The sequence below is a fragment of the Medicago sativa genome, chromosome 2 (assembly GCF_051527215.1).
Source record: "Medicago sativa cultivar Bolivia chromosome 2, Bolivia_mono, whole genome shotgun sequence".
Taxonomy (NCBI): domain Eukaryota; kingdom Viridiplantae; phylum Streptophyta; class Magnoliopsida; order Fabales; family Fabaceae; genus Medicago; species Medicago sativa.
The window spans coordinates 71,132,765-71,204,638 of NC_140750.1; the positions used below are offsets into that span (position 1 = coordinate 71,132,765).

Sequence of the window (71,874 nt, forward strand, 5' to 3'; positions counted from 1 at the left end):
TCTATTAGCATCTTAGCTCAGTTGATATGATAATACATAATATAAGTAAGGTTTGGGGTTCGAATTTCGGATACACACAAAAAAAATCAATTGTCATTTGCTAGTATATCAAAGAATTACGATTACTTTGACAATGCATGTCATTTAATTTGATAGATAATGAAGTTACTTATTTGATTAGAAATGCATTGATTAATGGATTTGGATTGCATGTAATCGTAAATTTCAGCAATATTAATGCTTGTAGGACATTGATAATTTTTTTTTTGTGGTGGTCGGAGTTTGAACCCCGAACCTTGCATATATTATGCATTGTCCTTACCAACTGAGCTAAACTCACGAGGACAATGATATTTGTTTGATAAGATTACATAGTGCAAAAAGTTTGTAGATTTTATTTATTTATTTTAAATATAAAATATCTAACTTAAATATTAGACCGTTCAATCTTGGTCTAACATTTCTAATGAATACACATATTTGTGATTGCATGCAATCATACTAAATACATATAAAATACGAGAAGAGATCAATGAACAAATGGATTTTAAAATCTTGTATCAAATGCAATATTTGAACTTGAATCTCTTACGTAAGGTATCAAGTTCGAGCTTTTGTGGACAAAAAATTATATGGTTGCAAAGAGACATCCTTCAAGTATTTAAGTTTTCAAGTTGAGAATAATTATTGATAATTTGTAACAATAATATGGTTAAAAAAATTGCTTCTTGATGAATTATAATATCAAAAGTTGACGTGGAGTATCTAAATTTCACCGAATAAAATTACAAAAGTGTGAAAAAAAATAAAAAAATTTATGGGGATCAAAGACATGATTAAATTTGTGTCATTCAATGCAATAATGCAATGTTTTCTTAAAAAAGTATTAACAAGTTCCTTTTGAATATTGTGTAAGGAGTCAAAAAGAAGTAATTTTTATATAAAAAAAAATGAGCATTTAGTACTTTAATCAAAGTTTTGATTTATATTTTTAAAACAAAATTTCTTTTTGAATCATGCTTAATTGTTCCCTTAGAACACAAGTTAAGAAGCTAAAAAAGAAATTAATCAATAAATTTTATATTGAAAAGGTAAAATTTTGAACTTTTAAAATAACGACTACATAATTTTCAAGATTTTATTTTCACTTTTAATTAGTTTCTTAACTTGTACCCTCAAAATACAATGTAATATTTTCCTTTCTTTTTATAGATTCATGCATAAAAGCAATCTCTAGCATGACCCATTTACTTATCATGCTTATGAAAGATAGACTATTAATTTGATACTAATTTAGTACCTGCTTTCATCTTTTCAAAGAATTTTAGGACCTTTTTCAAGTCTTGTCTGACCCTAAATATGGGCTACGAAGTCTGTTTGATCAAGTTCAAGGAATTCTAAGATGTGAAGTACTAAATCAAGCTGTCTAAATCATGTTATTCTAAAGCTCTAAATGCTAATTACGTAGTAAGTCAACAAAGTGTAGTAAGGATTATTAATTTTTATTATTAGAGTGACGTGGAAAGAGTAGGGAAATAAATGACAAAGATTGGAAATTAGGTTTTGTCCATTTATGTGTCCTATTGTTGTGTACTATTTATTTACAAAGTGAATAGACATCTTACGATACACATTTCATGTCTTTCACCTGTGAACGTCTTACACGTGGGGTTTATATATCATCATTAATTTAGTAGTTTAGGATTTTCTTTTTTGGCTTTCTCATTTCATTTGTTTCAAATAAACGCAAAGATATTGAATTAATACACGAATCCTAAACTTCGCTTAATGTTGTGGCTAGTTGGTGACTAGGTATAGTTTTGCTATGCTGGGTGATTTATTTCATGATTTTCCATGTTTATTATCTTTGGTGGTTGTCAAAAAAGAGGAAAGATTTGTTCCTAATTTGACATTTGAGTAGTTTTTGTAAGATATAGTTTTCACATAATATATCTTCAAGAAAACTTATAATATTTTTACATATTTTGGTATATGTAATTTTTACATAATAAAATCATTCAATAAGAGCATCTTCAATGGGGAGTCTTTTAATTAACAAAGACTTCAACCTATTAAGGATCCTTATTAAACGGAGAAAAAAATTGTGTATCTATTAGTTATCAGGCAACTATATAATGACGCTCTCTCCTAACAACTAACGAGTCCCACTATAATAAAAAAAATCAAATAGGTGTAAGTTGATCTCACCTTTCAAATTCATGTTATTCCGGCTATCTTTAATTTCTTTTTAATTTTTTTTTTAAATGCACACATAAATGACACAAACACACACACACACAATACATTTGCACATAGTGGGACCTGTTTAAGAACTCTCTATTGGAGTCCCTTTGTAAATGATAGTTCCAAAGAAAAGTTCAAACTTCAAAAAGGGTTGAGACAAGGCGACTGGTTGACGTTGTTTTTATTCCTTATTGCTAAAGGTTTGTCTGGTTTGGTTGGTAATGTGGTGGAGGGAGGATGGCGAGTCATATAACTTATGGTGCCTGAAAGCTATTATGCGGAGTTTTGAGTTTCTGTCTGGGTTGAGAGTAAACTTTTAGAAGAGTAACATCATTGTAATCAATGTATAGGAGAGATGTATTCTTAAAACTTCTAATGTCTTGACTTGTGGTGTCGGATCTATTCCATTAATTTTTTTTTTTGCTATATCAGTTGGAGCAAGTCCAAGGAGAAATGCGACTTGGGACCCTATTGTGAAGACTATTAAAGCAATTTTTGTCCAGTTGAAAGGTAGACTCTTTTCTATTGGTGGAAGGGTAACTTTACTTAATTTGGTGTTATCATTTCTACCTATATACTTTTCTACCCATCCAAAAATGAAGGTAGATTTGGTGTCAAAACTTTAGGTCTATTCAACATGTCTTTGCTTGCAAAATGGAGCTGGAGATGATTACTAGAAAATGAGGAGTTATGGCGGAAAATTATGCAATACAAGTATGATAGGTTGGTACTATGGTTATAATAAAAAATCACTCCATTATCAGAGATGAAGTCTCTCTCTGGTGAAGAGTACTGTAGGGTTGGAAAAGGAATTGGATGTTGAATCTAGGTAGTTTAATAAGGTGGTGAAAAGGAAAGTTGGAATAGATAAGGAGGTGCATGTTAAATATGACATATGAATTGACTGCTCTACTTATTTCTGAGGTTGTTTAATGTGTTCAGTAAGAAGGATGCGATAGTTGATGATATGAGGAGTTGCATAAGAAATAATTGGTCGTGGGCTTACGAGTGAAGGATTAGTATGTTTGAGGGAAGATTCATAGGTGTTGGAGTTGGATATTTCGCTGCAAAGATTTTGACCATGTATAGAGGCTGTTAATAGTTGGGTATTGTTTGTGGATCATGCTAGAAGGTTTACTGTTAGATATTTATATAAGCGTACTAGTTGAAGAAGTTGTGAACGTAGAGGCATTGTCAGATGAGTTCATTGTTGCTTGTTGCATGTTATGGAAGTGTAAGGCTCCCTCAAAGGTTCAAATATTTTTTTAGAGGTTGTTTCAAAATCGTATAGAAAAGCAGAAGCTATTTTCAGTGGAGGTTGAAGCTCTAAACGTTAACGTGTGTGTATATTCGCGAGGTTGAAGAAAGGAAATAAAAATATTTGGTATCATAAAATGACAGCGTGAATAAAAATATTTGTGAGGTTGTGATGATTAAACGATATTGAAATTAAATATATAAGTGATAAAAAGATAATAAAATTCCTTTGAAAAAAAGATAATAAAATTAAACGGAACCTCCTTAAAAAATTAAACGGAACAGTTCAATAAAATAAAATAAAGTTAAATGGAAGAAAACAAAATATTGAAATGTAATATTAAAAAATAAAAGAAAAAGTTCCCAGCGTGAGTTGAAAAGAGGTGCTTGTGAAATAAATTGTCGAGAAGTAGTTTTTTAAAGCAACATTCAACAACTTTTGGCCAAAGCTCATTCCATTCAATTTTATGCATTCAAAAAAAGTACTTTTTTTAGTAAGTACTTAATTGAAATTGTGTTTGGCCTAACTTCTCCTTAAAAATGCAGAGAAGTTGGAAAAAAAGTCGGGTCAAACGATACCTTAATCTACCACAATGGCAATGTAGAAGCAACTGAATTTGGGAGGAAAAAATTGAAAAATAGTTAAAAACATAAAAATTGGAAAATAGTTAAAAGTTATTAAAAATATAAAAATTTAAAAATAATTAAAAAAAAGGGTTAATTATGTTTCTAGTCCCTATAAAATAGCGACCTTGTAAGTTTAGTTTCTACTTAATTTTAATAGCATTTTTAGTCCCTAATTTTGTTTTTCTGCACTGAGTATTAGTCCCTACTCAATTCAAATTTGTTTAATTTATGCTTAAACTCTTAAATTTTTGAACAATTTTTTGCAGACATGTTTAGAACATTACTAAAAGTTCGTCCGCAAAAAATTATTGCAAAATTTGATTTCTACATCCAGATTTTATTACTTTTTATCTTTAACTTTTGTCGTTTTAAAAAATTCATATTTAATTCATTTCATGTCAGAAAATTCTAAATTTTAGTAAACGAACCTTTCATAGTGTTCTAATCTTGTCTCAAAAAAATCGTTCAAAAATTTAAGAGTTTAAGGACAATTAATCAAACTTTGTTTTAGCAGGGACTAAAATTATAAGTAAATTTTTTTTATAGGGACTAAAAATGCTATTAAAATTAAGTAGGGACTAAACTTACAAGGTCGCTATTTTATAGGGACTAGAAACATAATTAACCCTAAAAAAAATTGGTGAAGGGCAAAATGGGAAATATGGCAAAAAATAGTGATGTGGCAACAAAGTGAATTCATGAATTAGTAAAATAAAAAATGTCCCTCCTAGGGGTAAAATGGGAAATTCATAGGACATCTATTTTAATACTCCCTCCGTTCCTTTTTAAGTGTCTTTTTAGGGTGAATTTTTCGTTCCTATTTAACTGTCTTTTTGGTATTTTAAGGGTACGATTTGTCAATTATACCCTTTGTCAACTATTTTTATCTTTTTCAGTAAAACTAATTAATGCTGTCTATTTGGAAAATTAAAGTTTCTTTTTTTAAACAAAGTTTGTTTGTTTTTTTTAAACATAATTTGTTTCTTGTTATCTTCAAATTTAAATAAAATTTTGTTCCAAACATTGGTTTCAAGAAGAGTTAAAATTCTATAAATAAGATGAGTAACAATTGTTAAAAATTTCAAGTGTGACTCTAGCATTAGTTGAAGCCTTAACTTTGATTAAAGGAGTTGGAAGAAAGTTAATTTTTTTATAACTTTTGATAAATGTGAAGTTGAAATAATTTTTATATTGACTTACAAAAATTAAAAAGATGTGCACAATATTTAGAAAACTGACAATTGTTTGTAATGAGAGAGAGAGAGAGAGCGCAAAAAAAAATAGGAATTTGTTGGAGAAAAAGATAATAATTGTTTGTTATGGGAGAAACATAACATATTAAATTTATTGGAAAGATAAAGTGTGTGAAATAGGAATTTATTGGTGGATTAAAATGAGGGTATAATAGGAAGAAAATGTCCAAAAATACACATCACTATTTTGGTGTTAATTTTCTAAAAAGACACTTAAAAAGGAACGGAGGGAGTAGTATGTTAGTAGATTTATTACTTTATTTTTTTCACAAAGGAATTTATTTATTACTTTATTGTAATTTTATAATATTATTTAATGTTAATATTTGTTTTTACAATAATTGATACGAATAAGATCCAAATTCTGAAGAGGATTAATCCAGAATGAACCCATGTTTTCGACTCAAAATTCATCCAAACATCATTGCGAATAGTTTACACTGCGAAGTTCGCCCACCACTCTTCAATTTCATCCTCCGTCGCGGTCACGTATGACAGTCTCCATTTCTTCAAGGTAAGAACAATTACCGCTGTACTTGCAAAAGTACAATAATCGATATTGAGGTTTAGTATTGTATTGGTCATGCCTTGAGAATGCTCTCAAGAGTTGTATTTATAACCCTCTATGGGCTTGATTTATCGTGACTTAAGCCATAAGTAATGAGGGTACTTAAGTGTTTCTGCCGAGCTCTAGAGGCTTCTAGAAGCTGGCTGAGGCGGCGCCCTGGGGAAGGTGCGCCCTAGGCCTTAGAATCCTTTAGAAGGGCGTTGAGGCCTCTAGGAGGGTCCTTAGACCATTTAGGAGGACTTCTAGGTCCTTAGGAAGATATTGACAGTCCAACCGTTAAACCAACAACGCTCTTTTTTGATGTTGTTGCAATTTCCATATAATAGGTTAACAAGAAATAGTTTTCAAAATTGTTATTAACTAGCGTCTAATTTTATATGAATTGCTATATTTTATGTTTCTACATTGCTGAAATGCATTCAAGATAGTTTTATCTTATTGCATACTCCTTCTGTCCATATTAGAAGACATATTTAACAATGTGTATTATTGATCTGACATACTTTGACTGTATTTTTTTTACTAATATACAAAGATAAATAATATCATATAAGATGTTGGATTCATCTCGATGAATATTTTCAAAATTTTAAATTTTCATAATTTTTTTTAATAGATAATTGAAGATATTCAATATAAAAAATAGGGTTAAATATGTTTTTGGTCCCTATAAATATACCAACTTTTCGTTTTAGTCCCTTTAAAATTTTCCTTCAACTTTTAGTCCCTATAAAATTTTCAATCACTACTTTTGGTCCCTATTTTTAAGTTAATTTTAGTATTTTTTTTAATGAAATGTGTAGAATATTGTAAAAATATTTCCCCAAAAAAATTAGAATTTTTTAACAAAACATAAATTTAATATGAATTTTTAACCATAAAAAAATAAAAATTCATATTAAATTCATGTTTTGTTAAAAAATTCTAAATTTTTTTGGGAGAGATTCTTATAATATTATAAACTTTTCTGCAAAATTTCATTCAAAAATATGAATTCTACATATGAGTTTACTTTAAAGGAGGGACCAAAAGTGAAGATGGAAAATTTTTGAGGGACTAAAAGTTGAAGGAAAACTTTAGAAGGACTAAAACGAAAAGTTGGTATATTTATAGGGACCAAAAACATATTTAACCCTAAAAAATATATACCGGTATACAAAATTTGAGACCGAAAATCCAAACCAAACCAAACCGAGGAAATATCCGACCTTGTTTGGTTCCGTTCAAAACCGAACCGAACCAACCTAAACCGAACTAGTTTGGTTCGGTTCTCGGTTTTTTATTTTGAGATCCAATAAACCGATGAACCGAACCGATGCTAACATGACTCCCCATTTTAGTAATATTTTATCCCTTCTCGCACACACTTATGATTAAGCTCAAAATTGAAGTCCAACCTAAAATACTCCTTAATTCATTCACTTTCTCCCATCATCATTTCATCTCATCACTCACACTCTAATTCGTTTATGCAAAAAAAGAACACTTGTCTTCGGTCACCCATAACTCATTATTCCTCACCGCCGTCGGGATCGTCCATCTCTTGTTAGTTTTTTCATATTAGTTATAAAAAGTAGTTTGAAAAACAGAGAATATGGAAAACAAAGTTCTATGAAATATTTGATTATGTTGTATACATGAAACTCAAATTTGTGAAAATATGAATTTTTTTTATTGTATTTTCAAGAGTAATGATATTTTTACTCTATGGAACTTTCGATATTGGGGTTTAGTATTGTATTGGTCATGCCTTGAGAATGCTCTCAAGAGTTGTATTTATAGCCCTCTATGGGCTTGATTTATCGTGACTTAAGCCATAAGTAATGAGGGTACTTAAGTGTTTCTGCCGAGCTCTAGAGGCTTCTAGAAGCTGGCTGAGGCGGCGTCCTGGGGAGGGTGCGCCCTAGGCCTTAGAATCCTTTAGAAGGGCGTTGAGGCCTCTAGGAGGATCCTTAGACCATTTAGGAGGACTTCTAGGTCCTTAGGAAGATATTGACAGTCCAACCGTCAAACCAACAACGCTCTTTTTTGATGTTGTTGCAATTTCCATATAATAGGTTAACAAGAAATAGTTTTCAAAATTGTTATTAACCAGCGTCTAATTTTATATGAATTGCTATAATTTATGTTTCTACATTGCTGAAATGCATTCAAGATAGTTTTATCTTATTTCATACTCCTTCTGTCCATATTAGAAGACATATTTAACAATGTGTATTATTGATCTGACATACTTTGACTGTATTTTTTTTACTAATATACAAAGATAAATAATATCATATAAGATGTTGGATTCATCTCGATGAATATTTTCAAAATATTAAATTTTCATAATTTTTTTTAAAAGATAATTGAAGATATTCAATATAAAAAATAGGGTTAAATATGTTTTTGGTCCCTATAAATATACCAACTTTTCGTTTTAGTCCTTTAAAATTTTCCTTCAACTTTTAGTCCCTATAAAATTTTCAAACACTACTTTTGGTCCCTATTTTTTAGTTAATTTTAGTATTTTTTTTTAATGAAATGTGTAGAATATTGTAAAAATATTTCCCCAAAAAAATTAGAATTTTTTAACAAAACATAAATTTAATATGAATTTTTAACCATAAAAAAAATAAAAATTCATATTAAACTCATGTTTTGTTAAAAAATTCTAAATTTTTTTGGGAGAGATTCTTATAATATTATAAATTTTTCTGCAAAATTTCATTCAAAAATATGAATTCTACATATGAGTTTACTTTAAAGGAGAGACCAAAAGTGAAGATGGAAAATTTTTGAGGGACTAAAAGTTGAAGGAAAACTTTAGAGGGACTAAAACGAAAAGTTGGTATATTTATAGGGACCAAAAACATATTTAACCCTAAAAAATATATACCGGTATACAAAATTTGAGATCGAAAATCCAAACCAAACCAAACCGAGGAAATATCCGACCTTGTTTGGTTCCGTTCAAAACCGAACCGAACCAACCTAAACCGAACTAGTTTGGTTCGGTTCTCGGTTTTTTATTTTGAGATCCAATAAACCGATGAACCGAACCGATGCTAACATGACTCCCCATTTTAGTAATATTTTATCCCTTCTCGCACACACTTATGATTAAGCTCAAAATTGAAGTCCAACCTAAAATACTCCTTAATTCATTCACTTTCTCCCATCATCATTTCATCTCATCACTCACACTCTAATTCGTTTATGCAAAAAAAGAACACTTGTCTTCGGTCACCCATAACTCATTATTCCTCACCGCCGTCGGGATCGTCCATCTCTTGTTAGTTTTTTCATATTAGTTATAAAAAGTAGTTTGAAAAACAGAGAATATGGAAAACAAAGTTCTATGAAATATTTGATTATGTTGTATACATGAAACTCAAATTTGTGAAAATATGAATTTTTTTTTATTGTATTTTCAAGAGTAATGATATTTTTACTCTATGGAACTTTCGATATTGGGGTTTAGTATTGTATTGGTCATGCCTTGAGAATGCTCTCAAGAGTTGTATTTATAGCCCTCTATGGGCTTGATTTATCGTGACTTAAGCCATAAGTAATGAGGGTACTTAAGTGTTTCTGCCGAGCTCTAGAGGCTTCTAGAAGCTGGCTGAGGCGGCGCCCTGGGGAGGGTGCGCCCTAGGCCTTAGAATCCTTTAGAAGGGCGTTGAGGCCTCTAGGAGGATCCTTAGACCATTTAGGAGGACTTCTAGGTCCTTAGGAAGATATTGACAGTCCAACCGTCAAACCAACAACGCTCTTTTTTGATATTGTTGCAATTTCCATATAATAGGTTAACAAGAAATAGTTTTCAAAATTGTTATTAACTAGCGTCTAATTTTATATGAATTGCTATAAATTATGTTTCTACATTGCTGAAATGCATTCAAGATAGTTTTATCTTATTTCATACTCCTTCTGTCCATATTAGAAGACATATTTAACAATGTGTATTATTGATCTGACATACTTTGACTGTATTTTTTTACTAATATACAAAGATAAATAATATCATATAAGATGTTGGATTCATCTCGTTGAATATTTTCAAAATATTAAATTTTCATAATTTTTTCTAATAGATAATTGAAGATATTCAATATAAAAAATAGGGTTAAATATGTTTTTGGTCCCTATAAATATACCAACTTTTCGTTTTAGTCCCTTTAAAATTTTCCTTCAACTTTTAGTCCCTATAAAATTTTCAAACACTACTTTTGGTCCCTATTTTTAAGTTAATTTTAGTATTTTTTTTAATGAAATGTGTAGAATATTGTAAAAATATTTCCCCAAAAAAATTAGAATTTTTTAACAAAACATAAATTTAATATGAATTTTTAACCATAAAAAAAATAAAAATTCATATTAAACTCATGTTTTGTTAAAAAATTCTAAATTTTTTTGGGAGAGATTCTTATAATATTATAAATTTTTCTGCAAAATTTCATTCAAAAATATGAATTCTACATATGAGTTTACTTTAAAGGAGGGACCAAAAGTGAAGATGGAAAATTTTTGAGGGACTAAAAGTTGAAGGAAAACTTTAGAGGGACTAAAACGAAAAGTTGGTATATTTATAGGGACCAAAAACATATTTTACCCTAAAAAATATATACCGGTATACAAAATTTGAGACCGAAAATCCAAACCAAACCAAACCGAGGAAATATCCGACCTTGTTTGGTTCCGTTCAAAACCGAACCGAACCAACCTAAACCGAACTAGTTTGGTTCGGTTCTCGGTTTTTTATTTTGAGATCCAATAAACCGATGAACCGAACCGATGCTAACATGACTCCCCATTTTAGTAATATTTTATCCCTTCTCGCACACACTTATGATTAAGCTCAAAATTGAAGTCCAACCTAAAATACTCCTTAATTCATTCACTTTCTCCCATCATCATTTCATCTCATCACTCACACTCTAATTCGTTTATGCAAAAAAAGAACACTTGTCTTCGGTCACCCATAACTCATTATTCCTCACCGCCGTCGGGATCGTCCATCTCTTGTTAGTTTTTTCATATTAGTTATAAAAAGTAGTTTGAAAAACAGAGAATATGGAAAACAAAGTTCCATGAAATATTTGATTATGTTGTATACATGAAACTCAAATTTGTGAAAATATGAATTTTTTTTTATTGTATTTTCAAGAGTAATGATATTTGTACATCCATTTGATGACAACTTTGGTGACAACCTTGCTTTTCTCTCTTCTTATTGGTCAAAAACAATGGAGAGATAAAAAGGAAGAGAGAGGATAAGAATGTCATGTGAGTATGAGAGAGAAAGTTGTCCAAAAGTTGTTACAAAATGGTTGTACAAATATCATTTCTCTATTTTCAAACAAACCGATCAACCGAATTGATCCAAACCGAACCAAACCGACTAGTTTGGTTCGATTTCTTTTTTAAAAAACAGAAAAAACCGAACCAATCCGAACCGATGAAAATTTCATTGGTTCGGACATTTTTTGACTAAAAACCGATCCAAACTGAACCGTTACACTCCCATGTGACAGAGTCAACTGTGTCACTTAATGTAAGACGGAGGGAGTAGTACATAAGTATCGACACAGACGCTAGACACGGGACACGACATTCGCAGTGGCGGAGCCGACCCACATTTAAAAATTGTTTATACCCTGAAAATTACTATTCAACCCTTGAGCTATCATGAAAATTACGAATGTCGCTTTCATTTTTTCCTATCTGAATCGCTTCCTGTCTCTGTCTCTAGAGAGCAGCGACACCTCCTCCTCCTCCGTTCATTACCGCCCGCCGCCGAGACGTCAGCCTTCCATTACTGCCGCGACGCCCTACAGCTGTAAGTACTGATTCTGATTTGATTCCTTTTGTTTGTTAATCAATTTGGTTTCACCTTCACCTTCAATTTTTCCATAACCCTAATCAAAACAAAAGATTTGTTTCTGTTAGGGTGAAATTGAAACTGTGTAATTTGTTACTCTGGACGCGTATGATCATTTCAATTCAACCTTATCTGGGTGACTCGGCTTTATTATGCTGTTTTATTATTTTTTTTAACTTTTGTTCTTGAATCCTGCAACAGCAACAGCAAGAGGCGCATTGAAGCAACTAGCAACAGGGAACGAAAATCAAAGAAGTGGGAACAATGTCGTTTATGAAAGGAGATTTGCTTTCTCGATCCAGAAAGCTCGTGAAGGGTTTGGCCAAGGCCGAACCCGTTTGGCTCAAAGCCATGGAACAGTTAATCTCCAGATCTTTTAAATTATTGCCTTTTATTCTCTGTTTCTTTTGTGCCACTTGAGAATCTCCCATCTAGATTTTTATAGTTGATGACTCTTTTTGCTGAACAATGGTATTTTTTGTCAATGTCTGTTTCTTTATTCTGAGTTTTTTCATTTTCAGAAATTTATTTAATTATTTTTCCTGTATCACACTTTGGATTATGGTGCTAGAGACGTTATTTTTCCCAGTCTTGGACTATGCTATACTTTTTAGTTTATTTATTTAGGAATTCTTTGGATGTCATGTGTTTGCTGCTGAATTTTTTTCATACAAACATTTATTTAAGAACTGTTACTCTTTTTATGGCCTTTTTTCGTTTTATTTGAAGGATGAAAACTCGTCTAATATTTTGTTTTTATTGTGCTTACCAGGGCACCACCAGCAACATTTCCTCGACCTGAGGGTAAACTGCAGACCATCACTTTTCCTGAGGATGTTTATGTCAAGAGGTTTTATAAAAAATACCCAGAATCAAAATACCATGATCCCATCAAGTATGGTCTTTTTTCTCTTGTCTCTGTTGTTTTTCCATATTCTATGCTTGAAACATCTCATCCCAGTTTTTGTATTGCCGTAGTCTTTTATGAATTTGGCTTGTATATGGTGATATGACATCATCACTTGTAGTTGATATTCTAAATTTTGATCCATGAATGGGGAAATGTTGACCTTCAAGAACTTTTATGTTTGTTATCTAACTGTAGTGCGTAATTTTCTTTCTTCAATGTTCAATATTGTGGACTTCTTTCTAGAGGGTGAACTGAGTTCTTAAATATGAAACTACTCATGCGAGCTGTTAATCGACCTGCTTCACGTTTTCTCAGATTGTATGAAAATAATGTGTCTATGAGTCTGTTTCCTTTTGCTATCTGTTAATTCTTACGTTACCTTGTATGTTCTGTTGATGGTTTTGTGGTCCTCGGCTGTTCTTTTTCCACGAACTATTATGTGATTTACTTGGTTTCTTAAAACTTTTTTTAATATAAATGCTCATCACTAATTTTATTTATTTTTTTATAAGCTGGTTTTATCAATTCACTAGGAATTCCTCAATGGAATAGTTGTTACAAATTGATGATGCAGGCATACACAAGATGCATAGTGTGTGGTAGTTTTTTTCTAGATGCTTCCATCTGCATCAGGAGGACTATTAAATTAGCTACAGTTCATGTCTACTTGTTTGTGGTCATAATGTTTAAGTTCAACAGGTTTTCTGCTATCGATCCTGCTCCGTCTCGATTATTTGCCTTAAGGGTTCTTGAGTTAAAAGAGCATGGCATTAGTGAGGATGAAGCAATGGAAGTAGCAGATGTGTGTAACCTAAATTGATTCATGGATATGTTCATTCCGGAATTTGTTCTTACTTTATGCCCTCTAATAGTTACATTTTTTGCGTGTGTGTGTGCTTTTTAGATGGAATATATAGCAGAGAAGAAGGCTAAGAAGAAAGCATATGCCCGTCTGAAGCAAATTGCGCGCCTTCAAGGGAAGAAACTGCCTCCAAACCCATTTCCTTGTCCTGTCAAGGAGATTCAAGCTGAGGAGAGGAAATTTGTTCGTGATCGTTTCTTCAATCCCAGCATACGTGAACTTGTGAAGCAAAAGAAAGAGGAATCCATGCAGAGATTCGGACGAGATAATTGGTGATTTCAGGGTAAACTTGAACAATATATTGAAACTTTGGCTCTTGAGCAAATGACCTTTGCAATAATAATACAATTCAGTCCGTCACGATAAAGGGCATACTTCTGACCTAATACTATTTAGGTATTTTATTGTAATTTTTAAATCAACTCTGCTAGAAAGTTTTGCCAGAATTTCATGCAAGTTTTCGCTTTGGTTTAGGCCTATAGCTGCTGTCTTGTGTAAAGGTCTTTGTTTTTTTTGCCAGTTTGTTCATCAAGCAGTTTTCGTCGGCTTTTTTAAATACTTCCTCAATAAAGATGCATAGATTTACCATTATTTTGGAGTAAACCATTAATTAAGATTTTCTCATAATTTACACGTGTTAGCGCAATAAAAAGAGCAGATAGACGGGCACGAAAACGCTAATATATATAAATGTATACAGCTATTATTCAAACAAAGCAACTAGTTTAGTTAAGCCTAACCTTATCAGTCTATGGCACCATGTTCGAACCTCTATTATTTATCATGATTTGTTTTTTGATTTTTGTTTCAACATAACATGCACATTTGATAATGACATGTTGAACCATCTGGTTTTCATTGTATCTATCTGACTATCATCGGTTTAACGTCAGGTTAATTGCATAAATGATCTAATATATAGAGTGATCAGACCAGTGAGGGGTCTGGTTTTCGATTGAACCAGTTCGAATTTTAAAGCTATGCAAAGAAAAAACAAAAGTCTAAATTAAACCACATTAAATTGAATTGGATCGGATGAAATCAAATTTTTTAGAGTCATCTAAACTGAACTGCGTGTGAAATTATCTTTGAATGAGATGGTTTATATTTCTTGTTTCGAAATCAATCTAAATTGTACCACCAACACTCCTACTAACCCAATTTAGACAAGAGAAGATTTCTTTATAAAAAAACAAAACACAGGGTGTTGGAAAACAGGAGATTTTTCAGGTAGAAAAAGTCAAAAAAGGAGAAAGGAAGTGTTGGATCCTTTATATCTGAAATTACGGGTAGAGCTTGTTGTTTACAAGTAGATGAGGGGACCAAGAGGAATGGATCTTCTGATCTGTAGTCCAATTAAATTTTCAAGATAATGGCACTTTTATGGTTGAAGAGTCCACATGCATGCAGAAATAGCAGGTTAACGCACTAAAAGGAAACCTCTTTGATGTAGATTGTTCATGTTATATTTATTGCACTTTCTTTTTAGTCAAGACTAATTCTAGTTCTTCAAGAAAAATTTGGAATACAAGTAGATATTTGGAAAAAAAAAAACAAAATACAATTTTAGAAGAGATAAAAAGTAGTTTCAAACTACAGACTTCTTCATCACTCTCCAATTGTGATGCGAGTTGGAGTGAAAATGCTTTCAATTCTGCCACTTGTGAAAAATTGGCTAACTCTGCGTACCAATTAAGCATATGTTTGGTTTTGAGGCGGTGGGAATTGATTTTGAATGAATTGATTTTGTATAATTAATTATGGCTAAAGGGGAGTTTAATGTAAAATGATTATATTTGAATATATTTAAGTAAAAGTATATTGAACGATAAATTCAATGTTAAATCAATTGTAGAAGCCGAAATTTACAATTTCCTGCTTCAAGTAGAATCAATTTAATATTCAAATGTGTCAAAATCAATTATACATCTCTAGAATCTATTTTTACCCTTCCAAAATTGAAACCAAACATACATAGGATGAAGTCTTTTTTTTTTAAAATTTTTTTTATCAAGTAGTCTAGTTGCTAGAAATTTATCTCTTAAGGTGAATAAATAGGGATGTTCGGGGTTTGAATTCCGATTCATGCATATATCATACAATGTCCATATCAAATGAATTAAGCTTACAGAGACGTATAAAGTCTTTTTTTCTTATATTCAAACAGAAACAAGAATTATAGAAAAAATTTTATTTGGATATAGTCTTAAGACCGGTATAAGTTTTTTCTTTACTATGATATTGATACGAAGTTTCCACCGCCGCTTAGCGTTGACTGATCTCCATCGAGGAGCCTGTGGGCACACAAGGTGAATTCTCCCCCAATTTTTTTCTCCATACATATGAGTCAGAGATCAAACCCCTAGTTATATGCTTAAAGCTCAAGTAAAGTCTCTTCCCACTTAGATTAATTCATTGACAGGCAATTGAGTCTTTTTTAATGCAAGTGTTTCGACTACTTTATGTATGTATACTTAGGTGGTTAGTTTAAACCGTAATTGACAAAAAAAAATTATTTCATTTTTTTTTCAAATACAATATACAAATATTATATTTTGATCTAATAACTGTAAATGACATACCATATCATGACATTATAGTCTATAGAATATTTTTTTTATAGTTGGATGTAGCAAATTTCTCATTACATTAATTATTTAAAGGTTGGCGAAATGATGCACAATTATTATTTTTACTCAAACGAAATGATACACAAATTAGTGAGTATTAAGTTGGCTTTATCTTTTTTTTTTAACGAATCAAATGCTTATAATAAAAAGGTGGCATATCTCATAATTGATTCTTCGTGTTTCTCGAATGAGTCTTGTATTATACTACCTCCGTTCCTTTTTAATTGTCACTAGGGTTGGGAATAGGCCAGGCCGACCTACAGGGGCCTACGGCCTGGCCTGTTTTGGCCTGGCCTGGCCTGGCCTGTTTCGTAGATAGGCCTAGGCTTAGGCTTTTTAAAAAGCCTGTTTAGTTAAATAGGCCAGGCTTAGGCTTCCAGAAAAGCCTGTTAAGCCTAATAGGCTGGCCTATTAATACTATTTATTAAAAAATGTTTTTTTTATATTAAAATAATTGCATATATTAAAAATATAAATATCTTTTTCTCTATCTATTAGTCCCTTAATAGGCTTTGTTGTTATAGGCTTTTAAGTAGGCTTTAATCTAGTTAAAATTTACTTGTAGTTAAATAGGCTTTTAAGTAGGCTTTAAGGCTTGTTTAGCTTATTTAGTAGGCTAAATGAACTATTTGATGACCTTAATATAAAGTAGGCCGGTAAGTAGGCTTTCAGGCCAGTCCAGGCTTTTAAATAGGCTAGGCCAGGCCCAGAAAAACGGCCTATGATAGGCCATAGGCCAGGCTCAGGCCTGTAAATTTTTTCGTAGGCCAGGCTCAGGCCTATCAAAGCCTGGCCTGGCCTGGCCTATTCCCACCCCTAATTGTCACATTTTGACATTTTACACAAACCAAGACAATCAATAAATGTTGTTACTTTTGATACAATAATTTTTATTTTTACTATAATAACCTTATTTATTTAATGTCTCATTACATATATTTCTCTCTCTACAATAATAAATAAGGGTAATATTAGTAAAATAACATTTATTGTTGGTGAGAACTACGTTACCCTCTCTTGTTTAGGGGGTAATTACCCTCTCATGATATCAACCAATCAAAATATAATATGCATAGACAACATTAAATGTCAAATAAATGAATTAATTTTTTCTAAAAATAAAAAAGTTAATCTTAATCATAAGGTAACTTTTAATACTTTTAATTTTTATTTAGAGTAAATTACACTCCCCTCCACTCTTATGTTAAAATATATACTTCCCTCCTTTTAAAAATAAAATCTACACTCCTCTCCCTATAAGATGCTTGAATTACAACCCTCTCCCTTAATAATTAAATATGTACTACACTTTAATCTATTTTAACATAAATAAATATTTTTATGATATATACTAATTTTGAACCACCGTTTAAGAAAAATAAATTCATTTCATTATAATTTAAATATTAATGGTAATTAAACTTAAATATTTTGCTATTAAGTTTATAATCTATAGTATAAAACTAATTTTTAAATAACCATATTTTACTGTATTTAGTAATTATTGTAATTTTATTTTTTGGTTGTTTCATATTTTATAATAGGGTTTAAAACTATATGTTAATGTAATTGTGAATAAAAAATAGCGAAAAATATGTATTCAAATTTTGATTATGTTAAAATAGACCCGCAATACTTTTTTTTTTATTTAAGTGTGTTAGATTTTTTTTTTTTTGGCTAGATTATTAAAAAAAAATATTGAGGAAGTAAAGTGTAGATTTTAACATAAGAAGAGAGAGGAATGTAATTCAAGCTTCTCTTAAGGGAGGGGAATGAAATGTTTTCTAATATGTTTGGAATAAGGGGGAGAGGAGTGTATATTTTAACATAAGAGGGGAGGGGAGTGTAATTCAAGAATCTTTGAGGGGAGAAGAGTGTAATTTACTCTTTTATTTAATTATATTAAGGTTTTCAATCTTAATTAATTTACACTACAAGACTTATAACAAATAAAATTTTTACATCAAATTTCTTTCATCTGGATGTCCTAAAATTCATCACTTACATTCATAAAATTTCTTCCATTCCACAACCCCGAACGTGAGAACAAAAACATCTCCTTCATTCAAATCTCTTCTTTATTCTTCCATATTGATCAATTCTTGTTTCTTTTTCGTTTTCTTCCCATTTTGATTGTTCAATTTTGTCGTTCCAAAATGCTGCAGTTTCAAATTATAGTGAGAATTGTCGTTGTTTCTAGAACCGCATCAGGTATCGTGACTTTTTTTTATTTAAGCAGCCAACCTAATAAAATCTGCTAACACGCATAGACCTGCCTCACTATCAGCCAAAGCCTTTAAGTCCAAACAAAAGAACAAAAGCCTCATGACATAACCATTTCAGCAGCAACCGAAAAAAATGCTAGCAAACTCCCAAAACATCATAGTGGCAACACCTGCTAGCAATCCTTAAAGTATAACGGATGACTTACTCAATTGTTATAATTAACTACCTCACAACCAAGAAAAATCAAATCAAAAAGAAAAATCAACTCACCATACCTGACGTGGTTCTGGAAATAACGGTAATTCTCACGATATTTGGAATCAAACGAACGACGACGATTCTCACGAAAATTGAAAAATGCGGCAGTTTAGAACGACAAAATTGAACAATCATAATGGGAAGAAGAAATTTTATGAATGTAACCAATAAATTTAAGGACATTCAGATGAAAGAAATTTGACGTGAAATTTTAATTGTTCTAAGTCAGTCTTGTAGTGTAAATTAATCAAGATTGAACACCTAAATATAATTAAGGCAATATTACATTAGGGGTCCTTTATCTTATTTTTTTGTAACAATTTGGTCATTTATCTTTATTTTTTCCCGTTTAGGTCCTTTATCTCTCTTAAAAGCATATATACATCTTTTTTCTCATTTTTTATTAAAAAATACATAATTTTATTTTTAAAAATATATTTTTATTAAAAATGAAAAAAAAATCCAGAAATATGATGAAGATGTTCATCATCTTCATCTTCTTCCTTTGAATCTTCATCATCTTCTTTAAATAAAAAAAAATCTACTAAAATATATCTCCAAATATCGTGAATTAATGTTATATTCACCTCAATTCTTCTTTTAAACACAAAAATCAAAACCTTAATTTCACAAATGTTGCAAGGCGGATGGTGGAGGCTTAGTCACTGGCGGAAGGGTTAGGCTTTACAAAAGTTAAGATTGTTCTGGAAACAACAAAATTGATGTGCAAAGCTGCTCTCAATTTTGGGGTTATTTTTATGCCGGGTTTGAATATTGAGTTTGAAAATAATAATAATATACAGTGTGACAATTTATATAACTATTTTTTTTTTTTTGTGATGAAACTAAATCTCTTTTCTATAGGGTTTTGATTTTTGTGTTTAAAAGAAAATTTGAGGTGAACATAACATTAATTCATGATATTTGGAGATATATTTGTGTAGAATTTTTTCTGATTCAATGAAGATGATGAAGATTCAAAGAGAGAAGATGGAGATGATGAACATTTTCATCATATTTCTGGATTTTTTTTCCATTTTTAATAAAAATATATTTTAAAAAATAAAATTATGTATTTTTTAATAAAAAAATGAGAAAAAGGATGTATATGTGCTTTTATGAGGGATAAAAGACCTAAACGGAAAAAAATAAAGATAAAAGACTAAAGTGTTACAAATAAATAAGATAAAGGACCTATAATGTAATCTTGTCTATAATTAAATAAAAATTAAAAGTATTAAAAGTTACCTAAAATTGATTTTTTTTTATAGAAAAAATTTACTCATTTATTTGACATTTAATGTTGCAATGTATATTACATTTTGATTGGTTGAAATCATGAGGGGTTAAATACCCTCTAAACAAGAGAGGGTAATCTAGAAAAAACCTTTATTGTTGCATTGAACTATGTAAAGTGACACTTAAATAGGAACAAAAAAATTCTCCAAAAGTGACACTTAAAAAGTAACGGAGGGAGTATCAGTGGTTTCAAACAAGAAAATAGGGTTTGTTTAAGTTCTGAAAATTCTATGAAAGAAAAAAAAAATCTGAAAATATATGGTAGGTAGGTGAATATATTGGGATAAGCATCTTTTGACATCATCAAATTCGACACAAAGAATAGGCCAGCACAATTCAAAATAACACAACTCTCTTATATTAATTTAGTAACAAAAAAAAAACTAGCTCAATTTTTGTTTAAAAAGAAAAATAAAAAAAACTAGCTCAATTTTTTTAAAAACTGAATTTATAATTTTGAGAATTATTGTTGTTGTTAAACAACTGTTGCAAATGGGAGGCAACACTTTTGCCTGAAACAGAATTCTGACCCTTGCAGAAAAACCTTTACAAACAGGCTAATTCTGCTAGAGCATAGGATAGCCTTAAAACAACCGACATTGTTTTTTGTCATAAAAGGATGTCATATACGTGATGGCATCGTTGTTGACAATACATACATGGTTGATGTTTTGGAATCAATTTTGCATATACTACTTTTATTTTTTTTGACAAAAAAGATTTTGCATATCAAGCACTATTTTGGTTTGGTACGTACGTATTTTATTCTGTAGACAATTTGTGAATTAAGGAATGGCCACATTAATTTGTGTTTAATGACGATACCAAGCCACTATCTTGAAAGTGGCTCATGCCACTATCTTTTGTGTAGTGTGTGAAACTGTTTAGAATGTATGCGTAGGAGATACACTCCTTGAATTATGTACGTTCTAGAGTAAGAGTAGAGATTTTTTATAGATATCCTCGTCTTAAAATTTGAGTAGAATTTAACTCAATTCTTATAAAATAAGATTATAAGATTACAATCATCTACCATTAATAAAATATCTAGCTTTGTAAATTAATGGGACATTTAGCAACGATTACATCCCAATTTTACCTCTTATGTAAAACTAAAACTATGTGCAATTTTTTTTTTCATTCCTAACTCCTTGTTTTTTTTACTTTCCATATTCATTTTCTTTGTTACCCTATTTCGCGAACACACACTCAATATTTACCTTCATCTGCTAAAATTATTCTCTCTTGCATAGGAAGCAAGACGAACTCAAGAAGAACGCATGCAAGATGATTCTTTCCTGTTTCTCTCTTGTGTAGCACAAAGACTTGCTCATCGTGAGCCATCGTTCTTGTCAAACAAAGACTCGCTGGGCTGGTTTCCGGCAAACTCTTGTTCTAGTTGTTGTATAGTTCATCATATAAATTTCGTTGTTCTAGCTGGTGCCACACAAAGACGCGCATATGTATGTTTTCTTGTCTGATTTCACCATGATGTGCCCTAATTTTACTTCTTTTGCTCTAACCACCAAGATACACGTGGCTAGTTTTTTGCGACGCTCGGATAGAGCACGAGCTAGAAAACTATGGCAACTTTATTTAGCCAAGGTATAGGTCTTGTTTGCAACAGTTTTAATCGTGGCTAAATGCCTCTTTTTTGTAGTGATAATTCAAATTTTAAACAGAGGATATACGATCTAATGTCTCTCCTCCCTTAAGCAAAAAATAACTTATGATGATTTGAGCTTTTTTATTATTTTAGTGATATTTAAACACCTTATTCTATATACCTACGACATATGGTTAATTTAGTCGAGTAGATAGCTTATTCAGTTTCCTGTCAAAATTATGGTTAATTCAATATGATATAAATTAACCATATGTTAAACTAAATTAACAATAATGTTGCTTTTAATTAACTAGATGTCACAAGTGTAGGAAATATTGGGTGTCCATAAAATATCTTTCATTATAATATGAGTCAAAACAAGTGTATGATCTTTATGAAAAAAATAATGTATGTTATTAGACTTGTTACCACTTAGACTGTGATGGGTGGCAAAACTCTCCCTCAAGAGAATCAGCAAATAATCAATATAGTTAATTTGGTAAAATTATGTGAATGATATAATATGACAAATTTTGTGGAGACTGTGGCTCTTTTCTTTAGGAATAGGAATTGATAGAGTAAGATTTTTGTGATTAGTCATATTAGGAAACACTTGGGATCTGATATCAAGACTAAATATGCTTCAATGATTTTGATAGTGTCGTGGACAAATTGTACAATAGAAGCTCAAAAATGGATGGAATATATTTGTAATAATATGAAGAAAATTGAGAACCTGATCATGAATTCTATTCTTTCTGTCTTCCCTTCTTACCACATGTGTGTGTCTCTTCTTCCCAAAAGAATATATATGTCATTTATTTGATAGCTATAGGTTGAATAGAAACTTCCTCTTCAAGGCAGACTTTGGGAGGGCCTGGGAATAAGGAGTTTCCTTTCTTTAATGAGGTTCTATTCGACTGCCTGCCCATTTGCCAAGCTTGGATAAGATGTCCTTAACTAAGAGAAATGACTTGGGGTTGAAGCTCTATAGGTATATCTCGGTTCTCCACACCACAGAAGAGAATAAATTAACTCGGGCATCACGTCCCACTCGAAGGGTATGAAAGAGGATGATTGCTCTTTTGACCCCCTACAAATGCGCAAACCGTTCGGGAGATAATATCTGAGAGATATTTTTGTGTTTCTAAAGGTTTCGAAAATAAATCTTGAAGGTTATTTTTCAGGTTTAAGAGCAAATAGGCGACCAAAAGAGCAGTCATCATGAAAGATTACTTCCGGCCTCATTCAAATTGAGTTGGTAAAATTATTAGAAAATTACTCTTTAGGCCTCTCAAATTCCTCTCAGGCGTTCCGAAATTACCTTTTTCATTAAATGCCGTTCGGAAGATTTTTTAAATCGGTTAAATTTATTTAAAAAGTGAATGAACCGACCTAAAAAATGTCGAACGACGCTTAATTACAGTTGAAGAGTCGAACGACACTTAAGTACAGATAAGCCAACGACAATTGAAAAAAAGAGCAATTGAAAAACATAGAGTATTGTTCAAATTATTAAGTTTTGAATTAGGCCCAACTTATTTTTATAAAATAAACTTGTAATTTTAAATGTGTCATTCTTTATTTTTATTTTTTTAAGACCTTGGGATATGGATTGTTTTTGTAAATCAATCTAACATGCTCAATATGGTTTGGACTATGATATGTGGATAATACGATGAGTAACTCGATTGATAGATTTTGATACCATTTTGAATTGGTCCAAATTGTCCTAAAATCAACTTCTATAAGCTTTATTGATAAACATGGTAGAGTCCTTCAAAGAGAGAAATAAGTTTAGTGAAAGATTTCTTATTGAAAATTGGTAGAATGAGAAAAGATTTTAGCAAGTGTTGGATACATGACTTTATGAAGTGATCCTAACTAACCTAACAAATGTTACTAATTTGTAGTAATTAATACTAACCAATTTATAACGAACTCTAATTAATTCTAATATCCCCAACAAGTTGGAAGTTTGTATTACAAGAAGAGCAATGCTATTTATCAAGAAAGATTTTATCAAGAAATTGTCCCGAAATTAATGTTAGTCAATAAAAAGATTAAAATCTAAGGATGATTATTCTGCCATGTCATTCTTGAATTCATCAAGAAAATCCATTCTTGATATCTAGCATATTCCTTACAGGAAAAACACAATTTGTAATTGCATTGACTGAACAAGAAAAGTTGATGAAGAAGGTTGTAGCGGTCGAGATGCATAACTCATATAATTATTTGTTCTACGTTTAATTCTCTCCATAGTCCTTCAACGTTTCCACGATATCCACTCCAATAGAATCAAGAACTATGATAGGGTAGAAGTACAAAGATTAAAAATACTTAACAGTAAAAATACAAAGAGAATAAAAAATGATTAACCACCATTTGGCACAAACATAAAGAGAATGAATTATACTTAACTACCATTGGACAAACTATACAAAGTCAAATATGAATAAAGTACAAAGAAATAATTAGAGAAGCAGCTCATAAATCTCAAAGTTATCTTCAATCTTCAAATAGATCGTAAAAAATTGTACAAGAATCATCAAAACAAATATTTTCTTGGGGAAATGTAACAAAGATGTGGATGTCATTACCCCCACCACCACACACAAATCTTCATTTTATGCATGAAATATGGGATTATACGATACGAAGTGTTGGGAAAACTAGTAGTCCACTTATTATCAGGTATAAGACGGACTTAAATAAAGGAAGCTGGCTAGTCCATTTTCATACTTAATCTGATTCACGTTTCAGAGAATATTGAGCCTAATTGGTTTACACATTAGTGGTATATGAGAACTAATTAACTACTAAATTATTTGTATTGGTTAATTTTTCTTTATCACTACAATGACCTAAATAATTGGCCATTTTTCTTTGGTACATTTGAAAACGAAATGCTTGAGTACAAAGAATGTTGGTTACAGCTTGTAGTACTTTAGAGGTTAATATTGACTTGGTAGAGTGAGGTGAGTCTATGAAAGTGCTTTGGCAATTCAGGCTTATATGAAAGGAAAATGTTATATAAAGCGAATAATTGTACTAAAGCATTTATTTTCAAATGTACAAAAGAAAAATGACCCATTATTTAGGCCAGTGTAGTGATAAAGGACAATTAATAATACTACTGATTTAATAGTTAATTAGGTCTCATATACCACTAATGTGTAAACCAATTAGGCTCGGTACTCTCTCAAATGTGAATTAGATTAAGTATGAAAATGAACTAGCCAGCTTCCTTTATTTAAGCCTGTGTATTGTTGACTGTGGAGTGGGCCAATAGCTTATACATGATAAACGTTGAATTCTATGTGGATTTTATGCACCACCATATCTAGCATTAGACTGTAGTTTATTAAACATGACTTGGAATCTATGTTTTTTGAGTTCTTTTAATGATATTTGTGTTGATATCCTAATATAGGGGTTAAAACATATTTTGATTTAAACAAAACTTTAATTTATATTTTGATCTATTATCTTTATAAACAAAACTTTAATTTATATTTTGATCTATTATCTTTTATAAATTGTGATCATTATAATTATATATTAATTAAATATTGGCTTCTGCTTCCTTTTCAAGGTAAAGGCTGTTTGTGGATCTGCAATTTTATATTGTTGGCATGGTGTTATATTGGCCATGACTTTGTATATTATGCTTTGTTGTTGTCTGTTGTAAATAGGGTGTCATGTTTAATATTCTAGTGTTAAGTAATAACTAGAAAAGGGGTCATACTGCCTTAATATCGTCATAGTACATGTTTATTTTGGTTTAAAGGATGACTATCTTAGGAGTTTGGCTTGTTGTAGCCAATTTTAAGTTTATGCTTCTCCTTTGATGAAGGTATATGCAATGATCACTCTATTGACTTGTTTAGTCCAGAGCAAGTAATTCTTTTCATCAAGTTTGATTATTAAGGAGTGTGTTAGCCGTAATTTGGACAATTTTTTGGTAGTTGTTGGAAGATTAAGAGAAATTTTGGAAGAACTCTAAGCAATTTCATCGTGAATTGACAATTCCTCCTTTGATGAAACTCACGAAGCTTAATAGAAATAATAATTGCGATGAATCATATGCTTTCACGCCCAATGGATCGTCAAGGATATTGATACCACGTTGAACTTCAGGATCTAGCGATACACATTCTTTGTTCTCGATCTCATATATTTTCAATGATAATGAATATTACATCTAAATAAGTATTTATACTTTATAGAATGTCAAAAAAATTGAAAGATTTGTAGAATGTCAAATTGTTAACTACCAAAACTAGTCAACAGTTTGACTCTAACTAACTTGTCTAGTTGGCATGTTGCCTATAACTATGTCTAGTCAACACTCATCCTAATTAACTTTGACAGCTAGATGCCATATCGACATTAGTACAACTAACTATGTCTAGTCAAACACTACTTCATCCTTGAAGTTAAGTGCACCTGAATGTCTATGACTGTTGACCATAAAATGGACAGAAGTTACCTCATTGTTTCACCAACTAACATCTAGAATGTTGAATTCTACATTTTGAAAATCTCCAATATGTATCTAACAACCTTTACTCACAAATCAAACACACACACTACAAGTGACTCACCTACCTACCTTTCATATTTGAGATCATGCATTCAACAAACCTTTTTCCCCTATGCTTAACATTGTAACATTCATATGCCCTTCTACTCAAGATTTGAGTTTTTCAATCTTTAGTTATGTCATACATGACGCTAACTCGAGGACTCGCTATTGTAATTCTCTTGTTTGCTCTCTACTGTGGATTAGACCCCTTCAAGCAAAGCCCTATCCAAGGCTTCCCTGATTTTGAGGTGCACAAAATTAACTTGCCATCATGGTCTGAAGTTCCTCTGGATCATGACAAAGACAACTTGTTGAAGAAATCGGAGCTCATGTTTGTGAACCAAGTGCAGGGACCGGAGAGCATTGCCTTCGATTATCATGGCCGTGGCCCTTACACCGGTGTTGCTGATGGAAGGATTTTGTTTTGGAATGGACTGTCTTGGATTGATTTTGCATATACCTCGCCCAACAGGTCACGCTTCTCTTCTTTCCTTATAACTTTTCCAACTTAAATGCTTAGTACAAGATAATTTTGTGATTTTGTTATCTTTCTGCATTACTAGAATACTGTCAATAGTTATCAAATTCATAAGCTATGCTATAGTCATATTCTAATAGTGCAAAACCTATTAGTAGGGGATATATGTGGCTAAAAGCTACTATAGTTTCTAACTTAATGTTGGAAAACTGCTTCATGCAAACTTTTTACCTCATACGCTCATACTATTAAAGATCTCATGCTCTTGCACCGATCTGTGAAAAAGTTACAGAAAATATGTGTGAAATTCTGCTACATTGCATCTGAGGAAGACTTTTCTTAAGATGAATGGATAATTTGTGGCAATGTAACTTTGCGATATCGTGTGATAATATTTCTCGCACCTTATTTCTGAACACAGGTCAGAACTATGCAATCCAAAGGCATCTGCAACACCACTTAGTTATGTTGACACTGAGGACATTGTTGGAACTTGTGTTGGGGGTCTGCTGCAATAACTTGACCAAGAAGATGATGAAGATGAATACGATGAAGTGTGCACATAAATTCCAAAGATTGTTGTATATCTTGATTGTTGGGAAGAGGCTGCTGCACTTGAAACCTGAAAAGTTTAATAGTTATGCATGTAAACTCAAAGCGTATGGGGTTGCCATACTAACCTTTAGGTTCGATTCGCCCCCACCAATAACTGTATATTGGATGCAATAAGGAATGACCGGCGAATCCCCTTCAGGATACTATGAGTTCCTTGACGTGTATTGCACAACCACACCAAGCGTATCTCCTAACAGTATTTTACAGATTTATGGTTCCAGCAATTCACTCATGCATTAGAGAATTGATGGATGATTTAGAGTAAGAGAATTAGGGAGAATTATTTGTTAATGCAACAAAATTTTGTCCAAAGTTGTGTGTTTTTGTTCTTGTGTTGTCAAACTAATGCCCAAATGCCAAGCATTTATAATGCATTATATAACCCTTCATATGAGAGAAAACACCCCTTTGATTTGAAACAATGTTATGGTTCATTAAACATCCCTTTCTCAAAGGTTATAATCATATACACTTGAATCAATGCAAAGGTTCATTAAGCACCCCTTTGCCAAAGGTTATAATCATATACATTTGAATCAATGCAAATGTTCATTAAGCATCCCTTTGCCAAAGGTTCCAATGTATATGAATGATTCCCATGAAGAGTTACAACTTTTGGTTATAAAGTGATTCCATTATTTTGGAAATCACCAACAATCCCCCACCATTTTCAAAATACTAAATCACATAAATCCGGAAATTCCATGCCTTCAGATAATGGTATCTCGCGATTTGAACCATTACTTAGTAAGTTAAGTTTTCGCTCATTCCCAAATAGTATGGTAGGCAAGCTTTGAACCAACTATTCATTAGAACAAGTGTGCATAACTTACACATAGAATCTCGGTACCATTGATAAAGAGACTTGTAAGATGGCACATTAAGAAGGCCTTGTGTCATATATCCCTTTTCATGAGAATTTAAGAGTCAAACCCTTGAACTCCGTGAAGCGGCCAAACTTCATTCTCACATAGGTAGACTATATCGGAAATGCCCCATAAGTATGCATTCCAGCAAATATATGCTATATGTCCATTAAGAGGAAAACCTCATCCTACCCTTTTTCTTCTTATGGTCCAAGTACTTTTACCCTTTGGGATGTTATCTATCGTCAAGTACTTCAATCACTCTAATAGTGTATTTTCACCATTGAACCCAAGACTTGATGCTACTCAAGTGTGGGTTGAGTTTCCACCATTGGTGATCAATTAGATTTGGGTTTGTGCCACATCCCTAATAATGTCTTCAATGTATTCAACATCATTTCCAAAGACATCATTCCTTGTCAATCATTTCGTCAAATAATTGCAAGATTTTCTTTTAACTTTTATAAACTTTGAATATTCAATTCTTCACATAGATTTTTAATTCTCATAGCTATGTCTATGGATCAACTTATATACTCTTGATAGTATTCACCAACTATCATCAAACTATGACACACTTTTGTCAATTGAGTATATTGTAATAATGCACAAACTTTTATGTCATTACACCTTTGCTATAACAATATATAACATGCATTTCAATTTGAACTTCAACTTTTCTTTTATATCTAGCCAAGATATATCATACATTGAATGCATTAAACATACATAGCAAAATAAAAATTGATCATAAAAGAATGTCATATCCAAACTTCATAAGATGAGATTAAACATGCAAGTCATATACTCCACATAAAATTAAATATAACACAATCATTTTGATTTTAGTTATCATATAACTAATACATATATCATAAATTCATTGTGTTAAATTCAAGTTTATGTTTAAATATGTTCAATACTAAATTTCAATAAACAATGACATAGAAGAATAAACAATGAACCAAAATCATTAATATTTTCTATGACTTTCTTCCATGAACATATATCAACTTACAATAATTCAAAACATACCCAAATTATTTTAATATCATGATAAACAAGAAATTAACCATTACTTTTCATATTATCATGTACATATAATATCAACACAATATTAATGATAATAATTTCTTACACAAAGTAAATAATATCATTAAAGCAACCACTTGATATTTTGACAATTTATCTACACTACTTTCATAAATAAAATAGTGTTTAAACATTCTTAACATATTACTATACTCATCATAATTCATATACTTGAATAATTTCTAAATCATGTATATATATGTCACCACATGTTAAATCTAACATATTCATATTTACTTAGATACTATACACATGCATTTAGAACACCAAATATTTCATAATAGGTAATGTAATCACTTATATGCACATTATCTCATGTTCAAATTAACATTAAACAGATTTCAAACGATAAATTTTATACATATCAAAATTTATCATGCATATATTATCTACAACCACATGTAAATTTATCACAAACACATCATATATGAAATATTTATCCATAAATTTCCATAACATATATTCATAAAAGGAATTTGTTTACCGTTCACCGTAGTTATGGGTGAAAATATATAAGATTTCATCTCTCCCAAAATTGCAGCCATTAATCACAAGTAAATCATAATCGAACCTAAAGATTGTTGGAACTTGTGTTGGGGGTCTGCTGCAATAACTTGACCAAGAAGATGATGAAGATGAATACGATGAAGTGTGCACATAAATTCCAAAGATTGTTGTATATCTTGATTGTTGGGAAGAGGCTGCTGCACTTGAAACCTGAAAAGTTTAATAGTTATGCATGTAAACTCAAAGCGTATGGGGTTGCCATACTAACCTTTAGGTTCGATTCGCCCCCACCAATAACTGTATATTGGATGCAATAAGGAATGACCGGCGAATCCCCTTCAGGATACTATGAGTTCCTTGACGTGTATTGCACAACCACACCAAGCGTATCTCCTAACAGTATTTTACAGATTTATGGTTCCAGCAATTCACTCATGCATTAGAGAATTGATGGATGATTTAGAGTAAGAGAATTAGGGAGAATTATTTGTTAATGCAACAAAATTTTGTCCAAAGTTGTGTGTTTTTGTTCTTGTGTTGTCAAACTAATGCCCAAATGCCAAGCATTTATAATGCATTATATAACCCTTCATATGAGAGAAAACACCCCTTTGATTTGAAACAATGTTATGGTTCATTAAACATCCCTTTCTCAAAGGTTATAATCATATACACTTGAATCAATGCAAAGGTTCATTAAGCACCCCTTTGCCAAAGGTTATAATCATATACATTTGAATCAATGCAAATGTTCATTAAGCATCCCTTTGCCAAAGGTTCCAATGTATATGAATGATTCCCATGAAGAGTTACAACTTTTGGTTATAAAGTGATTCCATTATTTTGGAAATCACCAACAGACATCTGCGGGAGGCCTTTAGGACTAAGATTTGACAAGAAAACTGGTGATTTATACATAGCAGATGCATATTTCGGGCTGATGAAGGTGGGGCCTCAAGGTGGTTTCGCAACATCGCTTGCAACTGAGGCAGAAGGAGTGCCGTTTAGATTTACTAATGACGTAGACGTTGATGCAGAAGGGAACGTTTACTTCACAGATAGCAGCACTAAATATCAGAGAAGGTTGTTAGTAATATTTTTTCTTGTTAACACTTCACCTTTGAAATTATCAACATTTTAAATATGAGAAATAGCAAAACAATGTTTGGCTGGTTTTGTTGGTCCTGACTTCTGATGTCATTGTACAAGCAGGAATTTCATTCAGTTGATACTTTCTGGTGATAATAATGGAAGGGTTTTGAAATACAATTCTGCCACCAAGGAAACCACTGTTCTTGTGAGAAATGTTCAATTTCCAAATGGGATTTCCTTAAGCAAGGATGGTTCCTTCTTTGTATTTTCAGAAGGAGTAATTGGAAGGTGTGTGAATAATCAACATAACCCTTTTTTCGTCTAATAACGATACACTAATGATGCAAACAAGTTTTACAAAGACGTCCAACATATTTTGCCATTCTGACACAATATGTTTAGAAAGTAATTTGTTTGTAAAGTTATTAATCAAGTCCGTTTTTTCTGTAGGCTAAGCAAGTACTGGCTAAAAGGAGATAAAGCTGGAACTTTAGAAATCTTAGCAATCCTACCTGGTTTTGCCGACAATGTGAGAGTCAACGAAAATGGTGACCTTTGGGTGGCTATCCATTGTAGAAGGTATATGTACAGTTACATAAATGCAATCTACCCAAAGATTAGAAAAGCCATACTCAAGCTACCTATCCCAACAAGGATTCAATACCTGCTACATATTGGAGGCAAAATGCATGCAGCAGTCGTTAAGTATAGCCCTGACGGTAAACTTCTGCAAATATTGGAGGACAATGAGGGAAAAGTTGTTAAAGCAGTGAGTGAAGTGGAGGAGAAGGATGGTAAACTCTGGATAGGAAGTGTTTTGATGCCTTTCATTGCGGTTTATCATTTGACATGTAGCACAAATATTTGTTCTCCTATTAGCATTCACTCAAGACTAGGCCATTTGAATTCTCTGTAGCAGAAACCATAAGTTGATTTTTTACCACCTCCCTCTATTTGATTAAAAATTTACAATGTCATGTAAAGTAGAGACCAAACTGCAATAATACTCCAGTGAAGATTGTTGTAAATATTTCAATCTTACATGTTAACACACACGCCCACAAACCCACCACATTCATATAATTCATCATATTTGCTTTCATTAGGCTCCAACTAGAAAGAGGCGAGGAGAAAATTATCAAAATACTACTAAATAGTTAAACCTGTATGTTTGAATCCTTTAAAAATAGTGCAAGTGAATCATTTGAAGCTAGTGTAGACATACATTGTTGCAGTTCTAAGTTGTTGGAAAGTGGGCAAAGAATAGTAGAGAAAAGATCATAAAATCATTGCTATGGATGGGTAAGGATTTTGGGTTAAATGATTTATCTAAGTGAATCAACCAGATCTATCTATGCATACATAAACTTCTGTTTCTTCATGGAAGTTGGTAACTTGATACAATGAAATAAGTCCAATATTTCATTTGAATGGTAATTTGCAAGGGTTTTACTTTTAATAATACAAACTAAACATCATATGCAAGATTCTAGAGATGTAGAGAAAAAATTACGAAAATTTAACCTCAATATATCATATTATCAATATTTTACATCATTGCATTTTCATTCCCGCTCTCTTAGGCATGTAGATTTAGAGTTATTCACCTATATCACTGCAAAAACAAAAATACACATTTTTAGCCAAGTTTAGCTCTCATACATCAGCCGTAAATTGTTTCATTTGAAATTCAAATGCCACCGAAAACAACGAGATGACGATGTCATAAAAATATATTTGGGAAACCTTTCACTACTCAACTAAATCGGGCCTCGGATCCAATTTTCTCAACCCTCTCTCTTATCTTTGATTCAATTTTTTCCTCGAACTGATTTCTCATCCCTTTCTCTATTCGTTTCTTCTTCCTTCTTCACTGTTGAGTTCTTATTTTTAAGGGTACTTCTTTCATTATTTTACTCAATTTTCACCCATTAACTTACAAATAACGGACTTTTATTTGTAGATTAGCCCTTTTTCCTTCAAATCTGAAATCAATAATATTCAAAAATTAATAATGTTCATTTTTTGTGTTAATCTTGTGTTAGCCTATAATTTTTTTTGGTACTGTTTGTTGATGTTGTTTTTGAATTTTTTAGGACAATTTTGCTTCATTCCCACTATTTTTTTTTTGGAATTGTTGTGCTAATCTTTGTAGTTTCATATATTTTTTTATTTTTTTAAGGTTAGAGAAGAAGTAGTAACTTATGAGCACATTAAAGGCTATTGCAAGTAACTTTTACTTTATGGAACTTTCCGTTTCTTTATTTTCATTTTAATGTATGCATTTTTCTTTGGTTTACTTTTCATGATTTTGTTTTATAATAGTGTATTTTCTCAACGTTACGGTTATAAAAATAATATTAATGTTTTTATTTTATGTATAATATTTATTAAAAGTTCATATAACTCACAGTAGTTATAAAAGAAAAATGATTACTCATATTATGACCCATATTTTATTAATAAATTATGGGAAATGTTAATCAGTGCCCCAGGGGCACTGGTTAAGGAAGTCAAATGTAGTAATGTTACATTGAAACTTGTGCATTCAAGGTCTTAAAAATATAAAAAGTGACATTTTTAATTTAAAACTTTCTCTTTTAACTTCCTTAACCAGTGCCCCCAGGACCAGTGCCCCCAGGGCACTGGTTAACATGACCCATATAAATTATTAATATCTGTTTAAAGTATAAGATAAATAAATTCCAGTTTTTTAACAAAATAATAAATAAATTGTAGCTATATTAATTGAAAAAATTATTAATAGTATTAATGTTTGTGTTATATTTATAATATTTATTGAAAATACATATAATTTAAAAGTAATAAAAGAAAAAAGATTTCTTATATATAACACATAATTTTTTGTGGTGATATAACATGTAACTTGTTAAATAAAATATTAATATCTACCTCAAATATAGATTTAAATGGGGACCGTCAAATGGACGGTGAGATTGGATCCCTCGGGTTAGTCGGTCAATGGACCAGAGTTTTAAAAAAAAACTACTTAAAACATAAATGAATAAATCATAGTTATCTAAGTTGAAAAATTATCAAGAGTGCGTTTTTAGAATGAAAATAATGAACAAATGTAGGAAAACAAAATTATTTGCTTATAAATATATGAAATTGATTAAATTAAATAATTTAATCAAATAATTATCTAAAATTTTCTATATCAATTTAATATTTAAATTTCCCTATCAATTTAATATTTTAAAAAATGAATGAATTAACTATTATATTTGACAAAATCTATGCTAAATAAGATATAATTTAAAATGAAATTTAATGAATGAGAAAACTGGGAAACGAATAAATAGTTGGAAATAAGGACAAAACTTATGTGAATTTCTTCATGTGTTTTTCACATGATACTTAGATAAAAATACACTTTTCATGAGTAGTTTATTTAGGAACCATATGAAAAGTATCTAACAAAATACACCTTAAGTTTCTTGATAGAATTAAAATAAGGATAAAACTTGTGTACATTTTCTTAAATGTTTTTCGTGTGGTACTTCACATAAAATACTCACAACTTCTTTTTAAAAAAAAATAAAAATATTCACAACTACCTATGTTTCCTCAAATCCACAATTTTTTCAAAGTTTGTTATAACCACAAAAAATGAATTTCAATTATGTGAAGAACCATACGAAAACACTCTAAGTGTTTGGTCCCTTGGACTTTCATCATATTTTGACATTAGTCCCTGCACTTTTTTTTGTTTGACATTAGCATTTGTACTTTGTAAATTTGCAATTGGTCCTTCTATTTCACTATCCTCCCTTGAAATGTACATATTTCAATTGCAATTTTTTTACAAAGTGCAAGGATCAATGTCAAACAAAAAAAGTGCGAGGACTAATGTCATGGTAAAAGTGCAGGACCAATGACATATTTAAGCCATATTTATTTATAATAAAAAGGTTTAAATATGTCAAAGCTCCCTGCAAATATGACATATTTTGATTTTGGTCCTTGTAAAAAAAAATATATTGTTAGCCTGCATTTTCGACATACTCAATTTGACAGGAAAGAACATTATGTCAAGTTAGAAATGGTACTTGGTTACATTCTAGATGGTTGATGGTTCGACATATTTGGGATTATAAAGACATTAGCTTTGGCTAAAGGAGTTTAAATCATATTTCAGTTATCTTAATATATAATACGAAGGTTCACAATGCATGCCTAATATGAAAACCCTAAACCTAATTCAAATCTCACAATTACCTTTGTGTCCCCCACTTTAATTAACCTTAATCCTGCCTTTTTTGAGAGGTTTAAAAAATCTTTCTAAAAAATGTCTCTGCAAGAAGTTGAACTCGCAACCCATTGCCTCCATCCAAGCACTTTGACCACTTGACTAGTAACTATTTTAGTGGTATAATATCGCTTCCACTAATGCATATCCTATACCAAACAGACATTTTAAAAGGCAATTAATCTCTTTTCCTCTCCTTCCCGACTTTAACGTTATACGGTTCTGAAGTCACGTTTTCCCCTTATTCATGCGATCTCAACCCAGAAATCAGCCATTTCCATCCCTTTCTTCCCCCTTTTCCTTCGATTTCTCCGCAAAAATATGATTCTGATGCATATTTCGTCCATGATAACTTATTAATGGTATGATCAGTAAACTAATTTTGATATCAATGCTATTTTATTATTTTATTCATTTTGATTTTCTGGATAGTGATTAGGGTTTCAAAATTTGGGGATTTTATGATTTTTCAATTCAATTAAGATTGTTTCTCAATCCTTGAATTTTCAAATATACAGTCTTCACGTTTTCTGATATAGGTTAGGATTGGCAATGGTTATAATTTCTAATAGTGATTTAGTCCTAAAAAATAGGGAAAATAGCCACCTCAATGTATTTTTGTTATTGTATCCTTAAACACTGTTTAGGTAGTTTTTTTAGCCTGAACACACGTGCAAATGTTGTTCCTAGAAAATAGCCACGCCAAGCATGACTGATGTGTAGTGGCCTTCATAAATCCTTGAAAATATAGTCTTGACCCTGAACACGTACAATGTTGTTGCTTGAAAACCCTTGAAAATAGCCACTCCAACCATGACTGATGTGTAGTGGGTTTAGATAAATCCTTGAAAATAGCCACGACTCCAAGCATCGTGGGTGGTTTTTCATGATAACTTTCAAATTCTCACTCTCTTCTTATAAATAGGTGTCTTTGTTGTTGCCCTTCATGTTCTGTTTTCCATAATCTCATAAATCATTGAAAATAGGTAACGCTCCAAGCATAACTAATGTGTAATGGGTGGTTTTACATAACTGACTCCCCCTTTATAATTCACTCATCTGATGAATCCTTGAAAATTGTCACCACTCCAAGCATATGAATCACAATTTATTTATTTGTACTCACTAATATGAAAACCCTAAACCTAATTCAAATCTCACAATTACTTTTGTGTCCCCCACTTTAATTTCTTTTTCATTTTCCAAAAACGTTACTTTATCTATGTCATCTCTTTTTTTTCAACTTCAATACACCATTTTTTTTTTCATTGTTCCATCTCCCTCTCTCTCACTTCTCTGTTCACTATCACCATTCATTATCCACACCATCAGTGCAGTAACCAAACAATAAGTTATCACGCCGTATCCATCTGTCATCACTAACCAACCGACAATATATTTAATGTCTGTTTCAACAAATGAAACACATGTATCTGTTAGTATATGGTGGAGATGGTTCTCATATTTTAGATTGCGGCGAATTTTTGAATCATTCAAATCATCCTAAATACAATGTTGTTTACAAGGAAATTTTTCGTAATGTACCAGCATGATTTGTTCCCTTTTTTTAAGTTGTATTATTATTTTTAACATTGTATTTGCACAAATAGATTATGAATTAACAATATAATTGAATATTTTGTTTGCCATCAATATGACCCGTGCGGCAGCACGGGTGCAAGGTCTAGTATTTTACTAGTATATATAGTAGTGTTGTATAGGAAATGTGTCATGAATCATTTACAGAAACCCTAAACATTCAAAGTATTCATGTCAAAGAGAGAAACGAGTCCTGGACAAATGTATGATTTTGTGTACCATGTTCTTTATTCATTTAATCAAATGTTTTTTCTTTAAAATCATTTTGCATTTACTTTAAATTTGTCTTTACTTTTAAAATAAACATTTTATTTCGACTTAGTCGAAATAGTTGTTTAAATTTATACTTTTGTAACAAATCTATGAACATTCAAACATTTCTAAAAATATTGCACAAAATATGTCCTAGGATTTATTAGTTTGATCCTGCAAGTAACAAATTTCAAAACTAGCGATTGTTTACCAAAACCACCGGTAAACAAATTGACACATCTAGTGGGACCCTTTTTTGTGCAAATTTTTTATAATTTCATTTCTTAGAAATTTTTCATTTTGTTGGTATATTCTTTCTTTGCATAAGTTATTCTTGGAGTTCACGTGTGTAAGCGCTTAAGAAGTGGTAAAAGTTCCACATCCAATACACATAATAACCTTCAAAGTACACGAGAACAATCAACCCAAACACCAGTTAATGGCGCCAATGTTTCAAATACTATCGGAGTAACCACTCCTATACCAGTTTCGGTAGTTATAGGGGTAACCGCCCCTGCATCAAATTCGACATTGGCAGCGTCAACGCGTTCTAAACCTGTGGCATCTTTGCCAACACCAGTGAGTTTTCCAACAACACCTGTGATTACAAATTCCACAAATAGAATTTCTATTGATCCTAGAACCCTTTATGTGCCACAATTTTTGTTACCAGTGGAAACTCTATTGGATCCTAGAACCCCTGTGGTTACAAATTATCAAAGTCCTACCAAATAGTTAAACCTGTATGTTTGAATCCTTTAAACAATAGTGCTCTCATTTGAAACTAGTGTACACAATATACATACATTACTGCAGTTTTGTTGGAAAGTGGGGAAAGAATAATAGAAAAAGATCATAAAATCATTGATATGGGTAAGGATTTTGGGTGAATGATTTAGCTAAGTGAATCTACTAGATCTATCTATGCATACATAAACTTCTTTTTCTTCTTGGCAGCTGGTAAGTTAATACAATGAAATAAGTCCAATGTTCCATTTTGAATGATAATTTGCAAGAGCTTTGCTAATACAAACTAGTAAGGATCATGTGCAAGATTCTAGAGATGTAGGGAAAAAATTACGATAAATAGACGTGTAAAATTTAATCGTGTGTCATTTCTAGAAAGACTTTTCTTAGAGATATGAACTTTCTCTTCAGAGATAAAGTAAACTAAGATAGAATGAACAACAGAAAATATATAATTGCCTAGCCAGGCATGTTGTATTACAACAAAGAATCATTTTGCTATTGTATGTCCACTTTTTCCAGAAAATCACTTATTGAATCGGCGCAAGCCTATCAAAAATGGTTCAATGCCTGGTTACAGTTCAAAAAACCCTGAAATCCTAACACAATCCTACCCAACCATGACATTGGAGAAACATTCTTAATTGAATCTCTAAATACATATATGCACTAAAATGTATGACAAAGTAGACTAGCGAAGCTTTTGCTCACTCGTCTATGACTGGAAATCCACATGAAGGAAATAATGAAAAACAGCAAAAAGAGCAAAACAAAAATGTGGGAAAATCACACCCATAGTAGCTGGCCATTATCTCCAGCGAGATCTTCATATTCGATATTTTTAAGATCATTGAGATTTCCATCAATCCGTGAATCTGCATCAAAGCATGTGCTAGCAGCATGTAAATGGCCATAATGAAGGAAATTAAGCTAAAAACTGAGTATAGTTAATTACAATTAGGCAAATCGTAAACTAGAAACAGATGAGTTTTCATGCACAAAGCCACAAAAAAAGTGATAGCTTGCTTGTCAATTGTTCAATACCTTGTTTTAAGGAACTTTGCTAGCCATAAAATAACGTGGGATTTTTCATTGACAAGAGGTGAATCTAGAATGGTTACTAAAGGTTCCAAGCATCCAGCATGCTGTTTCCAGTAGTTTCCCTGCAAGAAACATTCATTTCATCAGTTTTAAATTACAGCAGACATTAAAAATAATATAGCCAAACCTTAGAGAAACATTAAACAACCAATACTGTCAGTCACAATACATGGAAATGAGCATGTGACCAATTCTAGTTGAAGAGATTCAATAGTTAGGCAAGCTAATTTTGTACCATTACATTTCACACTTATGACTTACCATATGGTTGGTCTATTTTTAAACTGGAATATACATGAAGGTAGCATTAGCAATAACTGACAATTTTCAGCAGAAATATATGAACCTTCTATGATGTAAAATTTTATAACCAAAATGTCGATCTTTTTTTGCTCTACACTAAGAGTACATCAAAGGCAGTTCAGGAAATTCTAATAGTATTCACTACCTCCATTCCATTTCACCTTTCTTAAAGTTCAACATGTACATTTCTAATACAAATAGGAAAGGCTAAAAATCAAAAACTGATACATATTATGCATCAGTAGTAACTAATAACAGCCTAAATTACATAATACTTGGATTGGATCTTAATGTCAAGCAATTCCAATTCATATTCTCATGATTATAATAAGGATAATCCCCATTCATCAAGTCAACAACTTCAAAATCACTATGATTTTATCAAAAGCTATACTTAGCAACTTCAACAAAATCACAGTGTCACCCCGATTTCGTCGAATTCGTTGTCAATCGAAACATGTATTAACTCAGATAAATAATGACTTGCTCCAAACGCCCAATTGAAGACACTACTTTATGCCTATTATAACTCCATACCCTTAATGCCTATTACAACTTCTTGCCCTTTATGCCTGTTATTATAACTAAACACAACTTATCCATTCACAATTTGAAGTTGTAGGCCATAAAACCACAAAACTATTCTCAAGTTTCAGCTTCAACTTGCTTGTCCTACTAAATATCATAAAATAAAGAAAACAAAAAAACCAGAACAAGGTCTGCCACACAATACCATCACTCATAAAACAAAACTAGAAAGAAAAAAAGTGCATCCAGCCAAACACATCCCTATCATCTCCTCTCCTAGTCTTATGGAACAAAAGAAAAAGTTTATATAAAAAACAAAAAGAGTAAAGCATAGTAAAAAAGTACTCCTCCACCCAAAACGGTAACCTAGTTTACAACTATTTGCAGTATTCACATAACATATTTTGAACATAATTAAAGATATTAAAGATCAAAATTATGCATTGGAAACCTGCGACAATCAATTAGGTCATTCATTTTGGGACCGAGGAAGTAGTAACGCACCTCTTCTATGTTCAACGACGCCTTTTCTGGGTTGACCCATCATCGAAATGGGTTTAACCCGCTCCACCGGCACATCTTCATTCTCCTTCACAGGAAACAAAACCCCATCAATCCCCTGAACAGAAATCCTCCCATCCGTATAAATATCCGGATCAAACAAATAACCCGACCCATCACCATCTCCAAATTTAACCGACCCATCAGCTTCCTGAGCCACAACCTTATACTTCAACCTCAAAGTCTCATAACTAACCTTCCCAAATCTCCTAACAGCATTATACATACTCTCTTCCGTTTGATACTCAGGGATAATATGGTAATACATTATCTCCTCCGGTGAACCCGGTTCACTTAACTCCTCCGTCGTTAACTTCGCCATTGCTTCGTCATTCGGAGCCAAAACCGTTAAAACATAACCCTCCGAAACTAAACGACTCATCTCCGTCGCTAACGACGTTAGGTTTACGAGTATATCCGCCATTTCGTTGTAACCACCGTAATGCAGTAATGTTTTGATGAAATCCTTTACTTGTAACTCTCCGTTGAAGTGATGGTGTGGTCCTCCTGGTCCCGGCGCCGGTGCCGGAGCTAGTGATGGTCCCGGAGCTAAAGCTTCGTAAATCGGAATCTCCGGTGGTGAGCCTGGTTTTTCCGGTGAAGATTTTTTTAATTTTTTCAATTTTCTTGTGTCAGCTTCTGGTGCTCCTTCTGGTTTAACAGCGGTGATTGAACTGAGACTACGACGGTTGTTGAAATCATCCACGACGGCGCGTGGGATAAGAATTTTCTGAATACCATGTATAACACCGTCGGGTCGGGTAATGTCATTCGGGTGGGTTACTTTCTCTTGGTTAACGGTGAATTCTCCAGTGGTGACATTTGTTTCAAGGTGGAGGTGATGGTCGGAGATGGATTTGAAACGGGTTGACCCGGGATGAATTCGGGTTGGAATGACGTGGGAAAGAAGGAGGGTTTGGAGGGAAAGAATGTTACCGGGTTGGAGAAGAAAGTGTTTGAAATCTGGGTCAAGGTTACGTTCGAGGGCTACGTTGTTTGGTGCAAAGATAGTGATGTTGTGTTTTGAGACAGTGTTTTCTAGTGTTTGTAAGAGGTTTGCTTTTTCGATTAGGTAGGTGAGTTCAGTGTAATGTGAGTCGAGTAGTGCTATTAGGATTGAGTTTGAGTTTATTTGAGTTGTTGGTGATGAAGATGAAGAAGAAAAAATGGATAGAGAGAAAAGAAGAAGAAGAAGGATGCAAGAGATGTGGTGAGCCATGGAGAGAGAGAGAGAGAGAGAGAGAGAGAGAGAGAGAGAGAGAGAGTTGGGTTGAGTAGAGAGAAGTAGTTACTTACTTACATGTTGCAGTATAGAGACAGAAAAAAATAATTGGTTTGCAAGTCTGTGATGTTTTGTGTTCAACGCTCTGTTTTGTTCATGTGACGTATCTTGCCTTTTGTTTTTTGTTTCTTTGGTGGACAACTATATTTAAATGCTACTAACTAATGGATTAAATGCACATACCATAGGTTTCGATTTATTTGTATACGTTTTGATTATTATTATATTGCATTAACCCTCCGGTTAGTAAGGAAACGAGGTGTAATCGTGTGGTAGATATATTTTGATCAAGAATTGTTCCAAATGAACTTAGGTTATTTCGAATTATTCGTCCTTTTGTAAAGTTAATTAACTGTTTAAGCTAAATCACTTGATTTACGTTTCGATGAAAAGAAAGAGTCATGCTAATAAACGGAGACATTTGTTAAGGAAGTAGAAAATAGAAGTTATGTATTAGAAAACACAAATTTTAGATTTGTAAAGAGTAGATTACACATTTTCTAAGATCATATTTTCATATTTGCTTTTTTAACCAATGTCTTAGAGACACTATTTAACATTAGATAAATTGGATGTAGAGAGTAGTTCATGGTCAAACAAAACCTCTAAATTCACATGACCATAACATGGTTATTTAGATGTTATCCACGAACAAAATTCTCACATCAGCATGAAGCTTGATCTCAGGACATTATAAAATTTGAGTTGAATTATTGCCTATTGAACCGATTTATGTTGATTACATTTACATTTTATGCATAGATATAAAATACTCCTATGTGTGACAAATAAAATGCATGAGTATTATTCAAAGAGTTGTGTTATTTGAACAACCAAATGAGACAACTTATGTGACAACTTCTTTTTTCTCTCTTTTCATTGGTTAAAATCAATGGAGAAAGAAAAAGGAAGAGAGAGAATAAGAGTATAATGTGAGTATGAGAGAGAAAGTTGTTAGAAAGTGGTTGTACAAATATCATTTGTCTTATTCAAAGGGTTAAAAGTACACATGCAGAAACCCAGACGCAGGTGTTTATAGTATTTTTTTAACTATACCTGTCAAAAAATATTGGAATTTGAGGGTAATGGAGAGGAGGTGGCGGTATGTATATTTTAGCGCCTAATTAAAAAATTAGTTAAGTTGATTGTGTCGGTTGCATTGGGGAACTGAACTAATACCAACCAACGTGGCTGGCGAGTTTGGATTCTACGGAAAAGTGAAGAATTGGACCTGGTCTGCATGGGGTCCACTCCATGAGCCAGCTACTCCTCAGAGCCGGAGAGAACACACAATAATTCTAGGGTATTGTTAACATATGCCTTTAAGGCACATGTTAAGAAATCTAAAAGAAGAAATATTGTCTAAAATTTTATGCATTTAAATGATTAAAATGTTAAATATTAAATGCAATGCACACATTCTAATAATTTTTTTTTTATATTTAAATCATTAACTTGTGTTTTGAGGGTACAAGTTAACATTTCTTTTATAATGTTTTGTTTGGTTGAAAAATTAATCATGATTTTCATCATTGAAATTATGAGTATTGAATTTGATTTCTCAAATAGAAAATGCTTACATGTGCTTAATTTATGAAATTGAAGACACGCAATTGATTTAGTTCAATTATGAATTGATTATGATGACTTTATATTGCAAAGTAGGGGTAGACAAAAGTCTTACAGCAAACCTTTAAAAATATGCTCCAATGGATCATGTCTTTAAAAGAAATTGGCAAATCTGATACGGTCAAATGACAAATTGATTTACAATATCATCAATTTTATGAACTAATTTAACAGAGTTTAGAGAAACATGATAGTGTAGTGTTTCACTCCTATAGTTTATATATACCCCCATAATGGAGCAAGAGCAACCGTTTTTTTAATATAAAATGGAGCAACTGGCTGATGTTGTGGATCTTTGTATGGTGATGTGCAATGTGCATCTATCTTCTGTTTATTTTGATGAAAATGTGCATCTATCTTTGAGGCAATATGGTCAGCTTGATACCATTCCTTGATGCAGAAAGTAAGTAAAGTTGATATTTTGGTACATCTTGATTGACACTAGTGGCTGTGGTTCCCACCTGGCATAGGGTTCTCTTTCTAAATTATTGTCATATTGGAGTATTTTTTACTAAAAGATAAACCAATATGACTTGAATAAAATGCTTTTATATTTATGATATTTGGAAAGTTAGAAGAAACAACTTTATTTTCTCTCAAATCTACGTGGAGTGAATTGTATCACAAGGTTTTACATCATGCTTATTTACTAGCAAAATATGGAAAATGGATTTGAAATATGTAAAGTACAACAAAGTTTTTATCTCAACTATTTGATGTTTTGATAAATTTATAATAGTACCATCCAATAAAGATCCAATGGTTATAATTGAAATCGGTGTTGTTTCACTGCAACAGCATATCCTGGTCCGAAAATATGTGTATGGATACTAGTGACTCTGCTGTCACTCGACAATTGATCATTGTTGTTTGGCAACACCCTGCTATTATTTGCTTCAAACTTAACGTTGATGGATCCCACATTAACTCTAGTAGCAAATCAGTTCTAATGGCCACTTTGTTAGAGTTTTTTTTTTTATCATAATTTCAGTTCTTGCAATGCTGTGCGGGCTGAGCTTTGAACATATTGTAATAAACTATTTTCATAAGTTCTTTTAAATAGTGTCGTAAGTACTTATGTCAAAAGACAATTTTAAATAAGTCAATCCAAACAGACTTAGTTGGATATGAGTTACACGCATTCACTTCGAGGTGAGACGCCTGGATATCTTGTCACTTTAGGATATCAATTGGCCAGAAGATAACGATTGAAGTGGATCTTCCTAAAATAGAAGTATTTGGTGTTTGTACATCTCTTCTTGATGTAGCTCTTGCATCACCTTAGAGAAGTTGCAGAATCTATGGGACTTTCTAACAAGAGTTTACTATCTTTTAGGACTTATCTGACTATTTTCAAGTGTACATTTTAACTCAGTTCAGCAAAACTCAATCGAGTACACCATGTTTTAGTTGTACCTTATACGGCATAGACATAAAACAAACTTGAAAAGCAATCGACTCGCTGTTTTTGACAATACTTGTAGCTTTTTAATTTACTTGGGTATCTCTGGGAAGCTAGTGTGTTTTTTGTTTTATACAAATTAATAGTAAACCAGCTTTTTTCTAGTGGTTCTAAACTTGGTATTGATTACCGCACTCTTTCTAAGTTGTTAAATATTTTGTCCCTTCCAAGTTATCCCTCATTTTTCCTACCATGATAAAATTACACTACAAATTGTAAATATCTTTAGACATAATTGGAGTTAAAACAAATTATATTTCTTTAAAAATAAGTAAAAATTTTCCCTCAAAAGTTTTAACGCTAATACATAACAAACAAGCAAGACTTTACTAGCAAAAAATGGTATATATTCTCTATAAATTAGTTTTATGTAAATTTGATAAATCTGACTGCATAGTAATTCTAGCCCAGTTGGGTAATCTGTGGCCAAGTTTCAATGGTCAGATCTGATTTCCAGCCGGTTTAGAGACGTGGACGCAGATTTAAAGGCACATTATTGATAGTTTTGCAATCAAACACGGTTTCAGCATATTATTACTAAGCCTCAGCCCAGATGATAGTATGTTTAAAAACAGATTTATCTCGAGGTAGAAGAGACACGTTTTATGTATAAAGATTATCTAAGGAAATATCTATAAATAAGGTTACAAGGTGAACTGAATATACAATCACATTAAGGTTACTGAGTTTAAAACAAACGAGACCACCATTGCATCTTTTTTTCTTGAGTTCTTTATTTCCAATATGAGAATTGTTGGTCATCTTTTGCAGGTAAAACGATTATCAGCCAATAGGCAATGCACCACATCCACAGTATTTCATATCCAGTAATGGGAAACTCTATACCTACCTGATATGATAGAAAAATCCATCAGTACAGTAATGGCATAATTAGAATTAGAACTGATGCAATAAGAGACCAACAAAAGGCTTTCAAATCCAGAGATAAAGATTAGATAAATAGCTGGCATGCTTTCAAGTTTCATACAGAAACATGATTGAGTATTTTATTTATCAGAAAACGGAAAATCGAGACAACATGCATGTTTGTTGGTAGGTCTATGCAGACAACAGATAAAATAGAAAAAAGCAAGCATAGAAAAACACGTGATATCTACAAAAGAAATAGAACGGTCATTGGATTACAAAAAATTGTTCCGACTAGCTTATAATCAGAACATGTTAGGGGGGTTGGGTAGCTCAACTGGTTTGAGCTAAGGGATTAAAGGTGTTGAGGAGTTAAAGGTTCAAGGTTCAAAATACTAACAAGGTAGATATTACAAAGAATCCAAGATCAGAACAAGGTAGACACGGCATCAGTCGTGACAAGAAGAAAAATACTAACATAACAATGAACATACTAACAATTGCCATTCAAAAAACAAAATAAAACAAACAAATCTGAACATGTACAATTCTCATTTTAAATAACTTCAAAAATCAGTATAGTTAAGATCATACCTTTAGGACAAAACAGATCTGAGTTCAAGCAATTCCTTCTATATGCTTAATTTGAACTAGAACCTGCAGTGCAAGATGTTTTTGAGTTATTGTCTCTCAAAGGACTGTCCCTTTCAGTGTCTGTTAAATGCTGATCACTTGATCCCTGAATTGGGCCATCTTCTAAGTTACTTGGAGCAGTATCGCTACTGCTTCTATTATTGTCTCTGGTCTCCAAGCGTTCCATCATGCGTGACACAGTTGCAATCCCTGCATTAACTTCTCGCTTAACTTCAGATCCAAGATCAGACATAGGGCTAGTCCGAGAGAACCACCTTTCCTTCCACCCTCTTGTGCTCTTGGAAATTGACTCTTTGTATCTTAAAGACAGTAAAAATTTGAAGTTCAGGTTACAATGGGGATGACTGAACAATATCACAGACACATCACACAGAATAGTCACTTTATCCAACTACCTTGTAGACACGGCATTTAGTTTAGATTTCAGAGATTCTGAAAATGACTGGAGTTCTGATGGTCCTGCTCTGTCTTGGCTACTTGGAGAAGACTGATTAGGAGATCTCCTGTTTTAAGTTTTAAGAAATAGCCGATAAGAACGTCAACAACTAGAAAACTTGGCAACTATCAACTTAGAAGCTTTCAAAAAAGATACAGAAATCCAAAATGGAAAATCATTACCTGCTGTTATAATATAATCCCTGATTATCAGTAGCAACAGCAGCAGACCCAGACCCTGAAGCAGAAACCTGGTCAGTTTGAACTGGAGGAACTAAAGTGAGCTGTGGTGGTTCTTCCCCGGTCGCAGGAGTTGGTTCACCATCCCCTCTCTGAGGTGGGGAGGAAGAAGCAGGACCCATGGGAGGCGAATTAGGATGAGCTGAAAATACCAAATACTGTGGGCGACCTTGAGCTGATGACCTATTTCTCTGGCCTTCCCTTCTAGCAATATGGCGTGCTCGCCCCATTGCTGCGGCAGCAGCAAAGTGTTGGAGAATACGCTCTTCAAGATCAGCATCATTTGCTCCAACTGGCAACTGTACGAGATCACAAAAAATCACATAATGGATGATAAATGGTAGGTACAAATATACTTCCAAAGTAGCACAAGTATACTAACATGTTGTAACTCAAAATCCCCCAATGTTGGATGATGAAATATTGTGGCATTTCTAGTCGGATTGAACCTGATGTTCCGCTCTCTCTCAACTGCCTCGAGCAATTCCTGGCTGCAATGAGCAAAGACAGACGAAAAGTTTATAAATAAATAAATATAGAAAACAAATAATGCCAGGAGACAGATAACAAAATAAAGTGTATAAAGAATAGTGTGAAAATTACAAACCCTGTTGGATCCTTGAGACTAATAGATTGCCAACACATGGGGCACTGGGAGCTCCTCTGACACCTGCACGATAAAAGTAAGAATTCATGACAAAGTCATACCCCTCCAAGCATTTCCATTTGCCAAATGCGCCACAAAAACAATGATCCAAAATATATCAGTCAATATGGTAAAATTATAAAATAGATGGTAGTCAGGACAGCCAATTTCCAAACTAACTACTAAAGAAAGTTGGACCAAAAAACAATAAATGTGATAATATGAATATCACATTGCCTTTATTTTGAGAAGCATTTCACTTGGACAGCAATTTAAAGAATCAAACCAAATTAGCAGAGCAAGATTACATGGAACGGGGCATAGTGTCTGAAATTTTGCTTCTGGGATGCTACTCTACAAGATATGCTATATCAAATTGAGTGTTGGCCTATCTTGAAGGATAACTGCCTTGTAGAGTGTTACCTAAAGATAGGCTAACACCCAATTTAAAATTTTGATTTCGGTGCTAGCCTATCTTTAGGTGCCACTCTACAAGGCCAGTTATCTAGCCGAAAGAAAAAAAAAGGCATTTCATAAATTACTAAGCCATTTTTTCAGTGTCACTAAGGTCAACTAGAAAATAGAAAACCATATCACTTGAGGAAACCCCGTTGGTCTCCAAGAAGCATAACAGTGACTATAAGAGTTACAATTACTGCAATTATAATCAACCAAAAAAAACACCCAGTTACCGATCAAAAATTAACAGACGAATAAAGGCAATACCATTCGAGAATACATTGAAGATGAAACTCATGCTTGCAACTTGTCACCTACAGCAAAAGTAACATCCAAATGTTAAAAACGACAAACACAACAACACTACAGTGATCATTAGTCATTACTACCAACCACAAGGAATCATTACCGTAGAAGGATCGCTGTCGATGAATTCTTCAAGACATATACTACAAGAATCATCACAAGCATCCTGAATTCCACCTTCAACAAAAGCAGCAGCTGAAGTCAAATGCGCCTCAGACTTTGTTTCATTCTCTTCAATCACAGGAACCTAACAACAAACAAAAATTCAACCAATCAAACGCCACTATAACATCAAAAAATCAAAACTTGAAAAATCAAAATCAAAATCAAATAACAACGAAGCAGGATTCAACAGAACGAAACACACAAAAATTATATGAAAAGAAAGGAAATTAATCGGATCAAAGTGAGAATCAGTGAGTTTAGTCGGTGTAATTACCTCGTCCATGGAGAAAATCGGAAAATCGATAAGTGAATTGAGAAAACCCTAGAAGGAAGAAAGAGGGAAAGGGGCTTTTGTTGTGTGTGTTTGGTGCGGTGATGTAAGGTAAGAAGAGTGGACTGTGTGGGTCTTTGTTCTTGTTCTTAATCTTTTCCTTTTTCCTTTACCTTTATTACATTCAATTAAATTACCTTTATTACATTCAATATTGTAAAAAAAAAAAATTACCAGATTATATTTACCAAACTCTGAAATACTCTATAAAAAAAATCAGAGGGTTAACAAAAAATAAGTTTTATCGCCTAACACTTTGATGTAATAGTAAAAGAAGTGTAACATGTTGATAGGAATAATGTATAATATATATATATAAGGTTTGTGTTTTGAATCTCAAATACCACAAAAAAAAATGTAACATCAAAAATTTAAAAGAGTTAAGTCGTTTATTGTAGTATTACTCGATTCGAGTCATTAATCTATTTCTATTTGTCTTTTTTTATGGTGGTCGGGACTTGAACCTTAGACCTTACATATATTATGTATTTTCTCTACCAACTGAGCTAAGTTTACGACGACATTAATCTATTTGTCTATGGGCAAGCAAAAATACCTGGATGCAATTAATTAGTTTATTTAAAAAAAATTAATTGATTTTTGTTTTGTGGGGGTACAATTAACAAATTTTTTAATTTGAGTTTGATTATTACAACTTGGAAGAGACCAAACTAACCATACCTTTGGCTAAGTCTTGGTCCACCACTAACTGTTGTTAAGCCACGTGGCATTCTGGTGGAATATCTTTGACGAGTCTTTCACCATACGCGGATTTCTATGTACTTGGTTTGGTCGTCTCATCATAATTTCACGTAACCCACGCAATCACGGGGTACACCGCCACCTTCATGTCGACATCGGCAAACAATTAAAACAAAATTCAATTAATAAATTAGTAATGATATTTTGACATCCATTTGATGACAACTTTGTTGACAATCTTGTTTTTTTCACTTCTTATTGATCAAAAACAATGGAGAGAGAAAAAGGAAGAGAGAGGATAACAACATCATGTGAATATGAGAGAGAAAGTTGTCAAAAAGTGGTTGTCAAAATATCATTTCTCTTAATAAATAACTTAGGGTCTTGCTCAAAAGAAATGGATCATGTTAACCGGTGTCTCCGGAACACTGGTTGAGGAAGTTAAAAGAAGAAGCTCTAAATCAAAAAAGATAGTATTTTTTAAGCTTTTAATTCATTGATTACACAACTATCAATACAAATATTACTATATTTGATTCCTTGTCCGGGGAACTGGTTAACATTTTCCAAAAGGAGAATGTTAACTTGTGCCCTTAAGGCACAAGATAAGAAACTCAACATAGTAACTTTTTGTTGAAATGTGTGCATTCAATTGAATTTTTTAATTTATAATAAATAGATTGCACAAAATTTGAGGGAATATTTCTACTTTTGGGTTTCTTATCTTGTGCCCTAAGGGCACAAGTTAACATCACCCTTTCCAAAAAAAACAACTTAGGATCTGTTTAGTAAATGGAGAATGCTAAACAATGGCCTCAGAGCATTGGTTAAACAAAAGTTGTGTAATTAATATTTAATCAAAAGTCAGTTTAAGATAAATTTTTTATTTATAGTTTCCTTAACAATTGTTCCGAGGTCATTGGTTAGCAAAATCATTAGTAAAAATATGCTACTATAAATTAGCTGATAACTGAAAAACTATTTTATATGTAAGGGATGTCAATGAGTATTCATGAATACAGATAGTATGATAATGTCCCCGTCCCGTTGGATAAATATGATACTTGTAAGATAATTACTAACAATTATGTCGTAAAATCTCTCTTGCTCTTCTACTTTGGCATCGGCGTCGTAGTCCACATTGTTTTTTTTTTTGTTACAAAAAGTTTAGGTGGGTTCGGCTCCGGTCATCACCAGGGTCAGGGCACGCCTCCGGGCCCAAAGGGCACTTATAGAGGTACTTACAGATCACCCACCAACACTGCCCTCACATCGGCACATTGTTTTGTGTTCGAGGTTCTTTTCAGTTTTCACTTTTTTCGTCGTTGGAGGTAGTGCTTTGATAAAAAAAATTGGAGTAAAAACATTGAGATGAAAACAATGAGAAGCACGTACACGAATGAAATTGATAACACAACAGGTGAAGAGATGGATTTTGATTGGAAATGAAATATTAAAGAATAACAAATTTCAAAAAGAATAACATTACATTGGACAGGAATAAATGGTAGAGTGTTATGAAATAATGACAGTAATGACTTTTGGGTTAATTATTTGTTCATAACACAAAATCTCCGAATTGATTGCAAATGAAATATTAAAGAATAACAATACATTTCAAAAAGAATAACATTACATTGTACAGGATAAATGGTAGAGTGTTGTGAAATAATGACACTAATGCTTTTGGGTTAATTATTTGTTCATAACACAAAATCTCCGAAGAAACTAAAAGATTGTATAAGGAGAATTTCGCAGTGCTTTTGTCGTCGTAGCTCCACCTCTTATAGCTCTATCCACCTTTGCAGCTCCACCTGCAACTCCACCTGTCATTGCAGCACCAACTTCACTCGCTGTCGCAGTTCCATATCCTTCAGTCTTGAGTTTTTTGAAAGATTTATATGAATTTTTCAAATTCAACGAATGTTGTTGTAATATTCTTAAAATTACAAAAAAAAATATCTCAAAATAATCGACTCATTTCATTAGAGAATAGCATCATTATGAGTACTCGTTGGAGAACTCATGAGTCCTCTAATTATCATAAATTCATAAATAATAAAATAAAATAATAAATATACTCAAATATTTTATTTCTGTTTTAATTAACCACAATCATTTATATAAATTCAATTCTTTTCCTCCACTTTAACAGTACAAAATTTTACACAGATGAATCATCTTCTTTTCTTCTATCATATTACTAGAATAAACATCCGTGTTGTGTACGGGTTAGACCTATCATTTTAGGATAAAGTTTATTTTTATACAATATTATTGTAAAAAGTTGTATGATATTAGAAAATCACAATATTACAAAATTGATTTTATGAGTCTCACACTTTAAAATAATCATATTTATTTATTTTTATTTTCCTCTTCACTTTAAGGAATTGTAGATCGGTGAAATCTTCTTGGACGAATTTATTATAATTACTATTATTATATATACAAATATTTTTTTTATAAGTCAGGAGAAAGGACAAACATCAAGGGGAGACTCAAACAACCCAACTAGGTTGTCAAAGAACCCCTATCCTATGTCGCCTAACTCATAAAGGGTGCGTTTGTTTCAAGTTATATTCGTAGATTTCCGAGAATAAAAAGATAGAAATATGCATGTCTTTGTTTGTTACAAGTTTACTAAAAAAATTTCTCGGCTATAAAACGTTCTTGGGAATATAAAAAATTTCCCAAAGAAAAGGGTGGTAATAAAGTTCCCATGAAAATGGGAATAAATTCATATGTAATTACCTATTATAATCCCTATTTTTATGGTTCCCGGAATATTATTGTAACATCCCGATATTTTATATATGTAGTTCTTAATGATTTTCTTGATTTATCATTTGTTCAATAATTTATTTTATGTGTAAGGAATTTTAGAATATTGTAAATCCTCCTTTTTGTTAAATTATTATAATAGTTTATGTATTCAAATTATCTACTTGATGTGATTATAATAGCTATTAATTTTAGTTGCTGGATCATCTCTATGCACTAGAAGCCATGCGTTTTAGGCTTGAGCCTTAATCTCAACTCAACCTTCTTATTATTCCTTGTAAAATTAGTGAAAGATTATGTATGTCCACCTCTTTAATTACGTGGGTTATTGTGGTAGTTACTCCATTCCCATTTCCTATGTAAAGCTATATCCTATTTTCTCTCCACACTCACCTTAGATTAAATTCTGGTGCTAACCCACCAGGGACGGATCCAGACTTTAGGAGCATGTGGAGCTAAAATTTCAAATAAATAATACTCCCTCCGTCCCATAATAACTGAACCATTTGCAAAAAAAAAAGTCCCAAAATAACTGAGCCATTTCATTTTTCAATACAATATTGATTTCTTTTTTCCCTTTATAACTCTAATTAATACTACTTTCATCATTCTAATTCAATACTCCCTCCGTCCTAAATTATAAGCAAAAAAAACTCATTTTTTTGTCCCAAATTATAAGAAAAAAGATCAACTTTTATCATATTTAATTATGTTTTTTCAAAACATTATCTTTTCCAAGGAAAAATTAAATGCAAAGTGCATTCAATTTGCTCTCTTTTTCGTTTTCTCTATAATCAACTACCAATGAAAATTGTTTTTACACCTTCCTATAAAACTTATTTCAAAGATAACACAAAAAAACTATGTTACAAACTACTATGTTTTAGTTTTCTTAATAAGTGTGATTTTTTTGTTGCTTATAATATGGGACCGAGGGAGTATATTCCACTTTACATTTATGATAGTGGAAAATACACCAATACAGTAGAAACTCTTTGAATTAATACTCGGTAAATTAATAAACTCTTTAAAATAATAAATTTGTCCGGTCCCGACTTGGGCCAATGTAAAAAATTGAAAAACTCGATAAAATAATAAGATAATAATTTTTTGGGAGATCCCTTTATAATTTTCGGTCCCAAGAAAATCATAAATTAATAATTCATAGAAACTGGAAAAAAAAATATTAAGAATACATTGAACACATTTGTTCCTCTTGTTTACATTTACTGTACTTCAAAAGTCATTATTGATTTCCAATGCACATAAACACATTAGTTACTAATTTACGTCGAGTCTCAAGGCTCGCTACAACGTAATTCTAAGAGGTATAGACTAATTTGCCTTTTTGTTTGGTATGTACAGTATAATTACTTAAAAACTCTTTAAATTAATAATTATTAATTTATCGATAAATTAATAACTCTCTAAATTAATAAATTTCTCCGGTCCTGACATTATTAATTTATAGAGTTTTAACTGTACTTAACAAGTGCACTTAAAACTATTTTTCTCTCTCCTTCATTTATACATTTTTCTTAATACATGTGAAATGAGCTTTTGGCTCAGTTAATACGGGACGGATGGAGTAATACAGACTATTTTTTTTAATCCACAAATATTATTACTTATTGTTTGATACAATACATTACAATGAAAATCATCACCTATCCATTTGTTGAAAATGAGATAAAATGACATCTTTGCTAATTGTTAATAGAACATCTCTTAGCCACTGATTACCCATTTTATTACATAGGTTACTCTTCCCAACTTTCATAGCTAAAAAAACACGTTCAACAGTCAACACTTGCAGTTGCTACCGTGCGTGTGTGCTATATGTGTTTTATCTATTAAAAATAAAAAAAAATAAAAAATAGGGGAAAGCATGTGGAGCTATAGTCCCATATAGCTCCAACATGCATCCGTCCCTGACCCACGATTGAGAGGAAACCGAAAACAATTCATAAGGTCTCCTTCACAAAGCCACATACACACCATCTCTCTCAAATATCTTTCTGGTGCCATATGTTTCTTTGTCCAATTAATCACCATTTTTACTTCCGATTTGTTTTGGGCCATGCGTTTCATTCTTCTATCTCAACCTTGCCATTTTAAATTCAATTAAAGCCATATTTCAACTCTCTTTTTATCCCAAGTCTTTTGATTGACAACCTAGTAACTGCACCTGTTACACGGACGGGTTCCTCAAAAATCCTTACAATGATCCAGCTTGCTTATTTAAAATAAATTTCCGGATCTTATCCTCCTTCAAATTCATGTAGAACCAAGGTAATATTTTCCCATCATCTGTCACTCGTTCCTCTATCTCCACTTCATAAAATGTGTGCAAGTTCTAAAGTACCCTAATGTATCGTTCATTTCTTAATTATTTTCATACTCCAATTTCTAAGTCTAGCATTATTTTCTATGAAGCTTGTGCTCTTTTTCCTTGTGAGTATCTCGTGGGAGTTCTAAGAAATTCTCCACGATTTCATCACTTGGTTCTCCTTGATGTCAAAGGTTCAATCTTCAAAATAATGCTCAGAGCGGGAGAAATCGTGTCTGTATCGTAGCTGCGAGTTTGAGGTTAGAGTCGTGGATTAGGAATGAAAGCTCTTGAGGTAAGGGCTTTTTCCCCATACGTCCATACTAAGTACTGGGATGATGTTATGAATTAGAGATAGAGATTCTTGTCTGTTAAAAAGAAAAATAATTAAAATATGAATTTATATGGTAAAATTTAATCTTTTATTGAAGTTATCAGTTTTAATTAATATTACATGATGTGTGTATGATAATGTGATGTAGAATGACATTTATTCTATTTTGCTATTGTTTATATGTTTTTTTTTGTTTCTTTTTTTTTTTTTTTGTGATGTTGGAAAAGAAGTGTTAGATGTTTGATAAACTAAAGAAATGAAAAATATGAAAATGTGAATTTTATGAAAAGGATATAAATGTTAGAAATAATGATGATATAGTACCTGAAATTCTCCTTTTAATAAATTAATGAAAGTCTAATCTTATTGTAGTACGTATATGACCATAATGCTTGAAGTTCTATTTCATTTTCCCTTTACGGTTAAATAGATTAATAAAAAAAAAATCTAATTTTGTAGTATATGTATAACTAATAAGTTCTTGTAGCAAACGATTTATAGTTTAATGTTTTCTACTGCAGTCAGAAAGAATTAAGTTGATGAACATAAATGTGAGATTGTTATGGAACTGAAATAATAAGAACAAAAAGACTTTTATGAGAGTTTTCTTTTGTCATGTGCATGGTGTGGTATTATTTTCTGTGTGGTTGCCTAAGTGGCGGGGATTGCATCTATTTTTATTCTCATGACATATGTATTTTTGGTGTGCCTTAGTGGCAGGTTATAATTATATTGTGTGGTGCCTTAGTGGCGGGTTTTAGTCTGCATTTTCATGATCATGCATGGCATATGCATCTGTGTGGTGCCTGTGTGGCGGGAATTGCAATTATATTCTGTGTGGATGCCTGTGTGGCGAGAATTGCAATTATATTCTGTGTGGATGCCTGTGTGGCGGGAATTATATCCGGATCATATAGTTATAAGAGCATGCATTTTGCACATCATTGCATTGCATTGGGTCTATTATACATCTGTGTGTTGATAAGTGATTAAACTGTTATATATATAAAAGAAATGTGTATGAACTTTACCTTAAAGACTTAAATGTATTTTTCTTATTTCTTTTTGATTGATAAGTTTTGATATTATCTATTTCATGACATTATTTCTGGTGCTTTGAGTATGAACCAATTTGGATAAGGAAATTGACCCTTACAACCAACATTTTAGGTACCTAAGAAGACATGGTGTATGCTTTGCTGTTTTTGCTTGAAGCGCGTACGGGGACGAAATTGGGTTTTTGATTGTATTGTAATTTTAGAAGTGATTTTGAAGGACATTTAGTTTAAGAATTTTTGTTAAATTATGTAAAGAATTTTGTATAGGTTTTGCTAGAATATATATTATTGATGAAAAAATAAAAAAATAGTAGTGATTTTCTAAAAATGAGAATGATTTAGGCGTAATGTCTTGGACCAAAATCCGGGGCGTTACAATTATAATGTTAAACATCTTTTTTCTATATGCCTTGGAATAAAATTATCATCTTTATGTTTCAAGGATGTTATTCCTAGGAATAAATTTGGTAAACTTGAAACAAACACACCCAAAATTTATTAAAAAAAATAGGAAAATGGTACAAGTAGATACAAATATCTATAAAGAGGAGAAATCTTGATTAAAATATTGTTATTTTTGTATGCATAAAATAATTAATGCATTTTCTTATTGTAAAAAAAAAATTGTTTCCTTTTATTATAATACATGTTTATTTAAATAAGTTAGATACAATTGAAATTATTTACAACTCGATTGAGAAGTTATATATTTTTTTTTTAATACCTCGTATGTATGTGTGTGTCTATATATATATATATATAAGTTTTACGTTTTTAAAAACATGGAGAAATCAAGTTGAATTGAGAGTTGGTAGTAATAAAAAAAGAGTCAAAAATAATGTACAAATCAACTCCCCAGAGAGTTGCTTCTTGAGAAAATCAACTACATAGGGAGAAACTAACACATTTATATATACAAAAAATGTCATAATTATAAAAAGTACAAAACTTCGGCATTTTTTTAAGTGTTTTTTGTGTGGTTTTTCACATTAAATTCACTTTTTGTGTTTATAACAAACTTTGAGAAAATTATGGGTTTAAGACATCAATGGTTGTTATGAGTATTTTATGTGAAGAATCATACGAAAAGCACTTGACGAAATGCACATAATAAAAAAAGATGAAGCAACAAACCTAGGAAACAAAATACGTGTGAATCAAAGAAGTAAATGTGATTTCATTCGCGAATCTTACACACCATACATATCACACACAATAATTAGTTTAAAATAATAAAATAAAGGATAAAATAATAATAAAACAAAAAATTGAATAACTAAAAAACTTACGATTCAAACGTGGTCATAAAAATATAGACTAAAATATGTTTTTGATCCCTGCAAACATGACAAGTTTGGATTTTGGTCCCTGCAAAAAAAAAAACTTTTGAAATACATCCTTGCAAAAAAAATTGTTTTTTAAAAAAGCTCCTGCCTCCACTTCTTTGCTGATCTGGCATCATTTTGCCTATGTGGCACATATGTACTACATGTGGCAATTAAATGTAATTAAATATTTATACAATAAAAAATCTGAAATTAATTTTTTATTTTAATTATAATTTTGAATTTTAATAGAATAAACATCAAATTCATTAATTCCTCCTTCATCAATCTTCATCCTCATCCTCAAATTAGTTTTGGGTATGTAGATGATAAATAGTCTCGGGTATGTAGATGATAAATAGTGTAATGGATATTGATTATAAATTCTAATTTTTGTAATAAAAATCGTTAGCATTTTTTCAAATATGTTTTTTTTTTTGTTACAAATTTATTCAAGGGTTAATATGTCTTTACCCCCCTGTAATATAGGCGAGTTCCGGTTTCCCCCCTGTAAAAAAGATTCTTTCGATTCCAACCCTGTAATATAAAGATTCCGTCGAAAACCCCCCTGAGCACATTTGAGACCCCCCCAGCTGATGACGTGGCATGACGTGGCGCGATGAGTCACCCTTTTCTGCTGACGTGGCGTGCTGACTGTATAATTATTTTTATTTTTTATTTTTTTATAGGGTACACGTGGCATTTGTCATTTTTTTATGTCTTTACCCCCTGTAATTTAGGTGAGTTCTAGTTTTTCCCCCCGTAAAAATTTTTAAAATAAAAAATAAAATCTGGAAAATTTTAAAAAATAATTATTTTTTAAAAAAATGCTGGAAAATTATTAAAAATTGAAAATAATGCAAAAAATACAAAAAAATTTAAAAAATTAAAAATCTGGAAAAAAAAATTCGCATGACATGTGTGTATATACATACCACATCATTAAATCATTTTAATAATAAAACTTAGAAACTGAAAATCTTTTAAAAATAACAAAAAATCAGATTATTTTTTAAGAAAAATAAAAGATTGATTTTTTTTAAATTTTAAAAATAACAAAAAATCAGATTATTTTTTTCAAAAAAAAAATAAAAAAGCAGAAAAGACATTAAGATTTTTATCAAAATTTAAAAAATTGGAAAAAATTTTGGATTTTTTTTGAAATTTAGAAGATATTTAAAAATACTGAAATTTAGTTTTCAAAATAAAAAGTTTAGATTTTTTTGCGAAATAAAAAAACTGGAAGATATTTAAAATTTTAAAAATCTGGATATATATTTTTTAAAAATCCAATTACAATATGAAAATTAAATTTTAAAAATCATATAATCTGAAGAAAAAAAATTGATTTTAGTTTAATTAAAAATTTAGGAAAAAAATCTAAGAAGCTTGAATTACATAGGAATATTTTTGTAAAAAGAATTATTAATGTGTGTAAAATTTTAAAAATTACACTCAGGTTCATCGAGCTCGAAAGAGCTTTATGCTTGCTGCTTGAGCAGGGAGTTGTTGACACTTGGGTTTGTTATTGTGTTGGCAGTCAATCCATTCGCTAAAATTAAATCCTAAATGTTTTTGACAAATGTTCACTGTTCATATTTTTTTTTGTATTCTGGTTTCGTCCCCGTACGTGCGTTAGCTGGGTTATGCTCATGATTAGTGAATTTTTGTTTGGATATTTTAGGACTGTTTTGCTTGGTCTGATTTATAACGAAGTATGCCCGTTTTGGGTTTTACTTGGGTTAGGTTTTATGTCCCCCCAGTCTATGTATCTCTCTTTTTTTTTAATGTATTTTTCTTTTTGCTTAAAAATTTTTTTTAAAAAACGTCTAATTTAAGAGACATTAAAATTTAAAAAGTGAGTACCTCAAGTTGCTCTTCCAATGTCTTTTGAACTTCGCAAAAAAATCTAAACTTTTTTATTTTGAAAATTAAATTCCAGTATTTTTAAATATCTTCTCAATTTTAAAAAAAAATTCGAACTTTTTTATAATTTTTAAAATTTCGAAAAAAATCTATTTTTTCATTTTTATTAATTTTTTAAATTTTTTTGGAATTTTTTCATTATTTTCAATTTTTATTAATTTTCCAGAATTTTTTTTAAAAAAATAATTATTTTTTTAAATTTTCCAGATTTTATTTTTTATTTTTTAAATTTTTACAGGGGAAAAACTGGAAGTCGCCTAAATTACAGGGGGTGAAGACATAAAAAAATGGCATATGCCACGTGTACCCTATAAAAAAAACTAAAAAATAAAATTAATTATACAGTCAGCACGCCACGTCAGCAGAAAAGGGTGACTCAGCGCGCCACGTCATGCCACGTCATCAGCTTGGGGGGGTCTCAAATGTGCTCAGGGGGGTTTTCGACGGAATCTTTATATTACAGGGTTGGAATCGAAAGAATCTTTTTTACAGGGGGGAAAACCGGAACTCGCCTATATTACAGGGTGGTAAAGACATATTAACCCTTTATTCAAATATGTTTTGTGAATGAATGTGAGTTTGAATATTTATTGTTGTGAATAAATTTGAAATTTAATATCAACTATGAAATTAATGAGGAAATCACAAAGAATGAAATTGAAATAAGGCATCAATCAGACAAAAAATACATTAAGAAATACCATTTTACAAGTAAATTGATAATTTTTACTCGTGTATCACTTACCTATTTCAGGAATCGATTTCATGATTTACCTATTTTCATGAAATTTTGGTTCTTCTTGCGTTTGAACTTTCAAGCATGAAACTGCTGATTTTCTTTTGAGACATAGCAAATATTTAAGACTAAGAGGTTCTCAGGCGAAAAACCATATATTTGAAACTTAAAATTCATATCTAAACATGAAGAACCAACATAGCGGGAAAAAAAGGATAAATGTTGGAACATTGGTGTGAAGTTGGAAAGAAATTGGAAGGTTGGAAGATTAAACACTAAGTAATTAAACTTTGATCTAGTGTTGTGTGAATTAAAAAAAATAGAATGTTGGGTCCCACGTAAAATAGAACACACACATTAGTAGTGTTTAAATTGCGGCATTTAATTTTAAATTCCCGATAATGATGAAAATAATAGTAATTATTATTTTTAATTCATGGATATCACTCCCCATAATTTTAGATTATGTTAGTTGTGATAAGATTGAGAATCCAACTGAATTTCCTATCTTTCCTTCGTTAGTGGATTTGTTTCTCTTTAAACTTATCCGATTAGTTTGTTACTTGAGCTGACCTGTGAGTTGCTTAATTTTTAAGTTTACTTAATTCTTAAGTTTCTCCAAATTAGTTACAAACTCTCCCTATAAAAGGAGAGCTCACCTAGTTCAAAAATCACACCAAAGAGTTTCATTGAGTTGTCGGGAACTCTTTCTCTCTTCTCCCTTTCTTGACTTGTGTTGACGAGTTTTTCTTCTCTTCATCTCCTTTTTCTGTCCCCTCGGAATTAAGAGTGTTCTTAAGACCATAGTCCCTTTTCGGTTTAATATCCCTTCGGAATTAAGAATGGTCTTAAGTTCATAGTCCCTTCGATATTTTTATGTTCTTCGGAATAAATAATAATTTAAGATCATAGTCCCTTTTTCGGTATAATGTCCCTTCAAAATTATGAATGATCTTAAATATATTCTTCTTCGATTCTTGAAGAAGTTAGACGTTAGAATGTTTATGATGTACATCCAAATCATAATTAAGAGAATAAATAAGATTATTTAGTATTTACCTGCTTCCCTTAATCCATATCATAAGTTGAAAAGTAATATATGAAATCAAAATAAACAAAGAATGAGAAAATGCAGGTTAAATCATGCATGATTGCAAAATGATCCTGAAAGTTATGGTCAAGTAACAATGCATCAATCTAGCAAAGCTAGGGCTGGACAAAAAAGGGCCGTCCGGCCCAAACCGCCCGGTCCGAATGGCCCGTCGGCGCGCGGGTCGGTCTAAACGGGTGAAGCGGGTCCGGCGGGTTGCATATCCGGTTTTGAATGGCTTTGTACGGTCGGTTTCGGATGGTTGAATTGAACCCAGCGATAGCCGTATCCGACCGTAGGTAGGTTGCTACTAAGGCCCAATAGATAAATCCAGCCCAATAACTAGAGACTAAACCCTATTTTTTTTTCCTTTCTTCCTCACATGCCAACCAACACAAGCTGCCGCCTCCTTCTCATTTTTATTTCTCTTTCTCTTCCCAAATGGTTTCAACCTCCATTGATGCTTCCACTATGCTTACTTTCTTTTCACTCTCCTGTCTCCCACAAAATCCTTCTTCTTATCCACTATTGTCGCATCTCAAATATAAACCTGCATAGGTTTTATTTCTTTTTCTTCTTCTTCTTCTTCCTTTCTTTTCATTCTTATCATAGATCACCCCAGAATCGGTTCATAAATATTCTTCAGCAGCAGATATGACAAAATCGATATGTAGTTTAGTCTGAATCTCAGTTTTGTTTCTGGGTTGTTTTGAAATGGAAAGCAACCAATTTTTGGAGTTTTTATTATCAATTTTTGCTTTTAAATTATCCTTCTTGGGTGTCTATATCGTGGCCATGAATCTTTTGGGAAACAAATTTTTGTTTTGTGTTGTCAAACCGTTGTAAACCACCCGCACAACCGACTAACCGTCTCAACCGAGACCCGGCCAAACCGATGTCACACGCGGACAAAATTGGGTGGTATATTGTCACCCGCGGTTTCCTTTGGATTGGGGTTTTTCACCCGAAATCCGACCGAAACCGCCCGTTGTCCAGCGCTAATAAAGCATCAAAGTAATCAATTGACCACATCTTACATATTAATATGGATAGAGCAGCACTAATTATGATATTCCTCAAACTTATTAAAAAAAAATCACATACCACTCAAAACTATACCCCATATGAAACTTCAAATCAGTAAATAAAATGACCATATTCATTCATAATAATTATTCGGTCTAGTTTAAAAAATATGGTGAAGGTACTTGTCTTTTTGAAAAAAAATTAAAATACTAACATCGGTTTGATCTAACGAAAGAGTACCAAAGCAAAAGCTCATGTGAAGGGCAAGGAAATTAATGAAGCCATAACTTTAAGCCTCACATCTTAATTATTAATTCAATACACACACAAACATAAACACACACATACACATATGTACATGACAAATAGAAAATTTGATTGCTTGTTAAAACTATTAGATAATTGTCCTTTTATGATGGTTCTGGAGGGGATTTAAATTGTCTCATTTTTTTTTATTTGTCAAAAAAAAAATTGTCTCATTTTTTGAAGGAATACATGTAATTCTTGCTACACATAAAAAAAATGTTTACATGTACTTTTAAGATAAAAGATAAAGTGATAAACATACAAGAAATCGTTTTTCTGACATTAATCCATAAATAATGCATGCAACGACTGAAATAAATTCAATTTATATGTGTATAATGTAAACGTGATGATGTTGATGGTTTGAGACCTTGGAGTTCAAAAAAAAAATCGTGGGCTAGTTTGGTTTCTTAAAAAAAATTGAATATGATTTTAATGTTTTAATTTTTTTTTACATAAAAGAGGACAAAAATTTTATAAAGATGGTCATCATCCAAGAGTATTATAAATAAGTGATGAGTGATACTAATTAAATAAATAAAGATGGTGACTAATTTTCAAATATATGCTAGTAAATTAGTTGTTACTATGTTACTATTTTTTAGGATTTGAACTCTAAACTTCCTTCTTTAAACTCTTTGGGCGTCCTTTTTGGCAAAAGTTATGGTGCATAAGAAAATCTTTATGCACCGTGCATAAACACTTCACAACCATCAGATCTAGTGTACACGTGTAATAATCCTAGGCTTCTCAAACTACACCAAATCAAACTTCATTTGCTTCAAACATTTCTCTCACTAAAACATAAAGCTCTCCCTCTCTCTCTACAATTCAGATGAGTCTTCATCTCTTCCGGCCACACATGATGATTCCGGCGCGGTGGTCGCCGGCCAGAGGCTGCGGTGCCGCCGTGCCGGAGAACCAAACTCACCCTTTTAAAAATTAAAGCCATTTTTCAACATCCATTTTGGTTTTAAAGCCAAATCCAAACTCGGATCGCGCAAAAACACAACGAGAAGGAGTAGATCTAAAGATTAAAACTGGTTCGCTCCTCTTCTTCTCTCGCGTTTTCTTCTTCTTCTTCGATCCAATGGCGCTGTGTTGATTGCTATATGTTACTGTTTCGTCACTGTTTGTGTTCACGATTTCAGATCTGAAGTTGTTACTGGATTCGAAATCTTTGTAATGTTAGAGGGATTTATGGCTTGGAAACTGCTGGAAACCATTAAGTACATCTAATGGTTTTCCACAACAAAATGGTTTTGGCATTCCGGTACGGTGATGATGATGAACGACGGTGTTGATGATGAGATTGAAGATTCTGGAAACCATTTCCACAGCAAAATAATGGTTTTGGCATTCCGGTACGGTGATGATGACGGTGATGATGATGAACGACGGTGTTGATGATGAGATTGAAGATTCCAGTGGTGATGATGATGAACGACGGTGATGATTCAGTTTGTTTTCGCGTTTGATTCGTTTTGTTTTGTTTTGTTTGGTTTCCTTTGGGGGGTGTAGGAAGCAATTATGTTGGGATTTATGCACGGTGATTTCCTTATGCACCATAACCGCTCCCGTCCTTTTTCTACCCATAGAGAAACATGTATGAGACGTAACTAATATAGAACAATTAATTATAATAAATCCGGATCTCCTTGTGCTCATTCTCATGTCATTCATTTTGCATTAATCTCGGTCCTTGGCTAACTTTTTTTTTCCTCTTTTTTACATTTTGTTTGGATCAATCAACTGCAAAATTAATAAAATTACAGATGATTGAACAAAAAGGACATGAAGATTCAAATCCAATAATTATTGTGTGATGAAGAAGAAAGTAGTTTCAAAACCAAAATGAGTGCATTTTCTTTTGAAAAGAGAGACAACTTTCCTAACAAACAATGAATTGGCAAAAAACATTAAATGACTTTGACATGATAATTCATGACGCCACCACCAACCTCAATTTCTTATTTTAGTTAGAAGATAGAGGCAAACTTGCACCATATTCATTACTATCTTACCCTTATAACACATAAATGATTGCATTCCACATCACACACCAGAAAAGGTAAACAAAGCATTGAATTCTTTTTGGATTTCAACACCTGTATCTTCAATCTCAAATGTAAAAATCACATTATACAATATACAATACAATCACAATAATAATGATAGTACTAACGGTCATTTTCTCCGGTTTTCAATTCATCCGGTTCATGTTTCTGAGAAGAATTGCTCCTCCAAAAACCGTTTACGCTGAACCTGGCCCATAAATCCTCCTCCGGCAATTCCTCCTGGGCCAAAAGCTCCTCCATCGTGGGCCCAACAACAACCGTCTCAGGTCCAGGTCCACCGGGCTTTTCATGCTCCAAAAAGTTCTTCATATCCTTCTTCATCTGTTTCAGCAACCTTTTCTTTCTGTTATTGATGGCTGCCTTCTTCCACAAAGAAGCCGGAACTTTATATGTCGCGAGCGCCACCATATCCACCACCGCACATGGGACACAGCAGCAGATGGCTGCACACTCCGCTGTTGCATTTCCAGCCACTTCTCCGACGCTGCGACGACGGTGTTGGAGTTGGTTCTGGCGAGTCATTATGGGGAGAGAAAAAAAAAACGTGAAAGAGAAGGAGGATAAGACTAGAGAGGTGGTGGTAGGAACGGAGGCATGAGAGAAGAACGCCGGCGAGGCATTTGAGAGGCTAGCTCATGATGGGCCTGTGGAGGAGGAGAAGAAGGAAGAATAGGGTTTGTGATAAATGAGAGAGTACTTTTGAAAGCGGTTAAAGTGGGAAATGGTTGGGAGAGATTAAAAGGTGGGATTGAGAGAAGAAAATATAGGAATAGGAATGAAAACAGATGAGCATGGTTGATTTGGTGTGCTGTTGTTACTATTTATATTCCATTTTTTTACTTGGATACTTACCGCATGTATTTTTCTTTTTTTGTGACACCGAAAATCATAGATAAAGAGTATTTTATAGTTTAAAATTTATACATCAAGTTATTTTAGACGTCCTATCTAATTATGCGTTGTCACGTCATTCATTAATAAATATAACACGTCATACATTTTAAGGATGTGACAACACATACGTATAAAATAACTTTTACTCACTTCCTAAAAATGATGGATATTTGTGAAATATTTGTGATAATCATTGATGGATATTTGTGAAATATTTTACAAAACGTTATTATAACTTTTGGGGAATTTGTTGGGCGGGGTTTGAGGAGAATTTAGAGCAATAGACTAAAGATCACCATGAAGAGGCTACGTTATTTCACTTCTTTTATATAGTTTTCATCATGAAGTATATAGATGAGTGAATATGCATGTGAATTTGATCTTTCGTGCTTTCCTAGGGCTATGGTCTATGGAGTAAGTTAAAAACAAAAGGTCGTGCGTATTTTTATTTTTTTGGGTACTACTAAAGTTGTGCGTTTTATTATTGATATAAACAAATACTTGATCATTCTTATTAGTTTAGTTTCAACATCAACCCTCCCATAGACGTGTAATGATTTACGAGGACTAATAATAATTTTTCTATTTTTTTAAAGGACAAATATATTAATAATTTCCTAAATTATGTGTATAACATAAGTATACGTGTAAGGCCGGTTCTAAGATAAAACTTGAGCTCCATCACTTGCTTTGTTATTAATAATATTTATTCTTCCATTACGGAGCTTACATAAAAGGTTAAATTTCATGCTTACTGGTGATTGAGGGCTAATAATACCTCTTTTGTATACGGATGTCAGCAGTGGCAGTCAGAACCTTTCTTTTGTTTGGGTATCGGCTAATGCCAATTTTGTTTTTATTTGACAGACTCATTTTACTTTGAGCGACCTCTTTAGTACGCCTTGTGCTAAAGAGGCGTCTGTTTTTGTGAATATATACCATTTTAGCTTCTTCAAAAAAAAATCTTAACCTTCTTTTATTTTTTAACTCAACATTGGCAGATGTTTTTTACGCGATGGACTTATCAACTTCATTGAAGTTTAATCTTGGTCGGAGATGTGACACCCTTTTAGAGATCTCTCTCCGAAGCCAACACTGTTGGGCTAACCTAAATGGGTTTTGTCAAGAAGTATTTATATACGGTATGTGTATCTTTTGCATGATTTTATACTAAAAAAAGTGTTTTTTCTTTGCAAATTCAACGGTTTATGGATGCTTAACCTTCCTCTTCCATCGTGGCTTGGTGATCTTTCTTCTTAATCATGCTTTTGTCCTGTAACATTAGACTGCTTAAGAGATATGAGTCTAATTCTAATCGAAGGAATGTGGTTGATGACAAGTGTTTGATAGTATTAGTCAATTGATCGAGCAAACGTCGAAAGATAAAAAAAAAAAAAAAAAGGAGAAACTGACATCATCATGTATCCACAGTTTTATGTAATATTCATGGGCATATCATTTTAGCTTTCTTAAATCTTTAGGCTTTGTTTAGGAGTTTAGAGGGGAAGGAAGAGTTTTGGAAAAGGGGAAGAAGCAAATGGAAGAAATAGAAATACAAGATATATTGGGAGAGGAGGGCTTTAGGGGTTCCTTTTTCGTCATAATACAAAATCCTCGTCATTTAAGGAAGCTCAAATATTGTAGGGTAAAATATGCATTTCATCCCTGTAATTATAGGCCGTTTGATTTTTCATCCCTGAGCTTACTAATCCTCCCATTTTGTCCCTGTAAAAATTAATCATTTAAAATTTCGTCTCTCACCCCATTTAATCACTGCCACGTTATCAAATTAGCAAAATGGCATGGGAATGGACAAAAATACCCTCATCATATTGGCTTCATCTTCTTCCATTTCCTGAATGTATTCCATCACCACCACCACCACCACCATCAATCTCAATCATGAACCCAGCTACAACAACACCACCGCTTCTGAAAATCAACACAACTAATGCCAAAGTCAAATATTGTTGGAACATAGAGTACTGTTCCAACTCTAATCAAATAGCCAAAGGTACAATAGAGGTACTGCAGAAGAGGATGCTGCAAACCAGTACAAAACACTATGCTTAGGAGTTGCTCTGCCGAGTTGGAAGGCTGCTTGCAAAGTTGCAAGAAACACTTGCAAGATTCCATTGGATGGACCCGCCTAACCATGGAACCAACGTTTTGCAGTTTCTATTTTTTGCCATGAATCATCAATTATGAATCAAAAAAATTGCTCTTCAATAAATATCTATAGTAAAAGGGAAATACCATCTTAGCTGGAAATAGAAATAGGAGCAGCTTTGAACACCAAAACAACAACAATCAAGGGTACGATTTCTACACTTCCGCACCGGTCAAGCAGCGACGACCACGGCGGTGGAAGCGGAGGCTGAGGAGAGAGCCGTTTTGATTTTTGATTTGGTTTGGTTTTGGCTTGTTCTTGCTCCTTCAAATGAATGTGTCTGTAACATTAGAAATTGTATGGATGAAGCTTCCATTTTCTTGATGATGAATTTTTTGAGAGAAAAAGTTGTTGGAGAGATTTTAGAGAAGAAGAGAATGGGTTGTGATTTATGTGTCTGGAGAAGAAGAAGAATGAAAGAAAGAAAGGAAAGAATACGGGTGAGAGAAGAAGATGAAGATGAGGGTATTTTTGTCCATTCCCATGCCATTTTGCTAATTTGATGACGTGGCAGTGATTAAATGGGGTGAGGGACGAAATTTTAAATGATTAATTTTTACAGGGACAAGATGGGAGGATTAGTAAGCTCATGGATGAAAAATCAAACGGCCTATAATTACAAGGATGAAATGCATATTTTACCCAATATTGTATTATAGGAGGGTTTTCGGGGGTTTTTGAGGGATTACATGAATTCTTCAAATTCAAATTTTGTTATAATATTTTTTTTCTCTATATTTCTCATCCCCCAAAGTCCTCCCCTCACTTCCAAACTCCCAAACAAAACTTTAATGAAAGACGGTATGTCTTTTGCTCCTTGGAACGATAAATTAATAAAACTAAACATTCATTTAACAAGAAATTATATGCAATATCATGTCATTCCAACGCCTAATCTTTTATCAAAACATTAGATCACCCAAAATAACATAAGAGCAGCTGCGCTACTCAGGACAGATGATCAGTTGAAATGTCATTTCGTTACATTTATTTCTCTAAAACCTATAGGACGATCTGCCACAAGAGGACAAACAGAGGGAACAGATCTCGACCCAGATTTTAAATATCTGCAATGACTTTAAAGTTTAAACAGTGGGACACAACAACACAGGGCCAGATGAAGGTTGGAGAACAGCCATGAGTTGTTATCTTACAAGTTAGAAAGAATGGGGTCAATTTGTTTTCAAGCGGATACATAATTAGCGTTAAACGAAACATGCTTTAATTAAGTAGAGAATTAGTTACAACATTACAGAACAAAATAGTTTAGGTGGCATGGGAAATGCCTTCTAACAATAATTTTGTCTCCTGAATAGATGTCCTTAGATTTCTCATCTGCTCCTCTACCTTCTCAAAGGTGCCTACACAAGACATGGAAGATAAGAAATTGCTATTTGCAGCAATGATCATGGATGCTTGTAACTCTTCAGCTCTTAAAAAATCCATTTGCAATTCTTCCCCTAGAATCTTTGTTTCAGCCTCCTTTAGATCATACTCAAACAAACACTGATGGAGATCAATGATCAAGTGCTCCATTTCCAACATTCCATTATCTCTAAACTCCAAGAACATTTCTTTTTCATTCATGGCGCGTTGAAGTGAAAGCTCTTTTTCCTTTGTGTTCTTCAAACCTTGCTGTATTTCCAATCCAACAGCTTGTATCTGACTCTCTACATTTGCCACCTTCTTGTTTAGATTTCCGAGTTCCTTTCTAACAACCCCGAGTTTTTCTTGACAATGCTTCACCTCAGCTTGCAGCTTTGTTTTCTCTTCTTCTAACTTGAGTAAATCAAATGCTTTACCACTAAATTGCCAACTTTTCACTGATGAATCTACCTTTTGGGTGTTATCAATAGCAAAGAGAACTTTTTCGCCTTCGCGCTTGCGATTCTCTTCTTCCAATTTGGATTTGATGCCTGCAATATTTTTGGCTAATTCAGCTTCAGATTCTTGGTTCTTCTTTAAAGCATTCTCCAACCCTTGTTTGGAAGCTTGAAGAGAAGCCAACTCCCCTTTCTTTCGGTCAATATGAGATGCCAAGTCTTTCACAGCTGCTCTTGCCTTTGCTTCCCGTTGCTCAAAATAAGAAAATGACCCGTGCTTCATAAAATTTGACAATGAGTATTTGAGGGCAGATAATTTTTTATCAGCTAGAGTTCTTCTATTATGTGCTTCATTAAGCTCAAGGTTCAAGGATTTAAACTGCTGATGTTTGACCTGAATATCATGTTCTATCACTTGAATTTCTCTAGAGAGCTCATCAACCTGTACAATTTCATTTTCAGCGCAGCCAAGCGTTCTGACAGCATCTAAGATTTGTTCATCAACTCTTTCCAGCTTCTCTTTAGCACAATTTAATTCCATTGATAACTTTGCCTCATGGAAATTTGATATCTCAGTGTCCTTTTCAGTGTTGACCAGAATATCAACCTCGTTAACCTCCTTTACAAGCTTTTCTTCTTCATGTACATCTGACTCGAGGCATAAATCAGACCCGGATATAGTAGGATTGTCCTCATGTCTACTATCACCTCTATCTTGCGCTTCCTCGGAAACAGGTTCTACTACTGAGTCTCTTTCCCCTCCATCAACTTCAACAAGCTTTTCCATGCAGTCGAATTCTTCTTTGGTTTCAACTCTTTTATGTTCATAACATGAAAGAGTTCTTTTAAGGTCATCCTTCTCTTGCATGGCTCTTTCATACAAACCCATCAACTTTTCGTTTTCTTCATTGATTTCCACGAGCTGATGTTGGAGATCCTCCATCACTCTTTTCAATGCGGCCTCCTCTTCTGTTTTTTCAAGAGGGTAACCATCTTCAACCTTGGATTCAATTTCTTGAGAATTTTCACCTTTAGTAATATTTCTGTTACTTTCAGCAGTAGCCTGTTCATACAGTTCAATTAATTTACTGTTATCCTCAAGCAGGGCTCTAAGCTTCACCCTTAGCTCTTCATTCTCCCTTGACAAGATAATTGCTGTCTCATGAGCCTCTGCTTCTCTCTGACTAGCATTAGCAATAGCATCAACCATTGTCTTCAATTCAAGATGGCTATTGACGTTAATTGGCATATCAGTCATTGATGGAAGGTCAACTGGCTCCCTTCCTTCTGTAATTTCACTTGTTTGAGATTTCTCTTGTTCAACTTTTGCTTTCAAATCATCAACTTGCCTGCAACAAAAACACATGCATATGCAGAAACAGTGTGAAAAAAGAAATGTACCTAGAATCACGTTAGGCAAAAAATTTGGTCCAATTTAAAATAATCAACCATGGCAAAATTGTTTATGTGAAAAATTAGAGAAAACAATACCTTTCCAATTTTTCTTTCTCTTCAAGGCAAACTTCTAGCCTCTTCCGAATGGTATCCATTTCTGCCTGGTTTTGTATAGCCTGTCAAAGGTAAGGTAATATTAGGTCATAGAAAACCACTGATATTTGACTGCAAAATTGAATTAAGCAGAAAACACAGTACAAGCTAGAATGGTTTAGACCTGAATGCGGAGAAACTCATTTTCCTCCCGAAGAGAAGATTGCCAACGTGACTTTGGACTTGGCTCCTGAAGATAAATATTAACAAGAATTAAATAAATAAATGCATAAGTGTAAATTTTTAAATGCAGGCAAGCACAAAAGAAATTGAACATGCAGACATTGAAAACATAGGCATATATAATCTGTTTATATTATCAAACATGTTTCCTTATAGATAGACATGCATAAATTGAAAAAAATATAGCAAGCTTCCTTATTTAATAGCTGGCCATATGATCAAATTGATGCATGCCCCCAAGAAGATTCAAAATATTATAATTTTGGGGGGCTCAAATAACCAAAGTAAAATAAACTTGTGCATAGAAAGAAAATTATAAATTTTGCTCTTGGTCCAAGATTGGCGTTTACCCTAACAAACTCTAGTATAGAAAAGGGTATAAAAAGAAGTAGACAAACAAGAACGTCAAAAGACAACAAATTAGAAAGCAAGTTCAAAGCTACATTCTCTATTCTAACAGTTGAGCAGCGGTATCATTCTTTGATTTAAACTGCGAGAGGCTTACTTTCAGGAGATTCAAAATATATCCAACATTTATTGCAATATTGCTAAATTGAGCAAGATCTCATGGGCATTATAAACAGAAAAGCACGTTGGATTTAAATGTTGGATATTACAATTACAATATTGGTTATCAATACACAAGTTCATTCATTAACACCAACTAGTCTGAAAATCTTGTAAATTGGTACAATCAAAAAATCTTCTAGGCTTTCTAACTTACATATACTGAGGTAAAGCATGAATATGAATGCAGAATACTCCATTATTCTTACCTTATTTGAAAGAAGATCGCCATCACTATTCAAGTCCTCCACGGAGTCAGCATTTGTTTTCTAAAATTTGCAAAAGAGTAGGTCAACTTAAAAATTTGA

The 71,874-nt window shown here is 32.4% G+C and overlaps 6 protein-coding genes and 2 long non-coding RNA genes across 9 annotated transcripts in view; 4 read left to right on the forward strand and 4 right to left on the reverse strand.

Moving 5' to 3' along the window:
• The first annotated feature begins 11,656 nt into the window (after positions 1–11,656).
• On the forward strand, positions 11,657–14,066 carry LOC146950316 (uncharacterized). Of its 2 annotated transcripts, none has more exons than XM_085746242.1 (5): positions 11,657–11,773; positions 12,017–12,174; positions 12,588–12,710; positions 13,425–13,527; positions 13,630–14,066. In XM_085746242.1, exons 2-5 carry the CDS (start codon positions 12,080–12,082, stop codon positions 13,861–13,863), a joined length of 555 nt encoding a protein of 184 aa, XP_085602368.1. In that variant the 5' UTR covers positions 11,657–11,773; positions 12,017–12,079; the 3' UTR covers positions 13,864–14,066. The 2 variants fall into 2 exon arrangements, with proteins under 2 accessions (XP_085602368.1, XP_085602369.1); XM_085746243.1 differs by having other exon boundaries at positions 12,023–12,174.
• A 12,055-nt stretch (positions 14,067–26,121) lies between these two features.
• Positions 26,122–31,875, forward strand: LOC146950317 (protein STRICTOSIDINE SYNTHASE-LIKE 3-like). The gene is made up of 5 exons (XM_085746249.1): positions 26,122–26,669; positions 27,097–27,154; positions 30,615–30,838; positions 30,968–31,135; positions 31,298–31,875. The coding sequence occupies exons 1-5, from the start codon at positions 26,332–26,334 to the stop codon at positions 31,761–31,763; spliced, it is 1,254 nt and encodes a 417-aa protein (XP_085602375.1). The 5' UTR covers positions 26,122–26,331; the 3' UTR covers positions 31,764–31,875.
• Positions 31,876–38,166: 6,291 nt separating this feature from the next.
• LOC146950318 (fasciclin-like arabinogalactan protein 15) lies at positions 38,167–41,556 on the reverse strand. Its single transcript, XM_085746250.1, has 3 exons — positions 40,155–41,556; positions 38,763–38,881; positions 38,167–38,593 (listed from the first exon to the last, which is right to left on the reverse strand). Exons 1-2 carry the CDS (start codon positions 41,428–41,430, stop codon positions 38,808–38,810), a joined length of 1,350 nt encoding a protein of 449 aa, XP_085602376.1. The 5' UTR covers positions 41,431–41,556; the 3' UTR covers positions 38,167–38,593; positions 38,763–38,807.
• A 3,531-nt stretch (positions 41,557–45,087) lies between these two features.
• Positions 45,088–48,749, reverse strand: RHF2A (RING-H2 group F2A). Its single transcript, XM_085746251.1, has 9 exons — positions 48,631–48,749; positions 48,295–48,438; positions 48,153–48,199; positions 47,388–47,450; positions 47,163–47,271; positions 46,724–47,079; positions 46,501–46,608; positions 46,046–46,404; positions 45,088–45,434 (listed from the first exon to the last, which is right to left on the reverse strand). The coding sequence occupies exons 1-8, from the start codon at positions 48,637–48,639 to the stop codon at positions 46,092–46,094; spliced, it is 1,149 nt and encodes a 382-aa protein (XP_085602377.1). The 5' UTR covers positions 48,640–48,749; the 3' UTR covers positions 45,088–45,434; positions 46,046–46,091.
• A 5,418-nt stretch (positions 48,750–54,167) lies between these two features.
• On the forward strand, positions 54,168–56,271 carry LOC146950320 (uncharacterized). Its single transcript, XR_015027497.1, has 3 exons — positions 54,168–54,465; positions 54,610–54,797; positions 56,007–56,271. It is a non-coding gene; the product is annotated as an uncharacterized LOC146950320 (long non-coding RNA).
• An 8,019-nt stretch (positions 56,272–64,290) lies between these two features.
• LOC146950321 (uncharacterized) lies at positions 64,291–65,262 on the reverse strand. The gene has a single exon (XM_085746252.1). The coding sequence runs from the start codon at positions 64,901–64,903 to the stop codon at positions 64,484–64,486; it is 420 nt and encodes a 139-aa protein (XP_085602378.1). The 5' UTR covers positions 64,904–65,262; the 3' UTR covers positions 64,291–64,483.
• A 705-nt stretch (positions 65,263–65,967) lies between these two features.
• LOC146950322 (uncharacterized) lies at positions 65,968–66,506 on the forward strand. The gene is made up of 2 exons (XR_015027498.1): positions 65,968–66,106; positions 66,277–66,506. It is a non-coding gene; the product is annotated as an uncharacterized LOC146950322 (long non-coding RNA).
• Positions 66,507–68,644: 2,138 nt separating this feature from the next.
• The window catches only part of LOC146950323 (P-loop containing nucleoside triphosphate hydrolases superfamily protein), a 10,431-nt gene continuing 7,201 nt past the window's right edge, over positions 68,645–71,874 (reverse strand). The window contains exons 19-22 of the mRNA XM_085746253.1: positions 71,776–71,835; positions 70,941–71,006; positions 70,760–70,839; positions 68,645–70,617 (exon numbers count right to left, since the gene is read on the reverse strand). Coding sequence (XP_085602379.1) covers positions 68,712–70,617; positions 70,760–70,839; positions 70,941–71,006; positions 71,776–71,835 — 2,112 coding nt within the window. The 3' untranslated portion in view covers positions 68,645–68,711. The remainder of the gene's footprint in view (positions 70,618–70,759; positions 70,840–70,940; positions 71,007–71,775; positions 71,836–71,874) is intronic.

What these genes read in the sequence shown, in the direction of transcription:
- LOC146950316 (XM_085746242.1), top strand. Translation starts at nt 12,080, where the DNA reads ATGTCGTTTATGAAAGGAGATTTGCTTTCTCGATCCAGAAAGCTCGTG. An exon ending in TGGCTCAAAGCCATGGAACA is followed by an intron (nt 12,175 to 12,587) that starts GTTAATCTCCAG and finishes TGTGCTTACCAG; the next exon opens with GGCACCACCAGCAACATTTC. An exon ending in AAATACCATGATCCCATCAA is followed by an intron (nt 12,711 to 13,424) that starts GTATGGTCTTTT and finishes TAAGTTCAACAG; the next exon opens with GTTTTCTGCTATCGATCCTG.
- LOC146950317 (XM_085746249.1), top strand. Translation starts at nt 26,332, where the DNA reads ATGTCATACATGACGCTAACTCGAGGACTCGCTATTGTAATTCTCTTG. An exon ending in AGCACTAAATATCAGAGAAG is followed by an intron (nt 30,839 to 30,967) that starts GTTGTTAGTAAT and finishes TTGTACAAGCAG; the next exon opens with GAATTTCATTCAGTTGATAC. An exon ending in TCAGAAGGAGTAATTGGAAG is followed by an intron (nt 31,136 to 31,297) that starts GTGTGTGAATAA and finishes TTTTTTCTGTAG; the next exon opens with GCTAAGCAAGTACTGGCTAA.
- LOC146950318 (XM_085746250.1), bottom strand. Translation starts at nt 41,430, where the DNA reads ATGGCTCACCACATCTCTTGCATCCTTCTTCTTCTTCTTTTCTCTCTA. An exon ending in CGTCGTTGAACATAGAAGAG is followed by an intron (nt 38,882 to 40,154) that starts GTGCGTTACTAC and finishes TGTTTCTTGCAG; the next exon opens with GGAAACTACTGGAAACAGCA.
- RHF2A (XM_085746251.1), bottom strand. An exon ending in CTTCAATGTATTCTCGAATG is followed by an intron (nt 47,451 to 48,152) that starts GTATTGCCTTTA and finishes TTTATCGTGCAG; the next exon opens with GTGTCAGAGGAGCTCCCAGT. An exon ending in GGGATTTTGAGTTACAACAT is followed by an intron (nt 47,080 to 47,162) that starts GTTAGTATACTT and finishes GATCTCGTACAG; the next exon opens with TTGCCAGTTGGAGCAAATGA.
- LOC146950321 (XM_085746252.1), bottom strand. Translation starts at nt 64,903, where the DNA reads ATGACTCGCCAGAACCAACTCCAACACCGTCGTCGCAGCGTCGGAGAA.